The sequence below is a fragment of the Megalobrama amblycephala genome, linkage group LG12 (assembly GCF_018812025.1).
Source record: "Megalobrama amblycephala isolate DHTTF-2021 linkage group LG12, ASM1881202v1, whole genome shotgun sequence".
Taxonomy (NCBI): Eukaryota; Metazoa; Chordata; class Actinopteri; order Cypriniformes; family Xenocyprididae; genus Megalobrama; species Megalobrama amblycephala.
Genome location: NC_063055.1, coordinates 38752090 through 38824178, shown reverse-complemented (window position 1 = coordinate 38824178; position 72089 = coordinate 38752090). Strand labels below are relative to the sequence as shown.

The 72089-nt window shown below is 37.3% G+C and overlaps 3 protein-coding genes across 4 annotated transcripts; all 3 read right to left on the bottom strand.

Annotated features, from left to right (window-relative positions):
- Window positions 1-7180: 7180 nt before the first annotated feature.
- Window positions 7181-26881, bottom strand: wdr46 (WD repeat domain 46). Its single transcript, XM_048211073.1, has 14 exons — window positions 26724-26881; window positions 25693-25839; window positions 25405-25485; window positions 24712-24824; window positions 20528-20615; window positions 19967-20028; window positions 19024-19128; window positions 17972-18122; window positions 16977-17212; window positions 14548-14701; window positions 11676-11826; window positions 10088-10278; window positions 7904-8017; window positions 7181-7502 (listed from the first exon to the last, which is right to left on the bottom strand). The coding sequence occupies exons 1-14, from the start codon at window positions 26790-26792 to the stop codon at window positions 7386-7388; spliced, it is 1779 nt and encodes a 592-aa protein (XP_048067030.1). The 5' UTR covers window positions 26793-26881; the 3' UTR covers window positions 7181-7385.
- A 3510-nt stretch (window positions 26882-30391) lies between these two features.
- Window positions 30392-56338, bottom strand: nadka (NAD kinase a). Of its 2 annotated transcripts, none has more exons than XM_048211072.1 (12): window positions 56133-56338; window positions 51854-52029; window positions 48042-48125; window positions 46039-46168; window positions 45437-45542; window positions 45108-45193; window positions 42815-42914; window positions 41997-42136; window positions 39372-39471; window positions 34956-35113; window positions 34798-34880; window positions 30392-31834 (listed from the first exon to the last, which is right to left on the bottom strand). In XM_048211072.1, exons 2-12 carry the CDS (start codon window positions 52027-52029, stop codon window positions 31690-31692), a joined length of 1308 nt encoding a protein of 435 aa, XP_048067029.1. In that variant the 5' UTR covers window positions 56133-56338; the 3' UTR covers window positions 30392-31689. The 2 variants fall into 2 exon arrangements, with proteins under 2 accessions (XP_048067029.1, XP_048067028.1); XM_048211071.1 differs by having other exon boundaries at window positions 42815-42917; window positions 56133-56337.
- A 6355-nt stretch (window positions 56339-62693) lies between these two features.
- LOC125280495 (zinc finger BED domain-containing protein 4-like) lies at window positions 62694-65798 on the bottom strand. The gene is made up of 2 exons (XM_048211065.1): window positions 63956-65798; window positions 62694-63650 (listed from the first exon to the last, which is right to left on the bottom strand). Exons 1-2 carry the CDS (start codon window positions 65399-65401, stop codon window positions 63390-63392), a joined length of 1707 nt encoding a protein of 568 aa, XP_048067022.1. The 5' UTR covers window positions 65402-65798; the 3' UTR covers window positions 62694-63389.
- Window positions 65799-72089: the final 6291 nt, after the last annotated feature.

Here is a 72089-nt window from a genome sequence, read left to right as displayed (position 1 = left end):
GCCATCGATACAGCAAGAACTCTGGATGCTATGTTTGCCCTGGCCTTTTTCGGATTCCTCAGAGTTTCTGAAATTACAACCAATTCTAAATTCAACCCAGCCATCCACCCAACCTTCTCCGATCTCCAAGTTTTAGACGCAGACACCATCCGTTTCCTCCTCAAATGTAGCAAAACTGATCAATTAAAAAACGGCCATTTCATCCATATCTTCAATCTTCCGACACCCATCCAGCCATATCAGTCTCTTTCCTACTTCCTTGCACACAGGAAGGTTCAGATCTCCTTTCTGCTCGACCAGCTTTTCATTGATGAGAACAACCTTCCAGTCACTAGGCATTAGTTCCATAAAAAGCAAACACATCCTCACCCACTCTGGTATCCAAGCTCACTTGTATTCATCTCACTCCTTCCGCATTGGAGCAGCCACCACCGCAGCCCAAAAAGGTCTGCCAGATCATCAAATCAAACTACTGGGTCGGTTGTCCTCAGACGCCTTTCAGTCTTACGTTCATTCCGACCTCAGCCTCATCAAACAAGCCCATCTAACTCTCGCTTCTCTTTAAGATAGCTGTCCCACGAAACTCAATCCAACCTATGCCTGCCAAATCTTATTTGATACTGCTGCTGCAGTGCTCCGCCCAATTTGATACTGCCGCTGCAGTGCTTCATCTGATACTGCCGCTGCAGTGCTCTGCTTAAATTTTATACTGCTGCTGCAGTGCTCCGCCTAATTTGATACTGATGCTGCAGTGCATCACCTGATACTGCCGCTGCAGTGCTCTACTTAAATTTTATACTGCTGCTGCAGTGCTCTGCTTAAATTTTATACTGCTGCTGCAGTGCTCCGCCTAATTTGATACTGATGCTGCAGTGCATCACCTGATACTGCCGCTGCAGTGCTCTACTTAAATTTTATACTGCTGCTGCAGTGCTCTGCTTAAATTTTATACTGCTGCTACAGTGCTCCGCCTAATTTGATACTGGTGCTGCAGTGCATCACCTGATACTGCCGCTGCAGTGCTCTACTTAAATTTTATACTGCTGCTGCAGTGCTCTGCTTAAATTTTATACTGCTGCTACAGTGCTCCGCCTAATTTGATACTGGTGCTGCAGTGAATCACCTGATACTGCCGCTGCAGTGCTCTACTTAAATTTTATACTGCTGCTGCAGTGCTCTGCTTAAATTTTATACTGCTGCTACAGTGCTCCGCCTAATTTGATACTGGTGCTGCAGTGCATCACCTGATACTGCCGCTGCAGTGCTCTGCTTAAATTTTATACTGCTGCTACAGTGCTCTGCCTAATTTGATACTGCCGCTGCAGTGCTTCACATGATGCTGCCACTGCAGTGCTCCACTTGATCCCATGCTGCCGCCGCAGCGCCTCACCTAACTTAAAACTGCTGCAACAATGAACTGCCTACCTCAATACTACCGCTGCAGTGCCGTCTTCCATTCCTTCTTTTCTCCAATTTTGGGGGGTCTTCTGGATTATTGAAATAATTTCACATGCCGATTCCTTCAGTAATCATGATCTGTTTAAATCCTATAATTCTCGCTTGCTATCATGTTTTTAGGGGGCAATCGGAGCTCGAGTAGGATATTCTTTCCGAGCCCCTCTATAGCAGACAGCAAGCCAAATCTGTTTACCGCTTACGCTAAGGTTATATGGGCACACAAACTCATGAAGTGAGGTTAATAAACGTAATTTCGGGAGAAGTACGCCCATCTAATCTTCCAATTAATACCAAGGTATAAAACCAGCATCTTACCTCTTCCTGTTGTTAGTTCTTTTGGCATCCCTCCTCCTCCCCTTCTCCTCCTTTTGTACTAATTTTGCCTGTTATAGGGGGCAATCGGAGCTCGAGTAGGATATTCTTTCTGAGCCCCTCTATAGCAGACAGCAAGCCAAATCTGTTTACCGCTTACGCTAAGATTATATGGGCACACTAACTCATGAATTATACCTAGATGTTGCACACAATAAATAACAAATAAAAACTAACTTACTGACATTAGCTTTACAATAATAATCAGATAGTAATCCTCAATGAACATACACAAACTGTATATACAATCACTTTAAGTTGCTATTTAATTCTGTATGACTGTACGACTCTTTTCAACAGCATCGCAATAGTCACCTAACAATCACACAAACCAAACGCCTTAATAAGCACATTTTTACTCAGCTCTTTTTACAAACAACATTTAGCCCATTGTAATTACCTCTAAAGATATCACGCATTCTGTCACGTCGCAATCCCTTGCACAGCATCTGATCCGCAAGCGCGCGGCCAAGTTGGGCTCATTCCTACGGAGCCCCTAAAGAGACATGATGGTAAAAAAAAAAAAATTGGGAAGGGAGGAAATTTTATGTGCTGGTGGAAAAAAAATTGAGGATGGGAATAATTTCTTTTTTTTCAAACCTTTTGCGTTCCCTTTTGCATTCCCTCGCAAAGTTATAATCGTTCCCTTGCTGTGAGCTCGGACAAACACTTCCTCTTTAATGTCCCGCTGGCTGGCAGTAGTGTTTCAGTTAGTAACATATGTTAATAATGCACACAAATAATGCGCAGCTCTTAAGAGTTTGAACTTGTTGGACTCAAATATAAAGAAATGCAGTCAGTGCTTATGTCAAGCAGTTCAGTAAAGTTGCCAATATACACAGATTCGAGCTTTCTGTATTAATAACTCGTGAGCTAAACGTTGTTAAAACACAAATGCAACTACTTCCAATCATAGTAACCTAGACAACAAGCTACAACAACCCAATTTTCCTCAAATGTGCTATCAGAATAAGATAAGAATATCCACTAACAAGAAGCGACACTCAATAGAACATTCCATTGCAGCACCGGCGCCCAGCATGTTGTGGTGAAAGCGAGTTGCAATCCACTAGTTTCTATGGCGTTATCAGCTGCTTTGTTAAAAAAAAAAAGTACATTAAAGCTGAAATCCAACCTGAATGATGACAACACAGAATAAAATACTATCACTAGTGATCATCAAATCCTTTTAACAGTTTATTTTACACACTTTGTGTAAGTCTTAAGTCACTTGTATAAGTCTTCCACTTTTTTTCACAAAACCTTTGCTCTCTAGAAACCCAGTCAGTTTGGGTTAAAATTCTTCAAAAGACTTATAAACACTGAATTATTACCAACATATGAAATTAAATTAAGGACACGCATCAGAAAAATTGGGAATGTTGGACAATAAATATATGAATATAACAGCTTGATTTTGCAGTGTTGTCTAATGTCCGGTAAAGCAAAAGTGTCCAAAAGTGTGAATTATGGGATAACGGACACAGCAATGCATCATGTATTATAAGATCGTAATGTTTGTAGCGTGATCCATTAAAACGTACAATATAGCCTATTTCAATTCAGACCTAGATACTAGGGGTGTGACGAGATCTCGTGGCACGAGATCTCGCGAGACTAAACTGTGACGAGATTTCTCGTCGAGGCGAAAAGTAGTCTCGTGATGTTGCCATGACAGAGTGTTAGGATGATTAGGAAAGAATATGCCACCGCTACGTTTACATTATGCCTCCACTGTCGTTTTGCTTTGTATTTAAAAAAAAAAAAAAATTTAATTCAGTTGGATAACGGTCGCCGCTGCTCCATATTTACAGAGTACGCGCGACCGTTTAAAAGTGAAAGTAAACGCGCGCGCGCATTCAAACGTGATTTCAATACCCCGCATTTTGAAAGCGGCTCACTGATGAATACAGATATCTCTCAATATGAAAGCTATTTTAGGCTGGGCAGTGTAGTTGTAACCATCTCTCAGCTCTGTATCAAAGAAAAATTTGGTCTTATTTGATCTTTGAATATTGAGAGAGTGCGATTATGGTTGCACTTATTGTAAAGTGTTACCATAAAAATGAATAACAGTTTTCTCTTCTTCTTATTTACTAGTACAAACAATAAGGTTTCATTTGTTAACATTAGTTAATGCACTGTGAACTATCATGAACTAACAATGAATGACTATTTTTATCAACTAACAAAGATTAATAAATACTGTAGCAAATATATTGCTTGTTGTTAGTTGATGTTGGTTAGTACATTAATGTTAATAAATGAGACCTTATTGTAAAGTGTTACCATTTTTATTTATACTGTTTTTATTTCTGTGATCAGTTTGTGGAGAGGAGTTCAGTTAGGAGGTCAAAAGCTGTAGAAGCTCATAATTCATGTACAGTAAGATCTGAAGAGACTGAAATCATACAGGAGGGAAGTCAGTCAGTTGAGTTAGTGGCAAAACCTTTTACATTACTTGAGTATTATTGTCTTTTACTGCATATGATAATTCAGTCTCAGAAAGTAGAACTGAAATGACATTCATTACAAAATGATTAGTTAAAACATTTCAAATACACCTGCAGAATATTTTTTCTAGTCATGTATTTCGCCATCTTGTCTCGTCTCGTGAACTCAATCTCGAGTCTCGTCTCGTCTCGTGAGATACTGGTCTCGTCACACCCCTACTAGATACTATTATTACTATTACTCCACTAGGTCTGAAATATTTTGTTCGCTGCAAACATGATGATCTTAAATGTATTAATAATTATTAATTTACTATTAATAAATGTGTAACGTTGCATAAAATGGAAATACTCAATAAAGTAGGCTAACTACATTACCTCAGATGGATGAATGGTTGGATTCCACAACTGGTAAAATAAAACATATATAAGACAATACAACATTTATTGTAGGAGCCATACAATTTACTGGTGACATAATTTAAAAATCTGTTCTATTGCGCTTCTGATTTGGCAGTGAAATTCACCGATTTTGGGTGTGTAAGATGTGAAGGATTCAGTGGTCCAGTTAGTATTTTCACCCCATAATGGCGGCTGCGCTACCGGAGCGCCATCTAGTGGCTGTTACCCAAAAAATATCAGCGTGTCGCCTCTTGATTTCTAAGCTCTTTGGGTGTGGTGAACAGCTGCTCATTATCATTAAAGGGACATGCACCGAAACTGCTCGCTGTGAACTGAGCTGTTTTTGACAAGGTAAAAAGGGTGTTTTTTTTTTTACACAACCATTAAGACATTTTAATCAGAGTATGTTATTGACTTTACATGAAGACTCTAAAGAATCATACTAACTTGTGGAAAATTGGCATCAAATTTCATGAAATCCCCAGATAGGCTACACTACTGTATCCACAGTGTCCAATTCATTTGAAGAAGACTTGATGAAATATGTGTGAATACACCGTGCTGGTTCATGTTTGGTGCAGGAGAATGTGTGAAATAAAAACTTTAAACACAGATACTTTATTCTGTATGAGCTATGTGCCACGTGGCTAGTGTTAAACACAACGCGGAGCTCCGAGCTGAAACCGATCATATACGCGCTCCGCGTGTATATCATAATAACAATAGTATTTTTCATGTGTTCGTATTCAAACTCCAGTTCTGACCGCATCGCGAGCAAAATACAAACAACACTCATGTGCTGCTGTGCTGAGGGAAACATACACACGGCTCGTGTTTTTGAACGCAGCTAGAGCAGGCAGAGGTGAATGAGCCGCACTTTTGTGACATTTGAATTCTCCGCTGTAATGCGATCTCACGCAAACATATTTTCCATTTGTGCTGGTAGATTACAGCAAAACAATCCACATGCAAACATGCACACAAACCTCTGCTCTGGTCGCAGGAAAACACATTGTGTTGTAGCACTGAGGAAAGACCGAGGCGAGAAAAGTGATACTTCCTCATGCATAATACCACAATTATAATCTTATGCATACTACAGCGCAGTGATTGGATTAAATGAACTTTATGTCATGAATAAATGCAGAAACTGTTGACGTCAGCATGTTCAACCAGCCCTTACTTGGAGCCAATCAGCACTCCTGATCTTGCCGGTAGTACACGATGACGTCAGATTTTGTGACGTTGCTCCGACTCAGCTTTTCAAACCGAAAGATAGAAATCGCTCTGAAAAATGCAAAAATAACTATTTTTCACTTATGAGTACCTTTAATGTTTTCAATGATGTGCAGCCTATACATATCTGTTCACAGCTCAAAAAATGTGTTCTGGGGTTTCATGACCCTTTAACAAACTCGTTTGGCATCACCAGAATTTTCGTGGAATTTAATGTTCTCATAATTTGCATGTGCTATAGTTTATTTGTACCATTTTGCTTTATTGTTGTATTTTTATGTATCTATTTACCTTGTTTAGAATTTTTTTTTTTTTTGAGATCTCTGATTGCAAGTCCTTGAAAAAAAATCTTAAAAAAAACATGGAATTTTATTTGACATCTCTACAAACACCACTATATGGAAAAGCAGTTATCATTGAACACTTTTTTGGTTATTCCAAACTTGTATGGTTTTGTTAGATGATAGGCGAACAGGAGAAATTAAGCATAATGTTCTTTAATCACCATTCAGTTTTTTGAACTTTATTTTCTGTAAAACACCTCCCTTTGTGTTCAATAGAGGAAAAAGTCATACAGGTTTAGAGTGGAATTACATTAGGATGATTAAATGAGTTTTTTTGTGAACTACCTCTATCATATTGCTTTTTATATTTTGTGAATGCATACAATGAATGACTAAATTTGTGTGTAGTATAAATTATTAGGCCTACATATGTTAATGTAGGCTTACGAAATGGACAACTAGAGATCAGCCTACAGGTAATGTAAAAATGTGCTAGTAATAAGATGAATATTCAGATTTGCAGAAATATTAACTTGTGACATCATAACCCATGACAAATAATAAATAAATATAAAAAGGACACTTAACTTACTATGCAGTTATAATATTGTTTTATATTAAAGTCATTTTACCTTCAAAGCTAACACTGAAAAGAAAACATTTTGATGGCAGCACTGAAGTATCAGTTTGGATGTACGTTTCTAAAACTTTGCAAGGAGCCAAGATAAAAACATTATAAATGCATTTCTGTAACATTGTGAATAAGTATAATGTAAAAACCCCTGATATATTTCATATTAAATACGTCTGATAAAAATGTTATCACTATCGTCTCTCACTATCATCTCAGGGAGATTATATTACATTTTACACATGTGCAATACAAAAACCTTTGCAAAAAGCTTGTGGAAAAAGCTAGTGTGGGTGGAGCGTTGTTTTAACCAGGTCTCTAAAGATAAATACATGTGCATTTTCTTGTAGATATAATACTTATTTTATTAAACAAGCAAAAAGCTTTGTTTTGTACACAATCATGAAACACTAGAAACGACACCCAGAGGTTTTGTTATAAAAAATTCTTGTACAACAGCATCCTCAAACGCGCAACAGACGAGCCTGTGTGAATCCTGTATTCTCCTATGAGTTAGTCCTCATGTTCACAGCATCAGGGATCTGCGCTCTACTTCCTGAAACGATCAAGAGCTGTCTTCTTTTCCAACTCCTTCATCGCTTTGGCCTTCTCTTCCGACTCTTTCTGTTTTTCCATTTTCTCCTGTACAGACTCTCGAATTACATCCTGCAGAATCAAAATGGAGAGGAAGTGATGTGAACAGAGAGTAAAAGAGAAACACTATGCTGAGAGAGGATTGTGGGTAAGTTTAACAGACTTTGCTGTGCATATCCCTCAAGTCTACGATATTCTGGCCTCTAGATATGGTGCGCTGTAATTTTTTTTTTTTACCTGTTATCAAGCCAAAAATGAACCAGCTTGTTTAGAGACGTAACCTCTCCTCCTTAGCAAACATTCTCAACAAGCTACACGAGGCGTCGTCATGTCTGTGACTCAAACACACCAAAGTCTAATACTCTGGATTAGGGATTTTAACTAACCTCAAAAATATTATCAATATCAAGTGGTGTTTCTTAGGAGTTTGAGAGCTAGAAAATGCAAAAAATGCAAAAAAAAAAAGGAAATACCCTCTGATCCTCATAGGCGACCTTCTTCTTTCTTCTCTCCACAGCACCAGCCGAGCTTCTTCCTTTCTTCTTTGCTCTGGGTTTAAATGGCTCTTTTCCCAATGGATCAAAGCCCTGAAACAAAGACAAGACAAAGTCAGAACTAATGACATCAAACTGATTTTTCACTAATATTGGCACCCTTGGTATATACAGTGCTGCTTGAATGTTTGTGAACCCTATAGAATTGTCTATATTAGACTCTAGTCTATAAGTAGGAAGCCATAACTTCCTGTTTCACTGGGGTATGAATATAAGATAACACACAGGGCAAATTCCTATCACTATGGGCACTCTATGGCAAATCTTGAGTAGCCGATTGGTTGGATCGGGTCCTACAGACCTCTCGTCTATTGCATGTGAAATCAGAGACAAGTTCAGCAACTGCAGCAGCCCACATACCCATCCACAAATACCAGGAATCTCCATTCACATGTTGCAGCTTATGGCATTCAAGTTGCCCATTTGTCACTTCTTGCTATCAGCATTGGGATGTTATGTACCTAATCTACCCTATTTCTCCACAGGGAACCATAATGTTTTGTTTTTTCACAACATTCAAATGGTGTATGGAAAGTTTAAAGATTCGACTTGGGAGTTGAATAGTGCATCATTAATTTGTTGTTTGGGTCATTGACAAATAAGGTTTTTAAAAGTAAAAAAAAAACCCAAAAACAATGGACAATTTGAATTTGAAGTTTTTGAATAATTTGAATAATTTTGAAGTTTTATTAAGTGTTAACAATGAGATTATGTGGTTTTTATAATCAATTAACACTGCTTTTGTCATTTTTTTACAAGATGGACAAAATGTGTCACCAAAAAAGTCATTCGGTTTAACCAAAATTTCGGTTTTACCGACACTTTTGGTTATACCGAATGACGATATTTTCAAACAATGCTAACAGGCTGATATCTAGCAGAAGGACAATCAAAACAAGTTTTTAAAATATTACAACAGTTTCCATGTTTTATAGCGGTTGTACCGAATGACCTGATGTTTCAGGACATGCGTATGAACAAAAACATGAATTTTTCAAATAGTTAAGAAAGAGTTCTTTACTTTGCTTCACAACCATGTGGTCTTTTGCAGGTGTCTGAATGATGTCACATCCTGTCACATGATATTGACCGCATGACTTGATCCAAAATGATCCCTTTATATTGGTTACTCCAAATGACAATGAAATTCATTTTTCCAGACATTCTTTTAACACCATTTTGCTCTATGTTGATATATGATGTTATAAAATCATGCCAGAACTAAAATATATACATTTATTACATTTTAAGATATTTTAATCACTAATAAAGTGGCTGTATTGGCCTTTGGACGATTAAACCGAATGACCTTTTGACACTTTATATGTAGCAAAATATAATTAAACCCTTTTGGATTCAATAAAAGATCTAGTTGTACTACCTTACATACTTTAGATGTCATATCTTTGTTTGTTATTACTATTAAGGCCTTAAAAAAGAAAGACCCGTCATGTCATTGACCCTTTTATGTATAAACAACTGAACAGTATTACTTCAGTTTTTGACACTTTGGGGTGATAAAGAAACATGCATGAATGTACTTGAGGTTAAAAAGAGTTATAAAGCCGAGTGGAGTATTCACATAAACATAGTCGGTTATGTCTGAAGTGAACGCAAACAGGATGAAAACTAATGTTATTAATGTTAATCAAACCACAAAGAGAAAAGTCACTCACTGCTCTTGACTGAATAACTTTTGTATCTTTATAAAGAATCAATTGTGTCAAACATGTTAAATAAAACTACTGAACCTAAAAAACAAAAACAAAAAAAACTTACTTGATCTAATTTGCATCTTTGATCTATTATTTGTAATTTGCTTCTTATTTTTATGGAGCCTCAAAAGGGACATGATGGGAAAAATATGGGAGATGGGAGGAAAAAATATTTCATATATTTATTTATTTATTTTTTCCCCATTTCATATGCTTTTCCTTCACCATATATTTTTAATAACAAATAAAATAAAAAAATAGCTATATCATGATATATATCTTTATCGTGAAATAAAATGTTAATTTTGGTCATTTTGCCCCCTGCTAATTCCTGCTTACTTTGTTCTCCCCCATACGTATTTAGTGCAGTTACCAGTGCTGAACTTACCAACGACTCAACCCGTCTCTTGTGCCTCTGCTCAAAGGTGGCCTTGTCGATTTTACCCAGCTCTCCCGGGTCCAAAACTATCAGGTCAGGCTGCACCTTCTCCAGCAGAGCCTTGACCTCCCACTCCTGTCTCTGCTTAGCGCTGCGGTACGGGTTTGCATCAAGGGCGTCAAAATTCGGTTCCCCGGCACCTTGAGAGACACATTCAAGAATCTGAAGTGAAGTGACTTATTCACATGTCAGTGATCACTGATTACCTCTTCAAAGCTTTATGAATAATTTGTTTCGAATCAGTGGTTCGGAGTGTGTATTAAAGTCACGTGATTTCAGTAAACAAAGCTTTGTTACGTCAAGAGTTTTGAAGCGTTTCGAAATTTTAATGGTTCATGTGACTTTGGCAGTTTGATACACACTCTGAGCCACCGATTCGACACAAAAGATTCATAAAGCTTCATGAAGCATTTGAAATCACCCATCACTAGATATTGTTGAATAAAGTCATTATTTTGTTGTTTTTTTGGCGCACAAAAAGTATTCTCGTCGCTTCATTACATTGAGGTTGAACCACTGTAGTCACATGAACTGATTTAAATACATCTTTAGTAGCTTTCTGGGTATCTCAAAGTGTAAATTATGTTGCTGTCAATGCAGGACTCACTGAGCCATCAGATGTCATCAACAATATCTTAATTTGTGTTCAGAAGATGAATGAAGGTCTTACGGGTGTGGAACAACATGAGGGTGAGTAATTAATGACAATTATATGAAAATTTTCTATTTATATTTAAAACAATCCAGTAAAATGCTTATCAGTCATTGGAGTTTGACAAGGAAATGATGACAGTTCTTCACCTTTTAATAAATAACCACATGTGAATCTTGAAGGACCTAAATGGCACCTAGTAAAAACATCTTGATCATATGTAGATTTCAAATTACTAACAAAAACCTTCTTAAACTAGGATTTATTTAATATAACTTATTTCCGTGGCTAGACATGTGCCTATATTCGGTAATACGATATATCACAATAATGAATATGCACAATATTGTTATCATGGGCACTTCAAAATACCATAAATAATAATTTATTACCAATTATTAAAATTTTTATATTGCATTTTAAGAATACTTTCCCCATCAACCATATAAAATGCACAATGAGCTTGTGTCAAAGGGACACGCGCTCAGATGTAAAAAAGCCCAACATGCATGAGAAGCACATGGCGGAACGAGTGAAGGAGACGCGCTGAATGAAAGTGCACGTTCACTGACAGCAGAGGGCGCTGATGGAACAGCAGAAGTGCAGCGGTTACCCCGGAAACAAAGCAAACAAAGCAGCTGCAGTACTGAACATCCAAATTTGAAAATTTGATACCGTCACATGCCTATCTGTGGCAGTCATCGAATTCTATATGCCACTTGTTATTAATATAAGAGTTTATTACTAGTCTCAAATCAAAGAGTGGAATTTGACAGTCTCCTATTCTTGATATAAAATCTTAGTTAACTTCATATGTCCAGTGTAAGACTCCAGGAATGAAGGAGTGAACATGTTCTTTGTGTGAACTGATGCATTGTGCCTTACCTGGTACGATCATGCTGGTGAAGCCCTGTCCATGTCCGATTCCCAGAACATCTTCAAAGGGGCAGTACGCGACACCGCAAACTTGCCCTCGAAGGCGGTGAGCCATGTAAGGTTTGGTTAAAGGATTGCTTCCACAAACGTCCCGATAAACCTATGGATACATACACTGTCAGTTCAAATCTGATTTTGTATCCGATTGGAATCTGATCTATATTATTGACTATCCAGATCAGATTTGTGTGTCCAGTGTAGCGTTTCGTTTTCGGGAATATCTGCATTGGTTTCTATGGCAATGATGGTGTGTTGGTAGGTATACGCCAAAAAACAGCAGCATTGTGGAGGGGTTTGCAATACAGATGTTTCTTATTTACAACACGACAATATGTGGCTTTATTCTGTGCTGTCGTCTCTGCCAGTCTCAAAATGTCTCCATTATATTGACCAGCTCAACAAACAACCTTGTTTCTGCAGAGACTTTCAGCATGTTTCCTATATAACAATGTCTGACATGTTTAAATCACATAAACCACTCAAATCTGATCATAGCAGTCAGACTGAAGTGGATTTACAAAAATGCCATTTAAAGGGGACCTATTATGCAAAATGCTTTTGCATGGTGTTTGGCTATAAATGTGTGTTGGCAGTGTGTGTACACAACCACCCTATAATGATAAAAATCCACCCACTCCTTTTTTTTAAATCCCCATATATCATAAGCAGTGTCTCAGAACAAGCCGTTTCCAGATGCCTGGCAGTGTGACGTCACATTAGCCACAGGCCCCACCCACGAATGTTGACAGACACTGCCGTTTTAACACAGAATCGCCCTGAGCGAGTTCACAGTGAGTTCACAGTCCGCCATTTCTGCACTGATGAGAACGTCCCTCAAGCGTTTTAGGTGTTCTGTAGCTGGATGGATTAATACACAGAGCTCTCTCCATTTACTCCTGAAATCTGAGCCGCTGAAGACGAGATGGATTCATTTTGTTTTTGAAGAAAATGCTCCCTCAACTCTACCGAAATTTGTTTATGTCTGCGCGAATCATTTCACACCGGACTGCTTTGTGAACGAATGTCAATACAAAGGGAAAATACAAAACAGAGGTTGTGCTAAAAAGTTGTTACTCAAGGATGGATCAGTAACTGTTCGTGATCCAGCTTACAGCCTCCAGAGTGATACTGGATACGGCAGTAATGAAGGTGAGAGCACTTTATTACAGTTCATCGGAGTTGATTTACGGATATAAAGTTTACCAGTTTATTAAGCACCACCCGAACGAAAGGCATAAGGTCTTTATATATTTGTTTACTGTTAGTTGTAACGAGTGTTTCTGTGTAATTCGCTGTGTATGTTGATGATAATGCAAGGATAAGAGAGAGAGATTATGGATAATATTTTAATGCACACTTGCAGTGTTTTATTAAACTCTTAAAGTGATTTTCTAGAGTGAAAACAGACGCTTCATATTTTGTGTAAAGTACAATAAACGTTATAAAACTCATCGGTAAACTGGCTTGTACTAATGTAGTGGATACAAACAACAAGACAATATAAGTTATAACCGTAATTTAACTAAACTATACCTGTTCTATCTCCATACAGCATATACAGTATTTGCAGTTTCTGACATTATAGTGCGTCCTGACTGACTCCTGACACCAGAGAATCAGCTCTTGAAGCTCCGCCCTCTTAGGCCGAGTGCAGCAGCTCATTTGCATTTAAAGAGACACACACATAAACAGCATGTTTTTGCTCACCCCCAAAAAGTGGCAATTTTAACATGCTATAAAAAATTATCTGAGGGGTATTTTGAGCTAAAACTTCACATAAACACTCTGGGGACATCAGAGACTTATTTTACATCTTGTAAAAGGGGGCATAATAGGTCCCCTTTAAATAGGATTTCAAAATACATGTGAATGTAGCTAAAACGGAATTTCATGTGATTTTTTTTGCTGTTCACACTTCAATCTGATCAGATTCCAATCTGATATGCACAAAATATTGATTTGGACTGACAGTCTGAAAAAGGCTTAATAGCAGCTATTAGCAGTATTATAACATCAATTCAAGTTTATTTGTATAGCGCTTTTCACAAATATTGTTTCAAAGCAGCTTTATAGAAAATGCTTGTTTCAATGTTACAATTTAGATAGTATTATACAATATTAAATTGTTGTGTACTATTCCTGCACTGCACTGCAACTCGTGTATCTGCAGCGGTTTGTCTTTCGTATTATTCCCTATATATAGAATTCAATAGAATGGTGCATGATGTTTAGTCTTCACAAGTGAATTAGAAATAAAGGAATGTCTCTATCTTAAGGTTAATGTGAAGCAGTTTCAAACTGACTTTGTCTTGCTTAGATGGGGTTTAAAAGAAGCATAATATTCAGCATTATTATCGATTTGACTGATATAACCCCAGCATAACATATAGCTTAACTGATGAATCAACACTGTAGTGGCTCAAAGTAAATAATGACACTTTTGTATTCAGTAGAGCTGCTTAAGTTATAGCTGAAATTAAGTCTTCCTAAATTGATGAAATTTACAGTTATTGATCTGAACTGAATCAACTGAACTAAATTGAGCAGAATAATGACACTACTGTCTTTTTAGAGCTGCTTTACAGCAGAATTTGTCTCATATTTGATGAAGTTTGCATCACTGATTCTGTAATTTTTCCTGTTTATCACTATAAAGCTGCTTAGAAACAATCTGTATTGTATAAAGCACTATATAAATACAGGTTACTTGATTTATTTTGGTATAACTGCAATTGAACATGTGTTCTGGTCTGATTCAGGGATAGGTTATTGTTAAGGGTTGGGTTAGGACTTGTGCGTGTCATGTGTCCATGTGCACTACCTGTACGACATCTCCAGTAGCAGCACTAAGCAGTCCTCTCTGGCTCAGAGACAGGCAAGAGGCTCCAGCAGGAAGGAAACAGGAGTGAAGGTGTTTAAACGCTCTAATGTCATACACCTTTAGCTTCCTGTCCAGACCTGACGTCACCATGTACCTGAAATAAACAAATACAAATTCAATTCACATTTATTTGTATAGAGCTTTTCACGATACATATCGTTTCAAAGCAGCTTTACAGGAAATGCATGTCAACATTACAATTTAGAGTTGGGACTGTGTACAAATTATGTAATTTCAGAAATGTACATATACAAACAATGCAGTTAGCTAACAATGTATCAATTTAAACATGTTAATGTGATGTAGAAACAATGAACTCATTAAAGTAAATGAAGGGTATTGTAAGTCTAACAAATAAGTCAATAATCAATGAAAATAATAGACAAATTTGACACAGAAAACGTACAAAACGCATCTAAAAAAATAGCAAAGACACAGAACGAGATGCTGCAGGAAAAATTCATGACCCAAATTGTCCCAAACATGACAATTCTTTGTTTGAATCACAAACATATTTAAAGAACATAATTCTGCTTGACTGTCAGGTGTGCTTTTTAAATGTTTAACACAGTTAATATCTTACATGTATCTTATATTTCCATTTTGATGCATCCTGAATGCAAGCGTCTATTAAAATTGGCAGATTTTGACGAAACTTACATGGCAGAATGTAAGCACAATAATTCTGACTAAAATATACATTTTACATCTGTTGATGACATTGAATGTAGGTTCTGTGAAACCTGTAAAAACCATAGACTGTAAAAAATATGGACGTAGTGTCTGTGACGTCACCCATAGAGTTCTGAACAGCAGTTTTGACGCAAAAATGAGGCCGCGGCCATCTTAGCTGCACGTGACCGCACGTCACTCACGGATAACTGAAAATGGGCAAAGAGGCGGGACGTAGTTGGAGCCCATGCGACTTGTTGCTGAAACCACGCCCGCCTAGCTATCTATCTTAGACACTATCTAAAATATTAATAAAGATAGCAATATCATTAGAAAGTACTAAAGGATTACTGTCAATCTACAGTGATTTTTAAGATAACGTTATAGATGCTCTAACACCAGTAAGCTAATTAATTTGTGTGGGGTGTGCAAATAACACAAAAAAAATCAACTGGGACTTAATACCTTTAATGAAATAGAGATCGCGAGATGAATCCAATCCGTTGCACTTAATTGGGTAAAATGTCAATGAGTGTCATTTTAAAACAAAAAACATACTAAATCATCGAAATTTATAATGTATCCATTGTTTGCATCACTTTCTTGTGATACGTACATATATAGGTACCAGATATCTGTATATGATCGTACATTAGACTCTCAAACTAAATGAGCCCACGTGTCCAAAGTATAATTTTTCAAAATAGTGCAGCAGTTTTAGTTATATATCCAAGCAGTGCTGTCGGAGTTGTATATCCTCCTGGTATTGTCATTGTTAGTAAATCTCAGGAACAAAACCTTTAGCCAATGCCACGATGATCCAACAACGTGTTCTGTTTATCTTCCGCGTGCGAGCACATGTACACACACTGACATCTGTCTCGAGTCTCAACCATTAACGCAGCAAGCCATATTTTAGAATTGTATAAAATAATCCAGAAAAAAGGCACAAAAACAGCTGAGATGCCAAATTCAGCGGCTGGAATTAGCTGAGGTAACATGACGGCTCACAGACAGCAGCGCCAATCCACCTGTCACTCAAGTGACCACGCCCTTAATTATGCAGAACTTTAAGGCTTAATATAATTTAAATGGATGAGTTATAAAAAAATTCACCCCCCTCAGAGTTGTCATGAAGGACAAAATTAGCAGTATAGACCAAAACACAATGTGAACCAGAGTGTAAACATGTTTTTTTCTGCTGTAAACTTGGCTATTTTAACATGATGGTCAATGAGATTCTGCTCCCTTTTGAAGCCTGTCCCTAGCGGCCAGTCGATGAATCGCAGTTTAAGTTACTTCCGTATTGGCTTCACGAGAGAAAGGGGGAGGTTGCCGCTTGGTAAAAACCCTAACAATCCTTTTTTGCACATTATGTAAATAGTAGCCTTCATAGATTCACTATATTTGTTTTCATTGCCTATCATTTGCATATTGTTAGGAGGAAAAGCTTGGGCAGGATGTGGAATAACATTTAGTAAAATACAGCAAATAAAACTTGATCAAAGGACGGATTATTCAAACATCAAAATGTGTGTCATTTTCACGTTATTCATTTTTGCCTGGAGATGGCCTTTTTCTTGCCCAACAGAAAGATATCTAGCAATCACTGCGTCCAATGTCAGCGCTGCCTAACTTTTGCCTAACAATACCCACAGAAAGCACAAGAACTACACCTCTCAGCCAGTGATACTCACGTGCCGGTTTTATCCACCGCTAAGGAGCGAACAGCACCCCGATGACACAACAGCTTCACGAGTGGCTCTTTCTGGTTGGGCGACCACAGACTGACGGTGCCATTTGGGTGACCCAGGTGAATTACTGCGTTATAGGGATTCTGTGCCATCACATCCAGCCGTCCCATTTTTGTGCAGATGGCTGCGATCTCTTTCCCAACCGACACATCCAGATATTGCAGAAACCCCGTGGCACTCTGAAAGATGAAAATATTATTGACACACGGAAAAACTGTAAGGATGAAATACAAACGGGAAAGATCTCTTTTTCATACACAAACACTTGGATTGTCTGAAACTCCCTGAACTCGCCTTTATTTGAGTCTAGGGAAGACACAAGCTGGAACAATGGAGAATTTGGGGAAAATAATGTTTTTTTTTGAACATTCAGGCATAAAACTGATTCTGGTAGAGCCTCAAAACAAAATCAAGACTTTGTAAAAGGGCATAATAGGTCCTCTTTAAAGATCAGGGTGCAATATGTGACAGAAACTGTCCTCAAGACTGGATTATTGCAATGTACTTCACATCTTCAATAGACACAACATTTAGTCCAAAAATGCAGCTGCTAGAGTTCTTACCATGTCAATTTCATCACCCTAATTTTATCAACATTAGGTATCTGTTAAATTCTGTATCGATTAGAAATATTGCAGCTTGCTTAGAAGATATCAAGCTATATCAAGCTTATATCAAGCTACAATCCATCATGCTCTTTAAGGTCACAAAACTCTGGAGTTTTCATAGGACTGAGGATATCAAAGTCAACCAAAGGAGGAAGAGCTTTCTCACATCTGGCTCCTAAACTCTGGAATAGCCTGAACCGAATAAGCTGCACATGGACACTGAAGAAAGCACTTTTGAAATAACAGTGAAATATCTATTTGGAATTGGCTGCAAGGTTAACAAAGCCTTAAATAAGTTCAAAGTTTTGGCAAAAGCATTTGTTGACGCACCGCAGTGGCGAGTAGGAAGTGGTAGGGCAGAAACTGCATTTTCAAGACGTCGTTGAACTTCTTGATGCAGTGGAGCTCCACACCTTTAGAGTCATACATGTAGAGCCATCTCTTCTGTGCCACAGCAAACATGGCCTCTGTGTGAAGCCACCTGGAGGGAGAACGATGAGCAGAGTGAGCTTTAAATGAGACCTGACGGAGAGAATTACTCTTTACTAACTCACAGGGGTGTAGGACATACATGTATAGTGATAAAAACCCTACATAAACAATCTGGACTGAGTTTATTTCAAAACTGAAATTATTTCAAATGTGTCAGTCCAATGAAAAGAACTTCCTGCTTTGGCTCAAGAGATGCCCAGAAAAAAGCTTGAATGCAATCAGTGTTTTTGTTATGCAGCTTTGCTTTGGCTGAGGAAATGCATCAGATGGGGTGGCTGAAAGCAGCAAAAAAAGTATTAAAAAAAACAGTATTATGAAAATGTTGGTCGAAAACAATATATCATAATATTCACATTTTTATGCAAATGGAAAAAAAAAAACAGGAAAAAAAAACTCCACAGGAAGTGATGTCACGCAGTCTGTGAGTTGGGGGTCCTTGTGGTAATTACAGTATGTCGGGCAGGAAATCTAAATATTCGCATATCATCCATCGACCTCAAATATGTCTTTTCAATTGAAACAAGCATTTGAAGTAGCAACTTCACATGGCCGTTCACTCTGTGCGTTATTATTAGCCGCATATCCAAGTGTTTGTACGGAGTGTGGAAGCTGAAGTATAGCGTGCTTACAGCAAGACATGGAGGCGCCGGCGCGATCACTGGCATTTTTTTCCTGATAACAGCGGAAACAACTTAAGATACTCCATTTTTGGTCATACAGGTAAGAATAATGCGCATTTCAAAAGGGTCTAGTTTTATATGCATGCACTTACAATAACAAAATGCTTAGCTTAAATTCTGAAAGGGATAAAAACCAATTCATAATTGTGCATCAGAATTCAAAACGTGCGACAGAAATCAATAGATGCGTCTTAATGACTGTGCACTTACTTGACGTCATTCACCGTTTCCATGACATTCACCTCACACATTAAGTCTTTGGAATGCCAGTCGATGCAGGCCACATGACCTCTCTTTCCACCCAATAGCAGGTGCCTGTTGCAGACAAATAATTGTTATGGATCATATTTAAAAAAAGCAATAAAAAAATAAATGCAATAAAAAAGCAATTTAAATAAACCTCTTCTATAATTAACAGATTTTCAATTTCTGGATTAAAATGTCCATAGTGCATTGATGACAACACTCTCATGACTTTTTTTTATGGTTAGGATTAATTATGGTTGTTAAATGGTAAAATCCAAAGAAAACAGTGATATTCAAGAGGGAGAAATCAGGGTTGTCTGTCAATAAAAATATGATGCCAATTAATTGCAGACTTTTGTTAGTTCAAGTGTTAACATATTTATAACTGTTCCACGAAAAAACAAAAATGTAATTACTAGGTTTCAAAATGTGAGTAAGACGAGTGAAGAGAACCAACGAAACCAACTGTCAGACAATATATAAATACTGAGGTGTTCTAACCCTATAACCCATTTTTCCAATTTCATAATATTTTATATATATATATATATATATATATATATATATATATATATATATATATATATATATATGAAAAAATACAAGTACAAATTTGTTCATGGTGTGAACAGCTATATACAGCATAATGCTGTTTCTATTTAAGATCTGGTTTACTTCATGCCAAACATTTGCATGAGGGCCTTTACATATTAATGCTATGAATAATGGACCGCATACAGAGTCATTTTCCCCAACATTTATTGATAAACAAGTTAACTTGATGTGTAAAAAAAAAAAAAAAAAAAAAAAGATTTCTAAATGTTTCTGAAATGTTACTGAGCCTTTTAATATAAGTACATCTACTCATCCATCCATTCTATATACGTATAAATGCTTTAGCACATACCGTCCATTTTTGCTGTAGTCAAGCCTATACGGCCCAAACTGGGAAAGATCCAAGTTGAAGTACTGTGGGGAGAGAAAAAGAAAACACACACCAAATGAAGTGAATATCCGACTGCAGCAGGACATAAACACTGTAGTTGGCAAAGGTCTGTAAAAATCTGTTCAATACTTTAACACTACCATTTATGCTTGTTTACTTTCTAAATGTCATATTTAACAAAAAATAGATTTCTAAATGAAAAGCTATTCAAAAGCAGCTGAGTTCACTGAGTACACAGCACAGAGTAATCACATCTCCGTCAGAGCGTTTTGATTGGCCCAAAGCAGACTTCTGACGACAGCGCGCCCTCATCTCACTCATACTCACACTGGTAATCATATTCTGATTTACTGGTATTCCTGAAAAGATCCGGTTCACATACAATCTCTAAATGTTAATTTTCCAGTAAAGACTGTATGTGTGTAAGGGGCACTACATGCTTGATTAACCATGCTGATTATCAACAAGCTCTACTGTTTATTAATGGCCTCAATGCAGTTTCTAGAGCTCAAATAAATTCACCTTCGATCCAGAAGTGATGTCAACAGCATCTGCTATGTCATCCTGAGAGATTGTACACGTGTCTTCATCCTCGTCTCCCTCCAGGAAGCTGATGACAGGCAGACAGATAGATATCAGCTCTATGTGCGTGTACATTTACTAAATGTGATAAACATACACTACCAGTCAAAATTTTGGAAACATTACTATGTCTCTTATGCTCATTAAGGCTGCATTTATTTCATAATAAATACAGAAAAAACAACAATATTGTGAAATATTATTACAATTTAAAATAATGGTTTTCTATTTTAATATACTTTAAAATATAATTTATTCCTGTGATCAAAGTTGAATTTTCAGCATCATTACTCCAGTCTTCAGAGTCACATGATCCTTCAGAAATCATTCTGATATGATGATTTATTATCGATGATGGAAACAGTTGTGCTGCTTAATATTATTTTATAACCTGTGATACTTTTTCAGGATTCATTGATGAATAAAAGGTTAAAAAATATCAGCATTTATTTAAAATAGAAATCTTTTGTAAAAATATACACTACCGTTCAAAAGTTTGTGGTCAGTAATTTTTTTTCTTTCTTTTTTTTGAAAGAAATTAATACCTTTATTCAGCACGGATGTGTTAAATTGATAAAAAGTGATAGTAAAGATTTATATTGTTAGAAAATATCTCTATTTTGAATAAATGCAGTTCTTTTTAACCTTTTATTCATCAATGAATCCTGAAAAAGTATCACAGGTTATAAAATAATATTAAGCAGCACAACTGTTTCCATCATTGATAATAAATCATCATATTAGAATGATTTCTGAAGGATCATGTGACACTGAAGACTGGAGTAATGATGCTGAAAATTCAACTTTGATCAAAGGAATAAATTATATTTTAAAGTATATTAAAATATAAATCCATAATTTTAAATTGTAATAATATTTCACAATATTAGTGCTTTTTTCTGTATTTATTATGAAATAAATGCAGCCTTAATGAGCATAAGAGACTTCGTTCAAAAACATTAAAAATAGTAATGTTTCCAAACTTTTGACTGGTAGTGTATGAAGAATATTCACCAAAATATTAATCACACACAAGCAGTAGTTAAACCAAATGTCCAAGCTAATCTTTTCTATCCAGCTTGTTTTTAGAGCAGGCACTGACAAGCTTTAGATATGCATTTACTTTGTTAGTGCATATCGCCACCTACTGGGTGGTTGTGCAATCATTTTAATTTGATTTTTTTCTATAAATCTAAAATCTTTTTTTAATGTGAAAAAGATTACATACTTTGTTTGATGCTAAATATATAAATTAAAGAGTGACTGAACAAGAAACAGTCTGTTTTGTGTCCACATTTGTTGTAAACGTCACACTCACTGGATCCACATCAGTAGGGCATGAATAAATCTGAAGTAAACTACCCTAAAACATGATCCATCTTCTAGTTATTTACCTATACACCTTATTTTCTGTTTTCCATTGTCCGATATGCTGCTTGATACTGCAAACTGGTATTTTAATTATATTTTTATTATCATAAATCATAAGCACACTAGTTGTAGTGCAAATTTTTAGTTTACTGCACTTGTTATTCTTCTAGTTAATTAGTTATATCAACTAATCAGAAGTCTCGCACATTCACAGGAAACAGCTCACTTTTGCATTGGATGGACTGGTGGATAATGGATCCTTTTCACAGATGCGTTTCCACAGTTATTAACATTTATAACAGCACACTTGGTGTTTTCTTCACTTCGCATTACATTTCATTAAATTAGTTACTGCTGCTGTGTGGGGGCTGAACGACTTCAGAATTTTTAAGTCGACATTTATGTGATTTAAGTCGACGTCGACTAGTTGCTGATGACGTCATTACTGAACAAATAAGCCTGAACCTCGAGCTGAGACTTGAACACGGGTCGCCTTGTGCACAGCTATGGCATGTGACACAGGCTATTACTCCTACTTAACAGCTCATTTTTTATCAGTTCTTGTCTTTGGATCGTTATATTTCTCACAGATTTCTGCTCGCTCTAAATCAGATAGAGTAGCACAGTAAAGATTACATTTATATGAATACATTAGTGAGAGAGTGATTGTGAATTAATTCTTCCTGTGCAGCGTGAAGCTGTGGGTTCAAGTTACTAAGAAATATATGCTAAAACTTTTCAGTTTCTAAGCTATTTTATTGATAAAGAACAGTGTTGACAATACATTTCTGCTCTCCTGAATGTTTCTGTGCGTGCAATCTGCACGTGACGTACGCTCTATTGTGTGCGTTACAGTGCAGCACGCATTAGTTTAGAACGGTGATTAACTTACGTGTAGAATAAGCTGTGTAAAATGTGCATTCACCCGATCGATATTGACCATCCAGATGGTATAATCAAACATACAGTACAATCCAAAAGTTTGGAACCACTAAGATTTTTAATGATTTTAAAAGAAGTTTCGTCTGCTCACCAAGGCTACATTTATTTAATTAAAAATACAGTAAAAAACAGTAATATTGTGAAATATTATTACAATTTAAAATAACTGTTTTCTATTTGAATATATTTCACAAAGTAATTTATTCCTGTGATCAAAGCTGAATTTTCAGCATCATTACTCCAGTCTTCAGTGTCACATGATCCTTCAGAAATCATTCTAATATGCTGATTACTGTATTTTTAATTAAATAAATGTAGCCTTGGTGAGCAGACGAAACTTCTTTTAAAAACATTAAAAATCTTAGTGGTTCCAAACTTTTGGACTGTACTGTATCTTGTAAGGTGCTTTCAAAGTACGCATTTATTTGTCATTTACTGTTTTGAAATACGGCATTAAAGTGGATTTAAAAGATTTCTTATCCTTTTACACCCTCTGTAGGCCTTGAGCAGCGACTAGTTGACGTCATGGCAGAGCATTAAAGTCGACTAGTCTGTGCAACCCCCACTGGTGTGAGTGTTTCAAATACAACGGCTGACAGAGTGACAGCAAATCATTCTCTCTTCTGACCATTTTTTTCCTATTTTGGAGACATTTTTCGTTTAACTATTTTTTTTTTTTTTACCTCTTTCCCCACCAGCATTTTTTTAAGTTGCCAGCGCCAGTGTTTTTGATCATTTTCACAAATTTTCACAAGCCCAACGGAATATTTTGTTGTATAAATATCTGAAAATGCAATAAATCAAAATAAAGAACAGACCCTCTGCTTTAAAACAAACAAAAAAAAATATTTTATTCTAGCTTCATGCATTGATTTTTGTACACTTAAAGAGTTAATTTGCAAAAAATGATAAATGCCTCATTTTAAAAAAATGAACTGACTGCTGTGCGTTATTGTCCACATATAGCACGTTCTGAACCCTAAATATGTTTTCCACTGTCAAGGCATAGCAAGTTCACGTTTTACAGCATAAACCGACAAGCACCCGATAAGCCAGTTTTAGCGAATCAGCGTGTAGTATTCAGATCAGGTGACAAGGCATCTAGTCACTTCGAAAAGATGTGCTAACTGAGGGGAGTTTCATCAAAGCTGACTAAAAGTGATCAAGGATTTATAATTTGGACTCCTGCAACTCCCTGTACACTATACAAGTCTTACATGCTGAAACCTTGTTTGTCCTTTTGCGTTTGTTTGTGTGTACTTGTTTTGGCTATACTTGTGAGGACCAAATGTCCTCACTTGGGAAATACCCAACAGCAGTTTGACTGATATTACTTGGAATGCACAATAATAAAATAAAAAAACATGATTTATGAGAATTAATAAAAATGGAGTTATCTGTTTTTGCAAATGAACTCTTTCATAAAAAAGCTGAGAAAATCACGTTTTTGTCAAAGACTACATCTGGATCGGATTCAAAACAGATGGAGTACAAGATTGAGTCCATCAACACCTCAAAGCTTCACAATCCTAACCACTTCCTGTGTTCATCATGTCATTCAGTAACGTTAGGCAGATTTGATTTATATGCTGTTTAATGTTTGATGATCGCGTTATTTTACATATGCATGACTACAAATGCTATCGCTTGTTTCTGCTTCTTCACCTGTGTTTTGATCAGGAAATTCAGCTCTCTTTCAGAAGATGCATAATAGCGCCCCCTACAGTATTACAGCAGGGAAAGAGTCATATTTCTGTGTGTTTATAGTCAGTGCCATTCTTCTTTTCATCACAATGTGTGAACTACTTTACCCAGCATCCTCTGGAAGCAGGAGATCAAATCGTGCGGCCTGATCCTGAGCGAGATCAGACACCGTCTCCGAGAACTTGATGGCTGTTTTCAGCTTCCTCAGGGTTTCTGGTTTCTGGACATATCACAACAGAGAGAAACAAACGCAGTCCTTATATAAAGATTCAGATAATGTGTCAGAGTTACTCAGGTGAATCTCACAAAATCTGCCAAGAACGGGGCCGGATGTGTCAGCTAATCTAAATCAATGGTGTATGAATGTTTGGTGAATGAAACTGATCTGACACAACAATCTGAAAGATCAGAAACAGTGATATGTATGTATCAGTAAAAAGAACATTCCCAGAAGTCAATGTTTGATCTCACATTATTACATTTTATTGAAATAGTTGTTGCTTTTATATTGTTGTCAACAGTAATGTACATTAGGGTGTTTTGTGCTATATTTTCTGATGGTTATCAGTATGTTTTATTTCTGTGGTATCGAAATTGGTCTTGAGATGTATGAAACCTCACTGGGCTCTCTCACTTTGGTATCGTAAAAATATTACTTCCCATTAATTCTCATAAAGTGATATAAGTTTGCTCATATTACCCATACCTAACTGCGACTTACAGCTGTTTCTATATGCTGAATAGACAATGTTAAATACACAGGACTGCATCTGGACAATGTCAGAAATATCTGGACTCACCCATTTGTATTTCTCTCCTCTCTTAAATTTCTGGAGCCGTTCTTTTGGGACAGGAGCCTCACCAGGAAAAGGGTCCGTTTTCTAAATAAACAATATGAATTTGCACATAAGTACTAGTATTTGTGCGATGCTCCACATGTGTTGATGGATCAAATCAAACAGGTGCAACAAACTAAAATGACTCTGTGCCCCTTTAAAAGCCACAAACATTGTTAATCATTTGAAGCATTGATCTGATTTCAAGATATTCATAAACTAGAGTCACTGAATGGAAAAACAAACTCTCACCTCTTGTTCAGAACCTTCAAATTTCTTCCTTTTTAATGGCTCGTTTATCGGTCTAGCTTTATTCTGTTTCTGCGCATCTTTGCTCTGTTCTTCCTCTGGTTTCCTTTGGTCAGGGTTTTCTGTTTTCTCCCAGTAGCGTTTGGAGGGCTGAGAGAGGAAAACACATTGATCAGTGTTTTCAGAAATCAGCTCATAAATGTTTTCTTTTTTACATTTCCTATCAGGAATAAATGTCTTGCATTGGAAACAAAAACAGATGACCAAAACAACAACTGCGCCTGAATGGTATACAATATTTACAATGTTTACCTTAGTGGATAAATGATAAATAAGACTGTCCATAGTAAAGAAAAACCAGCAATATTTTGCAGTGTCCTTGTTACACATTACATTTAATATGTATAAATTATGCATAATTATATGCAATATGTAATTTAATTAATATTACTCAGTACTTAAATGTATAATTACACTCTAACAAAGACATCTTAAAATAAAGTGTAATAGAAAATCTAGTTTAAAACTAGTTCTTAGAAATAAAAACAGTAATAAGTCTCTGCAAATGATTTGGTGGCTTTTGTTTTAGTGGACAAAATATTAATAAGCAGTGAAAATGTTTTATTAAGATATTTTTTCTAATAAATAATGATGCAAGATTCATTTCTCTTTTCAAGAACTTCATTATTCAGTAAGGATTTTTTCCTTAATGAATATTAATTCATCACATGCTCATTACAGAAGATGTAAATATAATACAGTTCAGTTAATATGATATTTATTCAGTACTATGGTATATCAGAGTACCATGGTATTATATATTACTATATAATACCATCACCCATACGGTAGATTTACTCTTACATTAAAATCAAAAAGATCAAGAAGTATAATTTTATAAAGCAGTTAAATCAAGAAGGGATGATGACAACCTCTAATCTTTACAGTGAGTTTCCGACATCAACAAGGACATTTATAGCGCTGTGTGAAAAGCGACTGCAGTTGTAACCAGAGCAGTGATTGATAATGTTTACCTTTTTCTGTTTCTTATTCTTTTTCTCCACGTGTGTGCTCGGCAAACCCTCCGGCATCGGCGCTGCCATTTTTGTTTTACAGGACTGTAGGCTGATTCTTCTTCTAGTGTGTATAGGCGATTGTCAAACAGCTTAAAGGCTCATTGTCGCCTCCTGCTGGACTGGAGTGTGGAACGTTTGTCCTGTAATGATGTCTTGAATATTCCTTTATTTATTTAATTTTATTAAACTAAGGAATTAAATGAGGTTTAAAGGAGATTTGAGGGATAAATAAAACGGTTTTGGTGTCAAATTGTTTTCGTGAAGTAATCAATTTAAATTATTTGCAAATAATATTTTACTTTAAAATATGCACACATTCACTCTTATTCATATGTGTAATAATATCTCCAAAACGCAAACTTCATCACATTCAGTTATGAATTAGGCTACATGACTTATGTAAATTATTGAATATTTTCAAAACGCAATATTTGATAAAACAGTTGAGTTTTTTTGAGTTTTGATTTCACTTTTTTAACTTTAGTTAGTGTGTAATGTTGCTGTTTGATCATAAACAACATCTGCAAAGTTAGGACGCTCAAAGTTCAATGCAAAGGGAGATATTTTCTTTTACAGAAATCACTTTTTAAGGACTACAACAAACGGCTGGTAGGGACTACAACGAGCTTCTTCCTGGGTTGGTGACATCACTAACCTTAAAATTTGCATAAATCCAACATTCAACAAAGGGGGTGTGGCCATGTTGGGCTGCTTTAGAGAAGAGGAAGAGTTGTTGTAGTAGAGTGTTGTTGACCTGCCGTCATTTTACGCCGGACTGCTTCACAAACGAGGGTCAATTCAACACAAAAGATGAACATGACGGCACATGCTAGTGGATGAGTTGAATCAACTCCACAGCAACTACATAAATTTATCCACTAACCATTCAGAAACGTCCAGTTTCATTCTAAAAGTTGTAAGTTCTTCCTGAGTCTCTCCATCAGTGTCGACTCCGGTTTGAACAATGTAAGGCTGAACACCGTTACTGACAATCCTCATTTTGGCTGCGTGAGATTCTCCAGCTTTGTTGTTGTTGAGCTGTTAAAGCTCCACCCTCTTCTGGAAAGTGGGCGGGGAGCAGCAGCTCATTTGCATTTAAAGGGACACACACAAAAATGGCGTGTTTTTGCTCACACCCAAATAGGGGCAAATTTGACAAGCTATAATAAATGATCTGTGGGGGATTTTGAGCTGAAACTTCACAGACACATTCTGGAGACACCAGAGACTTATATTACATCTTGTGAAAGGGGCATTATAACACCAGTTTAAACATTTTAGGTCATTGTAAAAAAATCAAATAATAATACTTACATTTTACTACATTGAAACTAAAGCGTCACATTGGAATTCGCACTTTAATAAAAAGTCCTAAATTTATAGAGAATAATCAGAAAGGTTGTCTATTTTGACACAATTGATCTGTTTTTCTAGTGTTTAATGAAAAATGATAATAATATAATATAGCCTACTGTAATTGAATTGTGACCATAAAATGTGCTCTGCATTTTTAAAGTTTACAATTTTACAAAACTGTATTTTACAGTAATTTGACGGAATCCATCTTGAAATTTGCTTCTAGACATTTTACCTTTTTCTTTTTTTTGTATTTTCTATAGTTTCAACAAAAGTGATTTAGGATCCACATCGCAGTGCAACACTGAGAAATCAGTTGGGAGACGTCGCTTAAAGATCTGTTCTTTTTTTAATACCATGGCATTTTAGTTGATATTGAAAAATCTATTTTATTTTTGTACCTTTATATTTGAATGAAATAAGAGTTTAGTACAATAGTCGCAGATAATCACTGAAATGGATCATCATTCATGCGTTGTGTTTCTCTCAAATGTTCTCAGACTTCCTGCTGTGTCTAGACCAGAGAAAACACATTGCTTCATGTAAGAGATTAGAGGAAAAGGGAAAGTCACAGTGACACAAGGAAATTCTAGTGAAAAAACCTTACCTCATGATTACATAATAAAACACCCATTAACATAATAAAGAAGTGTAATGTTTAATCTTTGTACAGACTGACTCTTTCTTCTATGAAACAATCAACACAAAGAGTGCAGGAACAAGGAACGAGGAAGAGCTTATATGTCCCTTGTAGGCTGAGTTTAACTCCACTTTTAGACATACTATTTTACACACTATTCTTAAAAACATAGTAGGCAGTATGGGGTAGTAAGCAGTAAGTTGGTGTGCATTCTGAACACAGCCACAGTATACAGATTGCATGCTGCAATATGGTAGTATACGATTACGAACACAGCTTCCATACCGATTTCAGTAAAATATATGGTCAAATATAGGTCACCTGGGTATGCACAGTATACATAATGGATACTGCAGAAATAGTAAGAGTAGTATGATGCAATTTCGAGCACAGCCATACACTCGTGAACTTCCCTAATTCTGCCATGTAAATAGCAACGTTACTCCCAAAACACACCCATGACGCATTAAGAGACTAGGTTAAGAGACAACCCTTTTGGACCATTTTTTCCATTGTTAAACTATAGCAAAATTGCATTCGGACACGCCCTAAGTGCACCTGCGCCATGCGCTTAAGACTATGCGCTTAGATTGTTAAAATAGGGCCTTCTTTGAATATATCTTTATATCTTTGAATAATGCACCCTAAAGGAAGCATATATACTGAAAATAAAATTGGTCCCAAGACTGACCCCTGTGGCACACCATACTTCAGAGTGGAATAAGAAGACGTGCAATTATTCAAGGACACGCATAACCTCCTATCCAACAAATAAGATAAAAAACAGTCTAAATCAGTGGCGTATATCCCCACCCAGTGCCTCAATCTCTCTAAGAGGATGCTATGGTCAACCGTATCAAAAGCAGCACTGAGATCCAAGAGTACGAGCACATGCCGCTGTCAGCAACCATCAGAAGGTATATAGTATGAGTGTGTGCAGTATTAATGTAATCCAGACGTACTACATTTGCCATGTTGTCGTTATCATGTGACCTACCAGCACTGCCATTCATAAATGGACCCCAGTATTTTTTTTCCTATACTATGGAAGTCAATGCGGTCCATCAACTGTTTGGTTATCCATATTCTTCAAAATATCTTCTTTTGTGTTCAGCAGAAGAAACAAATTCATATAGGCTTGGAACAACTTGAGGGTGAGTAAATGATGATTCATTTTTGGGTGAACTATCGCTTTAAGTCCACAAGACTGTAAGTGCATATGAAGTGTGCCATTTGGGACAAGGCCATAGGCAAACAATGCCAAAGAAAGATAATGCATGATACGATTTTCTTTAATTGACCACGAAGTGAAAGCCATCGATAAAGTGGAATTTCATTGTCTTATCTATGAGTGTAGTTATGTGAATTATGAAAAATAATGATTCATAAAGTAAATTAAAAAGGAGAAATGCTGTCAAAGAAACTAAAGAAATTTGTCTATCAACTACAATGCATTATCTGAATTTGTAAGAGACAAATTATTAAATATGAATGGATAGAGATGTAGTTATGTCTCAAGTTCATTAAAAACATATTATTGTCAGTTACAAAATGTTATGGCAAATGTACACATTTTGCAGCAATAACACCAATTTTAAGAACAGAAAGAGACGAGAAGGATCAACAAAGATTTTTTTTTTGCTATGAAAATGTTCTTTTTAATAATAAAAAGTTCTGACAGTAAATAAATCCTGGCTTCTGACATCATGTCGTAAAACACAGAAGCAGAGATCAGATATGATGTAAACGGAGTAAAAGGTCAATGATAAATTGTGAAGCTGTTACAAAATGTTTTATCTCATATTCTGATATAAAAATCTTACATTTTAATTCAATAGACTATTGCAAAAACAAACAAAAACATCAACCTGAATGATTTTCAGGAGCCTTGATAAGTACTATTGTTATTGATTTGCTTCAGGCCATCTTTAAATACTTTCAGAGCAGAACTGAAAAAAAAAAAAGAACCTGATTTATATGTTTGTCTTTATGATTGAAAATATTACACATTTTTGTACATTGATCATGGACACAATGAATTTTTTTGTAGTGTGCACTTTTCCTGTGGTCGTTTTTGTGAAACTCATTGAATTCATTGTTAATTAGGCGGCTTGGCCTGTAAGACAATAATGGAACAATAATAAAGAAAAAAAAAAAAAGAAAAAAAGAAAAGAGTGAATATTCAAGCTCAGATATGTACTATATCGATAACCAAGATGTATGATACATTTTAAATAAATAAATTTCCCCCAAATGACTGACTTTGATGCAATGCTCTATAAGGCACAATATAATCGATTGAAATTCAGTTATTGCTTTAAATGACCTTGTCAGCCCAAAACTGACAATACATGTTACTTCACTTAAAGTTGTAATGGAATGCACGGATGTCAATTAAAAAGTAATTTTCATAAAACGTGCCAAGAATATGTGGCCACGCATAATGGGGTCATATTTCATCCAAAATTTCAAGGAGGAAAAAAAACAAAGCCTTCAGAATTTTTCACACTTTTCCCCAAAATTCTCATTACTGTAATGCAAAAAAAATGCTTACCTGTAATGAAAATTTACCAATAAAAAAAGGGTAACCTCTTAAGTATTTATACATCATGGCTGTAGTCATTGTACTGTTTTTCATTTATGCATATTTAAATAAAACAATCATTGTTTAGCAGTAGTTTTCTACTGTCATACAATAATAAAGACTGTTACAGTACTGAGAATAATCAGAATTACACACACTCAAAAAGTTCTGGGGAAAAATATCATAAAGTCTTAATGGTCCTCAAAATAGTTTTTTTTTTTAAGCAAAATATAATATTGTAATCGGATGAAATGAGACCGGTTTGTGTTTTATGAGATTCACTGTTAAAAGTCTGTTAAAAGGACATGTGTTCAGTAATAGTGTTGGGAAAGCTGGGAATGTGTTCAGAACTCTTCCTCAGAACTCAGATGGCTCTGTCTCTTGCGAACGTTCCAGTGTAAACATTGGGCCAGACTCTCGAACCAGTCGTTCACCGGATCACGGAAACAGATGGAAGGAACAGGGAAGCAAGACGACGTGATGGTGATACTAGGAAGTAGAGAGGAAAATCATTTGTCATACATCAAGTTTACAAGAATGCATGCCAGTCTGCTTTACTGTGTTGACATGCAAGCTTACACACAAAAATATTTTGCATGCTAATCAACATTGCTGGATAAATTCCATTCGGTTAATGATTCCAAATTACATGACAAAAATTGGAGTTAGTAACATAATCCATTACATTACACATTTAAAAGATTAGTTGACTTCAGAATTAAAATGTCCTGATAATTTACTCACCCCCATGTCATCCAAGATGTTCATGTCTTTCTTTCTTCAGTCGAAAAGAAATGAAGGTTTTTGAGGAAAACATTCCAGGATTTTTCTCCATATAGTGGACTTCACTGGGGTTCAACGGGTTGAAGGTCCAAATGTCAGTTTCAGTGCAGCTTCAAAGAGCTCTACATGATCCCAGACGAGGAATAAGAGTCTTATCTAGAGAAACCATCACTCATTTTCTACAAAAAATAAAAATTTATATACTTTTTAACCACAAATACTCATATCTTGCACTGCTCTGTGATGCTCCACGCATTACGTAATCTTGGAAAGGTCACGCGTAATGTAGGCTTAAGTACTAATCCAGTGTTTACAAAGTGAACGTGCGAAGACTCAGTCAAACAAGTCAAACGCCTACGTCATGCATGACCTTTCCAACATGATTACGTCATGCGTGGAGCATCACAGAGCAGTGCAAGATATGAGTATTTGTGGTTAAAAAGTATATACATTTTTATTTTTTTTAGAAAATGAGCGATGGTTTCTCTAGATAAGACTCTTATTCCTCGTCTGGGATCATGTAGAGCTCTTTGAAGCTGCACTGAAACTGTCATTTTGACCTTCAACCCGTTGGACCCCAGTGAAGTCCACTATATGGAGAAAAATCCTGGAATGTTTTCCTCAAAAACCTTAATTTCTTTTCGTCTGAAGAAAGAAAGACATGAACATCTTGGATGACATGGGGGTGAGTAAATTATCAGGAAATTTGAATTCTGAAGTCAACTAATCCTTTAAGGTAATATAATCTGAATACTTTTAGATTACTATTGACCTAACTCATTTATCAAATTGCTCTGAGTATGATATTCTTGTATCATATTGATATAAAATGTAACGCCTGGATGGATCCGTTCAGAGTCAATAAACTTTGGAGTTTTCAGAACGCTTTTAACCTGGTGAACTTTGTTTATAAATCACTAAATCGGCGCCGGACGGCTGTGACTTTCGGCAGGTTTGTGGGCCTGCGATGGTAAACAGAAAAGTCCAACTTCCTCACTTTGGTGACTTCAAAAGGAGCACCCCCCCCAGAGACTGACCAGATCCACATTCCAACACCCCACACACACAGGGACACACAAAAACACACACACAGACACATACAGAAACTCACAAACATACATTTTTGACTGTATATGTAAAATACAAATTATGCCAACATATACCCATCCTGTATTTTGAAGCGTATGCATGTTTCCTAGTGTTTAAAGGAGTGTATTTGTGCTAGTGTGCATGGTAATAGTGGAATTCTGTCTGTAAACCATAACTTCTTCCCTATGCCTTTCCGACCTATCGAGATTGATCTCGTTTTAAAGCTCCGGACTTGAGCTATTCATTGAGACATGTCACAAAACAGACAAATGCATTTTTCTATGTGTTTAATGATCCTGTGAAGAACGTACTCCATCTCGAAATCCGATCTGATGGGCATTAAGTATGCAAACTCAGCTAGGATTCCAAACAAAGGAACTTTGCCCGCCAAATAGTGCTGCGCATCTATTGGTCGCTACAATTCAGGAGGTGTGTTAGCTTGGGTTCCATAAAACAACGACACACACCTTCACCTCGTCTCTTCGCGCTCTCTTCTTCTTCTCCTTTGTCTCCCGACTGACTCACGAGCACCTCGTGCACGGACGCCTCAGGTGACCGCGCTTCCCAACCAAGCGCGCAGCTCGGGAGGACCACTTCTTTAGACTCTCTCTCTCTTCGGCTAAGTTACTTAAGCTTAAACCTCTTTTGAAAACCCCGCCGGAGAAACCCTCTCTGAAAGGACCAACCCAGCCAGGCGCATTAAAACTGCTACACACGGACTTGACACTTGACAATTAAAACACTTTAATTCATGCTCGATTGTTCTGTTCGTTCTTTCAACTGAAGACCAAGTCACTTTAACGTTTTTCGATCGCTTTACGCTTTAGTTATTTTCATGGCCAGAGAATAACTCTGTTTATAATATTCTGTGAGGGACTTAGTTTGCTGGACAAACGAACAGTTTCTCTAAATAATTATTAAACCAGAACTAATCATATATGTAATTGATTATAATTCGTTGTAATTGATTCACAATATATGTTTAATTCCCCGTTGGGTCGATATATGAATCATAATTTATTCATAACCTTATAATTATTATATTCATATTTCATCCATAAATTTAGTAATAACCGCTACATTCGTTACAAAAAATACAAAGAGAAAGAAAATATATTCCATTTTTTGTTAATAACAACATGAATTGCATTAAATATTACATTATGTCAGGGTTTTTCGTGAGTTTAATGAAAAGCTATTAAGTAATTAAATAAATAATAATTAAAAAAAACAATTAAAAAACCTTTGTATTACACTTTGTATTGATGAACGTGGAAGCTCAGAGGAGTTGAGTTCATTGCCCAGCCCTATTTGTTTGAACCGCAAGAGTCATCCAAGCTTACGATACTAATCTTGCGTCATACATCGGGTCAGAGGTCACTCTTCCACCAGAACTCGACTTGTGTAAGGCCGAAGCCATTGATTATAATTTATAAAGTTTTAAATATGGATATTTTCTTACAAAAACTGAAAAGAAGAAAGTCATATACACCTAGGATGGCTTGAGGGTGAGTAAATCATGGGATAATTTTCACTTTTGGGTGAACTATCCCTTTAATGTTGATGCTGAAGTCACATACCTGTCCCCATATGCAATCTCCTGCCGTTTCCTGCCATCGAGAGACACCCAGGCCGTGTTTCTGGCATCACGGGTCAGCATAATCTAAAATCATATCAGGGTTCAGTGAATGTCCTCATGCAGTCAAAGCCCAGGAGCAGTGGCTGTGCAGTGTATCACCTTGAGCTCAACGCCAGCAGGCACGACGATGGGTCTGAAGGACAGGGAGTGAGGGCAGATGGGCGTGATCATGATGGCTGGAACGTTCGGATGGATCATCGAGGCACCTGCTGCTACTGCGTATGCGGTGCTTCCTGTGGGAGTGGACACTATCACACCTGACACAGGGCAAAGAGAGCAAGAAGAAATGTTTAGAAAGGCAAATCTTTGAACGTTGGACAAAATGCTTTCCTTGAATTTCTTTTTCAGTAAAAATATCTAAACAGATGATGATGGTTTGGTAGCCGACAATGCATGAGGTCATTTAAAAACATTAATCCGTTTTCCTTTATCAGATTCGAGTCATAAACGACTTAAGCATAAACCGATCGATACAGCTAGATTTCTGCCCCATACCTCGATTTCGCCTGGCATGTAAACACATTAAACTGCGTTCTTTAGGCTTATTGAAGTGTGCATATGTGATATGTGACAGGAAAGAGTTCTTATTGTGGATTTAAATACATCCAAACAGGGCGAGCATTTCACTGGTAGGGGGGAAGGAAATATATAGCAAACTCCAACTATGGAAAGGTAATTGTGACTTTTTATCTCGCAATTCTGACTTTTTATCTCGCAATTCTGACTTTATATCAGGCAATTCTGACTTTATATCTCACAATTCTGACTTTATATCAGGCAATTCTGACTTAATATATCTCGCAATTCTGACTTTTTATCTCGCAATTCTGACTTTATATCAGGCAATTCTGACTTTATATCTCGCAATTCTGACTTTTTATCTCGCAATTCTGACTTTATATCTCGCAATTCTGACTTTATATCAGGCAATTCTGACTTTATATCTCACAATTCTGACTTTATATCAGGCAATTCTGACTTTATATCTCGCAATTCTGACTTTTTATCTCGCAATTCTGACTTTATATCAGGCAATTCTGACTTTATATCTCACAATTCTGACTTTATATCAGGCAATTCTGACTTAATATATCTCGCAATTCTGACTTTTTATCTCGCAATTCTGACTTTTTATCTCGTAATTCTGACTTTATATCAGGCAATTCTGACTTTATATCTCACAATTCTGACTTTATATCTCGCAATTCTGACTTTTTATCTCGCAATTCTGACTTTATATCAGGCAATTCTGACTTTATATCTCACAATTCTGACTTTATATCAGGCAATTCTGACTTTATATCAGGCAATTCTGACTTAATATATCTCGCAATTCTGACTTTTTATCTCGCAATTCTGACTTTATATCAGGCAATTCTGACTTAATATATCTCGCAATTCTGACTTTATATCAGGCAATTCTGACTTTATATCTCACAATTCTGACTTTATATCAGGCAATTCTGACTTTATATCAGGCAATTCTGACTTTATATCTCACAATTCTGACTTTATATCAGGCAATTCTGACTTTATATCAGGCAATTCTGACTTAATATATCTCGCAATTCTGACTTTATTTCGGGCAATTCTGACTTAATATATCTCACAATTCTGACTTTATATCAGGCAATTCTGACTTAATATATCTCGCAATTCTGACTTTTTATCTCGCAATTCTGACTTTATATCAGGCAATTCTGACTTTTTATCTCGCAATTCTGACTTTATATCAGGCAATTCTGACTTAATATATCTCGCAATTCTGACTTTATATCAGGCAATTCTGACTTAATATAGCTCACAATTCTGACTTTATTTCGGGCAATTCTGACTTAATATATCTCGCAATTCTGACTTTTTATCTCGCAATTCTGACTTTTTATCTCGCAATTCTGACTTTATATCAGGCAATTCTGACTTTATATCTCACAATTCTGACTTTATATCTCGCAATTCTGACTTTTTATCTCGCAATTCTGACTTTATATCAGGCAATTCTGACTTTATATCTCACAATTCTGACTTTATATCAGGCAATTCTGACTTTATATCTCGCAATTCTGACTTTTTATCTCGCAATTCTGACTTTATATCAGGCAATTCTGACTTTATATCTCACAATTCTGACTTTATATCAGGCAATTCTGACTTAATATATCTCGCAATTCTGACTTTTTATCTCGCAATTCTGACTTTTTATCTCACAATTCTGACTTTATATCTCACAATTCTGACTTTTTATCTCGCAATTCTGACTTTATATCAGGCAATTCTGACTTTATATCTCACAATTCTGACTTTATATCAGGCAATTCTGACTTAATATATCTCGCAATTCTGACTTTTTATCTCGCAATTCTGACTTTATATCAGGCAATTCTGACTTAATATCTCTCGCAATTCTGACTTTATATCAGGCAATTCTGACTTTATACCTCGCAATTCTGACTTTATTTCGGGCAATTCTGACTTAATATATCTCACAATTCTGACTTTATATCAGGCAATTCTGACTTAATATATCTCGCAATTCTGACTTTATTTCGGGCAATTCTGACTTTATTTCGGGCAATTCTGACTTTATATCTCACAATTCTGACTTTATATCAGGCAATTCTGACTTAATATATCTCGCAATTCTGACTTTATTTCGGGCAATTCTGACTTTATATCTCACAATTCTGACTTTATATCAGACAATTCTGACTTTTTATCTCGCAATTCTGACTATATCAGGCAATTCTGACTTTATATCTCACAATTCTGACTTTATTTCGGGCAATTCTGACTTTTTATTGGGCAATTCTGACTTTATATCTCGCAATTCTGACTTTATATCAGGCAATTCTGACTTTATATCTCACAATTCTGACTTTATATCTCACAATTCTGACTTTATATCTCACAATTCTGACTTTATATCAGGCAATTCTGACTTAATATATCTCGCAATTCTGACTTTATATCAGGCAATTCTGACTTAATATATCTCGCAATTCTGACTTTATTTCGGGCAATTCTGACTTTTTATTGGGCAATTCTGACTTTATATCTCACAATTCTGACTTTATATCGGGCAATTCTGACTTTATATCTCGCAATTCTGACTTTATTTCGGGCAATTCTGAGAAAAAAGTCAGAATTGTGAGATAAAGTCGTAATTATCTTTTTTTATTTTTTATTTGGTGGAAACAAGCTTCCATAATTTCTTAATCCAAAAAATTATAAAAATGTATTCTCATCTTGTGCAGAAGTGGTACAGTCAAAATGCTGCATCTGTAAGTTTCCTGAGCCTTTAACTTTGTTACAATAATATATGAGTCCCGCAGACATGATGGAACATGTGTTTTTAATGCTTTATTTAATAGTCACAACAGACAACTGGATTATTCAGAGTCAGATACACAAATAATTATGTTGTGACGTCAAACTGGGAAATAACCTGATTTATTAATAAAGTCTCGTAAACACAGTCTACTTGCCTTGTCAGGTTATTGTTTGCATGTAAACCGGGACAACAGGTTATTTCAATATGCTGATTTTTGTGAGTTATCAGTGTATTGGTGTGCATGTTAAATGTGCTCGTTTGTCCGGTATGTTTTTGGTACAGAAGGGGTGAAAAACAACAAATATAAATTTACTTTATACACCACCTTTCTGCAAACTCAAGGTCACTTTAAAATGCAATAAATAACATGACAGGAAGTACAGAGAACACGTACAGATAAAGATAACCATACATAAATGAAACAGATGAAAGGGTAAGAGTCGGAAAAACATGGCGAAAAGATTTAAGTGGTGGGATTTGAAATGATGTATAGATCGTGAAGTGTATGGCTCTGTCTTTAACTTAAAAATTCTATCAATATTGCTGTAACCGGCTGCGACACACTGCAGTTTATGGTGCAAAATGGAGGAAGAGGTTTGAAGTACTTCCACTTTTGGATAAAAAAAAAAAAAAACTTATCAAAATATATTCTAGTCAGAATTATTGTGCTCCCATTCTATTGTGCTCCGTCCGTTTGATGCACATGAATTGAATCTGTAAAGTTTTAACAATGACTCGCTTGCTGTCAGGAAGAATTCAAATTCAGATATGCTAATGGCTGCTTGGTTTCTGATACGTGCTGTAAGCAGTCGACCAACCACAACAGACTGGGTCATCTGACCAATCAGAACAGAGCAGGCTCTCAGAAAGCAGGGGTTTAGAGAGACTGAATCCTTTATCGAAGCATTTCAGACACTGAGAGAAAAGAGCTGATGCTGCAGTGGATATTATGAGAAAATTAAAGTGTTTTTGACCTTGGATGCATGTAAACCTACTGTAGGAGACTCCAGAAGAACATTAGGAACCTTTAAAATAGCATGATGGGGGCACTAAAGGGCATGAATCCATTAAGAATGTAGGTATTTTTTACAGGAAACAAACAGAAAAGACAAAAATCTTTTTTGCAGTATAGTAGTTAGACTGTCACAACATGAATAATTCACTGGATTATGTTTCACACTAACCATCTCCCTGAACAGTGGTGATCAGGTGACCATCCAGAAACAAGTCCAAATTAGAGAGGTAGGATGACGGACCTCTGTCTACAACAACTTCATTCAGCACCTGACAGAGGAAGACAGATATATTATTTATTTACAGAAAATAAGACAACAGCTTTATAATGAAAGCAACACATAAAACCCAATTTAATAATTGCCAAAAAACATGCTGAAGTGAAGAATATCAGTGTTCAAGTTGGTTTTATTAACATGATATCAGATTAAGGATATAATTTTAAAGGGACTCTATAATGCAAAATTCACTTTTACATGGTGTTTGAACATAAATGTGTTGGCAGTGTGTACACAACCACTCTATGATTGTAAAAATCCACCCACTCCTTTTTTAATATTCCCCATGAATCATAAACTGTGTCACAAAATGAATCATTCTTGTTTTCTATTCATTATTGTGTCACATTGTAACAGGCCCTGCGCCCATGATCCTGTATCAATGTACACACAACGTGTTTTTCCACCCCACTGCGCTACTTGTCCATTGCTTTTCTATGTAAATGTGCTAGACGGACATGTTTGACCAATGCATTCACGTCTCGCGCAGGAAACGGCGTTCTAAAAACACAGCGCTCAAGTTAAAAGTTTTAACTTTTAAAAACACGTCTCGACACCTTGCATTTTCCACTGCCTGCGTCTCACGACGTGTGTGAATGTTGTTTGCCGGAGTATCCGAGGCATGAGCAGTAAAGGCTCCGCCCTCTTCTGGAAAGCAGCTCATTTGCATTTAAAGATACACACACACAAAAACAGCACGTTTTGGCTTTCACCCAAAAAGGGGCATTTTGGGCAAGCTATAATAAATGATCTGTGGGGGTATTTTGAGCTGAAACTTCACAGAGACTTATATTACATCTTATTAAAAGGGGCATAATAGGTCCCCTTCAAAATCAATTAAGTCAGTTGATTGCCTGAAAGAAAGTATATGTTGAGAATGCCTTTTATGATTTTGGGGTCATATTTATCAGGGATTTCTTAGTGACCTCAATAATAGTGGCATATACTGTAGTTGTTAAACTTAGTCCTTTTGACTGATGTTCAACAAGTAAATATGCTAAATAACCTTTCATTGCATGACACTATCAGTCCACACATCATTTCTACATAGGAAAAGGAGAACTGCACAGAGCAAACCATTGCACTGAATTGGTTACAGAAGTACTGCTTTTATTCTAAGAAATGGTTTGACAGCATGCAGTGCTTTGTTGTGCAATCTGAGTGTAGCAACATTTCCTGGTTGCAGTGCAGACAGAGTCGCTGATTGTTAAAGTATTCAGCGCATTTCAAATGCTCTGCAAAATCTACAGTAAGAGAGTGGTATAGGTCCTGCCCACTGGCTGACATTTGCCTTCACTGGATTGTGTTGCCAATTTAGTGATTTTGTCGCTAGATTTAGTGACTTTCCCACCCCTTTTGAGACTTTTTTCAAAAGCCCAGAGACAAATCTAGCAACTTCTTAGACAAAACTTATCTAGATTCCATGACTCGCCCACTGATCTATATTTATATTAATATAGTTCAGTGGACTCGCCAGTATGAGGTCATCTAGCAACATTTAGCGACCAGTTTTAGCTTCTTTCAGCTGAGAGCAATTGGCAACACTGTCACTAGATGGGAGCGTTGCATCAAAAGCAAATATAACCAATTATAATAACTGACGCAGTCTACGCAGATTCAGTATACAGATGTGCATTCAGTTTCTGAAGTCATTATAATCACTGACGCTGTCTACACGTCTGTTCTGACATACTCCACATGCTTGAGTCTGTGGACAACAGGACAAATAGAAGAGTGAAAAAAACGTTCGCTTTGACACTGCAGTTTAAACAGCTGGTTTTAGTCTCTGTACAGAATTCAGAAGGATCCCAGCATCGGAAACAAGTGGATGATTTATTTTAATGGCATCCCAGATCACATTGGAAGATTACATGTTTGTTCGGAGCATATTATTTTGTCAGCGAGGGACAGTGTAATGAGAGTTCGCAAGGAAACTTTTGTTGAAAGATGAAGTGGTGACTCTACTGGATCTAACAGCAGCTGTATGACAAACCGTGAGTAAATGATTTCAAAACGCTTTGTCTTTAAATGAAGTTTTTTTTATTGGATAATGTTTTCAAAACTCTTGCAATAGCGAGTGGGTGTTGATACCGTTTCCTATGCACTGATGTTAGCCAATCATAACGGTGGCCGTTTAAAGGAGCTGTGCCTTAAAAACAGATCACTTCAGACAGAGGGTCAGAATGAGGGTTGAAATTAATCGGTTTTCCTCATATATATATTTGTCTTTTTGTGTGAAAAAAAACTTTATTAACATAAAGTGAACCTCAAGAAACATTGAAATCTCTATTAAAATAAAAAAAAATCCATGTCATGACCCCTTTAAATGGTTTGCTAAATGGCACATGCCAACATATTGAAAGGACAATTACTTTAATTTGGACGGGATTTTTAAAATTAAACATACTTTATTGAAATCCAACATCTAATGCAAGTAGCTACTGAACAGTTAGTGTAATGAGATTCCTGGAAAAGAAGTGTAATTCCTTATATCATTACAGGAAATGTGGCACTCACTTGATACTGCATAGTTTTGTGTTTGGGTTCAGAGTCTCCGTTAGTGATGATTAAACTCGTTTCTTCCACAGGTTCCTTCTCTCTGCATTCTTTCACTACCTTCACTTCCAGACGACTGCGTAAAATGATTGCAGCATTTCCTGCAAAAAGAACAAGAAAATACTACATAAATCCTCTACATGTATAATAATTACAAACCTTTTTGTAAATAAATGCCCTGCATGAAAACTAAAACATCAAGGCAAGCAAACAGGTAGCTGTCTAGGTAGGCATCTAACTAAATTTTGAAACACAGCTATGGGTTTCATGGAAAGAGGGACTGCATGAACCCAAACAAGACATAATAAAGAGTTTGATCAGTTACACTTTATTTCAATGGACATTCTACTAACTATAAGTAACTTTAACCACATGTCAACTAACTCTCATTAGAGCATTAGTAGACTATTAGGGTTTGGGTTAGTAGAATAAGTTGACATAAGCTGACTTATAGTCAGTAGAATATCTAAAGTGGACAACTGAAATAAAGCGTAACCGTCTGATCTTTGATGTTGAACTTCAGTAAAACACTTTCAGCCCCCTCTAAAATGTACTAGATTGATCTGATGTCTATTTTTTGGTCCTAGGTAATGCAGTTCTCATAAAGCAATGCATCAGATTTTTCAGACATTTCTGTCCTTTACAATACAGCTGCAGAAGAGCAAAGATTTATGCAAGAAACCAGATGGGAAAGTCCAACATTTCAGACTTTGTTTGACAAACTGGAACCTGAGAAAAGTGTCACAAATATAAAATCTTCTCATTGTGTAATGACTTACCTTCTATAACCTGGTTGACCTGAGATTGGTATGTGTCGAAGTTAAATGGTGTAAGAAAGCCCAGAGAACCCAAATGGAAGGCCATGACTGGAGGCACACTCTGCTACACACACAAACACACACACACACACACACACACACACACACACACACACACACACACACACACACACACACACACACACACACACACACATTTAAAGCAGGCGTCTGTGTAGGTTGTAAGTTTATAATAAGCAGGTTCTGTGAATGAAAAGCAACCTGTTAATTTACAGACAAAATGTTTGTGTGGAAATGAATGCCAAAATCTATTGACATTACACTAGTTTACGGGTGGTTAGTGAAGTGACTAAGACCCAGTTAGTTCAGTTGGTGTTTGAGATTCAGTGTTCATGTGCATTTCACCTTTTTTAAAAAGTAGGCTATGTGTTTTTTTAAAAAGTAGGTTATGCATATTTACTTTTTCTTAATTATTATCAAGATAATGAATTAATTTCTGGTAGGTCTTTATGGTACAGTAGGATGGCGCAGTGATAATAATAGGTTTGGGTCATTTTGGACTTTGGTTGTAGCATGTTACAGAAACTTGATTAAATTATGGTTCAAAGGTAGCAATTCAATTACAAAGTGTCATGATTCATCTTGTCCTTCATTTATACACACTAAGAGTTTGAGTAGCTGGTATAAATACCAGTGAAATACAACAGTTCTTCACTTCAATTTTTATACCAAAAATGAAAAATACTAATAAATTAAAACAACTGTAAGTCAAGTAATTCACAAGCAATAAAAAAAGAATGCTATTAATATCAGTTTTCTAAAAAAGAGAAGTGAGTGATTTTTCACTTTTTCTTAACATTAATGCTGTTTGATTATTATTAAAGGTGCCCTAGAACCAGTTTTTACAAGATGTAATATAAGTCTAAGATGTCCCCTGAATGTGTCTGAAGTTTCAGCTCAAAATACCCCATAGATTTTTTTAATTAATTTTTTTAACAGCCTATTTTGGGGCATCATTAACTATGCACTGATTCAGCGTGTGCGGCCCCTTTAAATCTCTCGCTCCCTGCCCCTCGAGCTCTCGACTATTATATAGTGCATTTACAAAGTTCACACAGCTAATATAACCCTCAAATGGATCTTTACAAGATGTTCATCATTCATGCTGCATGCGTCGGATCGTGTGAGTATAGTATTTATTTGGATGTTTACATTTGATTCTGAATGAGTTTGATAGTGCTCCGTGGCTAAAGCTAACATTACACACTGTTGGAGAGATTTATAAAGAATGAAGTTGTGTTTATGAATTATACAGACTGCAAGTGTTTAAAAAATGAAAATAGCGACGGCTCTTGTCTCCACGAATACAGTAAGAAACGATGGTAACTTTAACCACATTTAACAGTACATTAGCAACATGCTAACGAAACATTTAGAAAGACAATTTACAAATATCACTAAAAATATCATGTTATCATGGATCATGTCAGTTATTATTGCTCCATCTGCCATTTTTTGCTATTGTCCTTGCTTGCTTACCTAGTCTGATGATTCAGCTGTGCACAGATCCAGACGTTAATACTGGCTGCCCTTGTGTAATGGCTTGAACATGGGATGGCATATGCAAATATTGGGGGCGTACATATTAATGATCCTGATTGTTACGTAACAGTCAGTGTTATGTTGAGATTCGCCTGTTCTTCAGAGGTCTTTTAAACAAATGGGATTTACATAAGAAGGAGGAAACAATGGTGTTTGAGACTCACTGTATGTCATTTCCATGTACTGAACTCTTGTTATTTAGCTATGCCAAGATAAATTCAATATTTGATTCTAGGGCACCTTTAATAACATCATAAACAGTGGCAGACTTAATAGGTTGCACTCACACTAATACACAGATTACTTTGACATATCAGATGTTTTAACAACTCAAGAACTCTTCAGTTCACACACACACACACAAACACACACACACACACACCTAAAAGCAGCTGTCTGTCAGTCAGTGATACTTGTGTATCAGAAATACTGCATTCCAAATGGCATAAATTATGCTTTCATAAGGCATTTGGGAGGGAAAATACTAAAATATCACAGATACCACAGATAGAAAGTTTTGCACCTTCAAGCAAAAGCCAGGGTTCACTTCACCTTGACCTTTACCAACATTATGGAAGTTTGTATAATTTTTGGGAGGATCTTTTTTTGTGTGAAATTTGCATGGGTGTCTAACAATATGTCAGTGCATTATTCTGTCAATATTATATCGGTTTACAAAAGATTGTCAAACCTGGAAGAGAGAGGAAGCATACAGCAAAGTCCCATCTCCTCCCAAGCAAATGATGAAGTCGACACAATTGGAAATATCATCATAATCTATGAAACACATGTCAACAGGTCACATCAATTTCACATTTTACAATGAACTGTTTAAAATAACTAACAGTTACAAAGTAGCACATTATGTAGTTGTGTAAAAGTCATGGAAAATATTGAACTGTCCGTATTCACACTACAGTACACAATTAAATAATATTCTATTATGTATTCAACAGTACATCTCCATGCACACTGAAGCACACACAAACAACAACTGGATACTTTTGGATAATATCTCACCTTCTCTAAAAGTGCAAAAGTTCTTCTTGCCAGAGACAAAGCCCTCATTAGCAATGGCTGGATCTTCAATGACTTTTCTCTCCACATAAACAATCATATTTTTTTGCTAGAAGCCAGTGACACAGAAAACACACACAACGTGAAAAACGAGCAAATATAAACAGATCCCAGCAAATATTATGCATTGATAATTGAACTAAAGAACACTTTACAAAAGCATTTTAAAAAAGGAAGCATGTTAATGCAATCAAAGATACTCTTTACTCTCACAAACAGATGGCCTTTAAGAATGTGCATACTTCACAGTAGTGCTGGTTGGTATACCGGTTCATCTGGTATACTGGTCTCAATTTCGTGTACAGTATGTATTTTTAAAGTACCTGAATATACTTGAATATAGTTTGCTCATGTTTAATTTGCTCGACCGTTTGTTGCAATACAGTTCTGAGAGAGATTTACAGATTCACTGGCCAAGCAGATCATCAGCACTGCTTTCCTTTGTCAGAAAATGCCATCAAACGATCCTTTTCACTTTGATGCACAGTCTCAATGGCCTCATCTGCATTTCTTCTTTTTTATTCTGTAATGTTTTATGTTCTCACCTGTGTCAGGAAAACACAGAGTTCTTTGAAAGGCTGTAGCAGACTGGCGTCTCTGATTTTCTTTATAATAAGGACACTTTTGGGTGGCTTGTTCCATGTCAACCTCTGACTGGCTGGATCCTGAATATGCCTGAATGCACAGATATGAACACTTTTGTCAATATAGCATTGTTACATTTAACATTTGAGTTAAGTAACATGTTAAGGATTAAAGAGGTCAACTGAGAAATCTAATTTCCTTGATCTTTTGACATGCAAGTGGCCACTGTGCTGTAAAACACACAAAATATTCTATAAAAACTGACTTCCTTATAAGTCCAAGAACAGCTTTTAAACCAAGCTGCCAAATCAGCTCGTTTTCTACTTCCTTTTCTTTTTATAATGTAATAGAGATGAACATCAGTCTGCCTGTGAGTAACAACACCTACATCATCACATTGTAAGTGTGGTAATAAGGACAGACAAGAGAATTACTAAATCTAAATCACTGGAATTAAAATGACATTAACTTCCTAAGCATCATAAGGAATTAGAAAGGTGGCTGTTTATTAATAACTATGTTTCAGTTGAGAATTATTTGTTCTGTTCATTTCACTGTGGATAACAGATGTTCTTTGTCACAAAATCATTTAAAGGGGTCATGAAAAAAAAAAATTGTGACGCTAACACTGGATCGAGCAACTACACGATAAACTTGCCTTTGAAGAGTGCAAAATGTTCTGCAGCGGCAGATTGTGGAAAAACACAGTAGCTGCAGTGGAATTGAACGGTAAACTTAACATTGTTTCTTTTAGTAGGATGAAAATAACCTGTTATTTAAACTGTGATTAAATTATATATAGAAAGCCATCAAAGAACGCTCCCTTTACAATTGCTAGAGCTGTCAATCAAACCACACATGCTAGAGCTGTCAATCAAACAGTGCAAGTTTATCAGTTCTGAACTCTCGCCAAAACTCCAGTTATAATCAACAACTCTCTTATTTACAGTGTGTTTGCACGGTTATGATGAAAGCATTCGTTAGTGTGCAGAAATCAAGCAATGACGAGATCACTGCTTTCATGTACTCAACAACATGTCTGTGATCAGCTACATGATCATCACTGCAACCTGTCATGCCACGATCGAAATATAATACTATAATCAACACTTTTCACGATTAGTAAACCTTGAGAACTGAAATAGTAAAAACATGCTAGAAGTTTTTGATAAAATTCCACATGTAATACTTAGCTATATTTAATATGCAAAGCCAATCACAGCAAGTCTCACAGAAGACACACCCCTTAAAACAGAGCATTCAAATAAGAGGGCTAAAATCAGGGTATTTCTAAATTATGCCAATTTTTGATGTAAAAATCAAACTAACATTATAAGTGCACCCCAAGAAACATTATACAACAATAAAATAATGCAGTTCATGACCCCTTTAATACCGTCTAAGCATCACTATGACCTGAGAAAAAGCTCAAAGACAAGGCTTACAGTAAGCCAGGATTAGGCCTTAGTTAAATTAAGACATTTAAGTAGCTTTTATACATGTGCCTTAAAAAAAACATTACTGGTGTGCATCTTAAGACAAAACAATGGCACCGACATATTTTAAGATATCTCAGGGCAAGTTGCTTTCAGTTAAAACAGCTCAAACATGCATTTTAGTCTGGGACTAGCTTAAGCCTTGCCTGTGAAACCAGGCATAAATCAAACCAGTGACTAAACCCTCAAATTGTTCCTCTTAGTAGAAATGAAAATCATCAGTTATGAAAAGCACTTCAGTTCAGTGCGGGCTCTCGCCAGAACACCCATTTTAATCAATGATGCGGCTTCACAATGAATCTCTTATTTACATTGTTTTGGTTATGTACCACTGCATTCCTGCCCATAACAGACATGACTGTGCTGGGCTACAGTGCTGCAACCTTTCATGCATATTATAGTCATCTTTCACAATTATTTATTCTTAGCATCATTTGTAAAATGCAACTGTTGTAAAAATGACTCACATGACAGCTTTAGGATTTTTCAGCATGCAGGCTTTGGGCCCAAATGTGGTGACAGGGCTTGGTCCATGAAGTGACTGTGTCCTCCTTTAAAAGAACACAGAGAGATGAGAGACATGTCTACAGCATTAACCTGTAATTTTAAGTATATAATATAGCTGCAAGCAGCGATGACAGGCCCAAGAACTACGGCACCATCGCAAATTGGTGGCTCTAGACAAACAATGCACAGTGAGCCCATGCATTTAAATGGATAAAAGTATAAGAGGACAATATCAATATCTGTTGTTCAGTAAAATGAAATAAAATTATTATCATTATATTTTATTTTATTTTACAGAACAACACTAAAATTACAATACTAACAATTATGGTTGTCTTAATTTCTTTGCTTTCAAATGTTAAACCATTGAGCCAAAACAGCAGGGAGACCTTAACGCTGCTCTTTTTAAACAACAGATTTATAAACGACTCTCACTACGAATTTGGGAAGATGGTTGATGCATTTTGTGTTCCCAAATGCAAATTATAAGCGACTCAAACACACAGCACTTGCAGAGAAGCATTTACTGTGAATTTAAACTGAAAATGAACACAGTGCTGTGCTTTACTATGAAACATGCAGCGCGTCAGACTATATATTTATATAATTACATCACAACCGATGCAATTTGATGATCGCACAAATCCATGTCACATTCTCACAACGATGCATTGTCAAAATTCATAAAAAAGTTAAAGCAACTGGTGAGTAACACAGTTTCAATTATGAATTTTACTCGCATTTGGCACTTTAATCCCTGGCTAAAATGTACAGCGCTGTCAGAAGCGATCCGTGCATGAAATAAAGGTATTAGAAAACATAACATTTTGCAGTTTATTTAGTACCAGTTATTGTTTTAAGGCCATTTCATGGTTTTATTTTTTTTTCCCTCAGATTTACACATTCACATTTTTAGGTTGGATAATACATAAATCTGTAAATCTGGAAAAATCACATCCCTGTTTAATCCCTTGCCATGGAAACACCGTTTGGGGTATCAAAAATCTGCATGCAATTTAGCATTTTCAACATCTTGGCATAATGTTGACCCAGTTTGGTGAGATTCACATTAATCACATTGGAGGAGTATTTAAAAATGTAAAGCCGGACATTTTCACAAAATGTCAGACTTACTATCGGAGCTAATGACTGTAATTTTGAAAGTTGTCCGGTTTGATGAAAACAATATAAAACTAACCCCATCACCAGGGCCAGAGCTACTTATAGGCAGAGTAGGCCATTACCTAGGGCCTCAGGCTTTGAGGCGGGGCCTCCATAACCGTAACATCCACTTATACTCCAGTCCACCAATCAAGACGAGCAGCAAAAGTCTTGGACATATTTGTTTCAAGTGCTTTTTTATTGGGAGGGGTGTGGTGCGGGGGGCCTCCAACATAAATATGGGGGAGAACTTTGGGTTTGGGCAAAATTCCAAGCTCGGAGCCCTCGATCCCCTTGGACAGCAGACTAAATACGCTTATTATATATTTTATTACACTATACAATCATGTGTAAGTGTGAACTCATGAAAACCACTTCCACAGGTAATCGGACAATATTTATTTATTTGTTAAAGATTTATTTTTGGCGTCTCATCGTGAATTCAAATCTATAAATCAAAATGTATTGCGTTTATGAAGAAAAGGTTCAGCACCCAAGGCTCTATCGCTATTGTTTCAGTGGTGTTCAGTGTCTTTGGGTGTTTTAGGACTGTTTGTGATTTGATCTTAGTGACATAGGAGTCCTCTTGACTACTCCTAACGTTTCACAGACTTAGGAGCTTGTTTTAGTGCTAAAATGTTTTGTGAAATACTCTTAGAGCAAAAATTTAGGACTCCTAAAATAAGGACTGACACGCCCATTATTTTTAAGAGTTTCTTCTAAATTGGCGATTTAGGAGCTACTTTTAGCCTTAAGATGTTTTGTGAATACGGCCCCAGATATAGGTATAACAAGTCCGTTCTTTGCTGATAGCAGGTCAATGACCAAATAACAAACAACAAACAAAAACAAACAAACCACAAACTCAACAAAGACAATGAATAGAGGATACAGCCATTTCAATGACAAAAGAAAGTAGGTTTATCATAGTAGGGGCAATAATATGTTGATGCCATATAATAAAACACAATTACACAATGACAATGCACTGGCAAGTATTTCACCATTTTCAGCTGGTCATATAAAAGTGTGGCTTTCCAGAAAAAAATACTATCATTTTACCTCACATATCAGAATCAGTCACTAAAAAAACAAGAAGTGATCATAGATTTATTAATTCTTTAATTTATTTTTTACTGTTTGGATTTAAATAGGCAAATGCTTAAGAGTCTCTGATTGGATCATTATTGCAGTGATTATTATGTTTCTAGCATGTTATATGTTTGGCAACAGCCTAACAGATATGGAGTGTGTAGCTTTTCATTTCTTAAATGACCATGTTGGATGACACATCATGGCCATATTCCAGGATGACAATGTCAAGATTCATCAAGCTCAAATTGTGAAAGAGTGTTTGGGAGGGAGCATGAACTCTTGACTCTAGAATTGTCAATACAAGATCTTGAACAGAAATTGATGCACCTCATGATGGAACGAACATCACAATGATTCTTCATGCTCCCTCCCAACCAAACTTTCACAATTTGAGCTTGATGAATCTTGACACTGTCATCCTGGAATATGGCCATTATGTGTCTTCCTACATGGTTGCTTAAGAAATGAAAAGCTCCACAGTCCATCTGTTAGAAGGACTGCTGCCAAACATATATATTTTTTGGCCGACAGTGTATATTTGAGGTAAAAGCACATAATCCACTGGCAAGGCAATGTTATTAACTGGCCAAGTGATACAGATAATTGTTTGGTGTCTAAATATTGGCCAATACATACAAGTTATGAACTTTTGAAATGGTGCATTAAACTGCAGTGGTATATATGGTAGAGTATGGGAAAGTAAAAAAAGCCATCTTCCCCTTTACCGACATGACATTCAATATCACAGTAGTGCAGAACTAGTACATTTTATAAAGCAGAAGTGTTGCAATTGTGGAAAGACTGTGATGCAGTTGTGTGGTAAGATAATGCAATCATGTGTTTCATGTGTAGATTAAACTATATATATATATACACACAATTGGTGAAATCAGGCAATAAATACATCACTTTCTTACAGGAAACTACTACTGAGAGACACTGAGTGACAATGTAATACACCGGAATACACCATCTAAACATGCGTTTCACTCTCATAGCTATTAGTATTGTGTAATTTTGACAAGATCAAGACTGGAACCATCCATACAGTTCCACCATATCCATGGCTTTTATATAATTTTGACCAAAGTAACTTGCAGCTGAATCAGTACAGGACTGGGTTTCTTTTCCAATAAAACAGGACTAACACTTTCTCAACTGAAATGCATACTAACAGACAAGAGTAAAGGCACTTTAAGTCTAAAAGCCCCGATATACTTCAATCGAAATCGAGAAATGAACTGGTGTAACGTCAATTCACACAAATTCAGGCCAAAACCAAGTTCTGTTTCTGGAGTTCAAAACAGCTTGCCAAATCGAACCTTCCAGAAAAGGTTTCCTCTGGCTGATAAACATCTTTAAACTACCACTGGTAATGATGTAATAAGTGGGTGTGGCTTTGAGACCACACCTTCTTTGACATGGAAATCATCGAATGAAAAAGAACTTTGCTGTGAGTATATTGGGGCCTGAAGTCTAACTTTCGTCTTTACCCTGACAGACAGTCTTGTTTTACCTGAACTTAGCAGAGCAAGGTGCTGATGGCGTAGACATACTCCTGGCTTTAGTTCTGTTCCGGAAGACTTTTCCACGGAAAGGCTCCTCACTGCTATCACAGGCTGAGCAACAGTAGGGAAAAGGCTCTGAGCTCGCATCTGACTTTGTCCATTTAGACTCTCCAGAATTCTCCATCTGGATGCCAAAGGTGGAACAAAAAAGCAAAATATGAGCGTCAGTTCACAAATAACTCCTGTTACCACAACTTTAATATATGCATAAAAATTCTAATTTATTGTTTTAATTAAAGCTTTTAAGTTGCAAACATTATTTTGTAGAGTTCTGTTGACACAATAATGTTGATCATTACATCAACTTAATCTAGTCTGTAATTTAAACTCAAATTTCTGTTGATTGGCTTTTTAAAAATTAAGATCTAGTAAGGTAATGAAATTGTGTTGATAACTTCAGAAATCAGGCACTGGATTTCTAGTTTCCAGCATGCTTTGTATAGGACTGGATAAGAAGAATAAATGTTGAAATTAAGTGTTAATTTATTTGTTTTTAGTGAAGGGAAAGACCTGTTAGTGTTTAATGCCGTTATGTCTGAGAGTTTCTGTAATGTTGAAGTTTTTGTGGTTTTCAATGTGCTGAAGAGTACAAACATGAAGGTAAACACTAATGACTGCGCTAATGCCAGTGACGATAATATCTTACTTGATCATTAAATATACATGTTAAATAAGTTATGTTAACATGTCATATGATAGATGTCGATTTAATTTTTAATTCTTAATTTTTTTTGAGTAAATCAACTTAAAAATGTGTGTTTATGCTACAAATTAAGTTCCTCTAACTCAACGTATATATTCACTCAAAATTGTCATAACTAAAAAAAATTAATGCAAACTGTTTTTTTTTTTTGTACAGCCAACACATTACATTTACATTTAATCATTTAGCAGATGCTTTTATCCAAAGCAACTTACAAATAAGGAGAGCAACAGAAGCAATCAAACTAACAATAGGGCGACAACGTGAAAGTGCTGTGACCAGTCCCCAGTTAGTCCAGCGCAGTACACATAGCAAGTTATTTTTTACAGTGCCGAAAGACACAGTCTGGCAAGTTTCTCCCAGACCTACACACAATAACACGCAATATGCCGCATTCAGGAAAAAAAAAAAACCCACTTATCAGAGATCAACAATGTTCCACTTCTTGAAACTATGTTCTGCATTCCTGCAATCATGATGAAACGGTCTATACGCAAACTCTTAAGGTATTAGACCAAAAGTCAAATAATTGGTATCATTGGGGTATTTTAATTAAGATTTTTTTTTGAGCTGGGAATACTTGATGAAACTTGCTGATTTAGGGTGCAACTGTTCCCGGCAGCCCCTCGCAGCGCTGGTCTGGTTTCAAACTCAACCTGATTATATCGAACCCAGTGCTTTTGCGGGGTTAATTACATCTTACATCTTCACAAACGTGCACGCCGCATGATAGAAAACAGGACACAGGTCAATATATTGTGTTTTATATTAATTTGGTGCTAGGGCTGTTCAACGATAATCGTGATTATCGTGTCCAAAATAAGAGTGTGTTTATGTAATATGCGTGTTTGTTCTGTGTATAATTATTTTATATATATATAAACATATATACATATATACATACATGTATATATATTTAAGAAATATATATATATATATATATATATATATATATATATATTATATATATATATATAAAAATTATACACCGAACAAACACATATTACATAAACACACTCTTATTTTGGACACGATAATCACGATTTATCATTGAACAGCCCTATTTGGAGCTACAGCAGAGTGAACGACACTCTGTGCGTCGCATGAAGACGGTTTTCTGCTGCTTACAAATGGACTCTTTTGAGACAGTGAAGTGTGAGCCATTCATTAGTCGCTCTGATTGCACTCACTATATGTGATTAAGCCCAAAGTATACTTCACTTTTTACACGAGGATCAGTGTTCTGATGCGAATTTCGTCATCAGAAGAGTATGCGCACCGCCAGATTTGTGTAACAGCACATACTTTTTTTGCAGCAATTAGTTTATCCACAAGGTGGAAACCGTGCCACCTCGGTTCACAAGGTAGTTGAAGAAAAATTGAAAATCTTGTTCAGCTTCTCGAACAAGAACAAATGTAGGGCGGAGCCTGATTTTCTCCATGGAGAATGGACTATATGCACGGAGCGTTCTTTAGAACTTCCACATTAATATAAGCCAGCTGGAAAACTTCCGGTGAGAGTCATGTGCTGGTGTGTTGAGCATCAAAAGTGTAATACTTAGTTTATAATCAGAATATAGTCACTTAAATAGTCAGGCATAGCATTAATTTAGTTATTCAAATTTAAGACAGCATAAAAAATAAATAAATAAAGACGTATCTCAGTGTTCCTCCTCGGCTAAATTTAATTCGACCATCAGTTTTCACACTTTTATGTGAAAAAAAGCTTCAAAAATTAAATATTTATGGTGCACTTTATTTAGATTAATTGAATAAAATTTGAGTTTTTACAAGTGTGGAGAAATCATTGATCTTGCGCTGCACTGACTGACAGCTGCTGTGATTATAAAGAAAGAGCGGCGCTCGCTTTCTGTGTCATTCAATCACAAGAAAAGTTATTGTTTTTCATGAGATTTTGTGAGTATTTCATACTTCACATTGACAAAATATATTTTTAAACCTAGTTATTTTATAAAGTTTAATATTAAGTCAAAAATGAAGTGAAAAACGATTAGAGGAAATGGCTGATATATGCACAAATAAATGCTACTTTGCCGCCACCTGCTGGTTAAAGTGGTAATTATTGTCTTTTTTATTTTTAAATAAGCGTTTTCTATCAAATGTTGAATTTCCTACATTTTTAAATGTTCGGTTTTACAATGGGGACGATCTCAGAAGGATGAACAAAAAAAACAAAAACATTTGAAGTGCTGGAGAAATAATGCGTGTATGTGTCTAATTACAGACACGGCGTTTTTAAACAGTCCCAATAGCTTCGTCTTTATTGCAATCAATAAAACTGGTTTATTGGCAAATTAGGTAAATGTGATAACTGCATTAAAATATGAATACAACATTAAAAAGTCAACCATTGATGGTTTTGTGTCGATGTAAACAAAAAAACAAAAACAAAACAAGAACTGTCAATTTGTTTTTCACGGTGACTTTAACGGTTTTGATCCACCCATCTGAAAATCATACAGTCACTGCTGGAAAGGGTTAAAATATGCAAAAAATGCTTAAAAACTGAAGAATCTGCAGGACCTGGATGATTTTTCTGAAGATCAGAGCTCAGTTTAACTGCATCATCAGGTAACCACACACAGTATTGAGAATCAATGGTTCACATACTTTTGAACGGGGCCATTTGAATAAATTCAGCTTTTTGTTGTCTTGTGTATTATATGTAAACATCTTTTATGTAAAATATCTTACTCAGGACAGTACTAAACAAAAAATAACATACATTTTGTATGATCTCTCTTATTTTGTTACAATTTTTCACATTTTCACAGATTCTGCAAGTTTTTCCACATACTTTTTCTTACAACTGTATAAGGAGTACATAGAAGTACTGATAGTTTTCTTAAGTTTTCAGGAGGAACTCATGACTGGAATAAACCCCAGACAGAACTAAAAGATCTAATATGTCATTGTGGTCTCTCCAGAAATTAAAAAGAAAAAAAGTTTTTATTGTAACAACGCTGAATTTATGTATTATTTATTTTATTTTTATTATTTATTTTTTTTGCATTAATCTGCCCAAGGAATACTGATGAAATTGCCAAATCTGGCAGATTTTACATTGACTCTTTTTATTATTAATGTGCATTGTCCCTGCTTAAATAAATCAAGAATGGCATGAATGAGAAAAATTTGAAGTTCATAATGTATCACTCAAACACTTTTCAAAACAAAGTGACGCCCTTGTACCATATCAATGAACAAAACGGAGGTCTGTAGAGTTTGCAGTCAATACACAAAGCCTGAAGCTTCACACACTGATTGTTCTTGAGTGGAAAATCTTGTTTCTAATCTTGTTTCTAAGCTGTCTAGGCAGCATTTTTGTCGAGATCCCACTCAAAAACAACACACACATCTGCGACGACCACAATCATGCACGAGCCACAGTACGCTATCGTTATAAGCGGCTCGGTCTGACAGAAGGAGTGTGAAATTAAAGCATTTCAGCGCCGGTTTAACGAGTTAGCCGCTAATGTGCTGGATGATTAACAGTACTGTACCTCACAGGCTCGATCCCGATCCTTTCAAAACACAAACAAACAAGCGGATATTTAGCCCACTATAAGGCTAACAACACAGCAGGCGTTATCCTCTTTGACTCTGAATGAAGAGTATTAATGCTTCCATCGCTGAATGTGTCGGGACGGTGAAGGTAACCGGGTTCAACAGCCTCTCTTCAGCTGTCAGATATACACGAGCGGAGCGCGAGCACTTCCTTGAGATGACATCAGACCTCTGCGCCCATTGGACCATTCTGAAAGGAGGGCTTTGGCTTGGCTAATGAATATTAATTACTTAAAGACACATGTCTAATAAATATTTTTAAAACAATGTTATTCCCCTACATTAATGAGAGATAGAAATACAGAACATGTCTCTATAAACTTAATGCAATTCCAACAAATAATCCAGAAGCAAAAACATGACTACTTATATTAATTAAATAAATAAATAATTTAAAAATAATAATAATAACTGACCAAAATCACAATTCAAAGAGACAAAAAGCTGATTTTTATAGTTTTATTGTTCTAGTAAACAATCCAAAAATGAGGAGCATGTTATATTGGGAAGAAGATACTTGCTAAGGTATTAAAATGACAATTAGGCAAGAAAGGCAAACTCCAGCATATAATTAAAGGGTTAGTTCACCCAAAAATGAAAATAATGTCATTTATTACTCACCCTCATGTTGTTCCACACCCGTAAGACCTTTGTTAATCTTCAGAACACAAATTAAGATATTTTTGATGAAATCCGATGGCTCAGCAATAGCCAGCAATGACATTTCCTCTCTCAAGATCCATTAATGTACTAAAAACATATTTAAATCAGTTCATGTGAGTACAGTGGTTCAATATTAATATTATAAAGTGACAAGAATATTTTTGGTGCGCCAAAAAAACAAAATAACGACTTATATAGCGATGGCCGATTTCAAAACACTGCTTCAGGAAGCTTCGGTGCATTATGAATCAGCGTATCGAATCAGTGGTTCGGAGCGCCAAAGTCACGTGATTTCAGCAGTTTGGCGGTTTGACACGCGATCCGAATCATGATTCGACACAAAAGATTCATTTATGCTCCGAAGCTGAAGCAGTGTTTTGAAATCGGCCATCACTATATAAGTCTTTTTTTTTTTTTTTTTGGCGCTCCAAAAATATTCTCGTGGCTTTATAATATTAATATTGAACCACTGCACTCACATGAACTGATTTAAATATGTTTTTAGTACATTAATGGATCTTGAGAGAGGAAATGTCATTGCTGGCTATGCAGGCCTCACTGAGCCATCGGATTTCATCAAAAAATATCTTAATTTGTGTTCTGAAGATGAAGGAAGGTCTTACGGGTGTGGAATGACATGAGGGTGAGTAATAAATGACATTATTTTCATTTTTGGGTGAACTAACTCTTTAAATATAGGTTTTATTGTATTAGGCAAAAAAGGCATTAAAAAAACCTGAAAAGCTCACAGGAAATAAAGCATGCACTAATTATGTAATAAGCTATTATTTTACTAGTGATTATTAACTATTTTGTTGGTTCTCCCTTGTTTTTGATCACAGCAGCCATTCTCCTGGGAATCGACTCACTTTGTGCAGTTTAGGTAGATTCCAGATTTCTTTAATGGAATCTACCTGAATAAACCATGCAAAATCTCCTAAATGATTTAGTCTATGACACCATGGATTTAATATTTCTAGTGAAATGATGTATGTATGAAACAGCAGCCTGAGTAAAAACTGCTTTCAGAAGTTTTTATTTTTATATCTATTTTTAAGCTGTAGCCAGAACTTGTAATTGAAAAGTGAAGATTTCTTTCCCTCCAAATCTTATCTTCCCAGCAGCCACAGCACATTTTCAATTTTGTGCCCTCGGAGTCAAGAGATGAAGCTGGCTTCAGACATGAAGGTGGTGGAGTTGTGCGCTTTATTTTGTGTGGTGAACAAAAAAAAAATCATTCTGCTTTGGCTTATGCTCAGCTGATCATATGATCACAAATACATCTACTAACATCATATTTTAGTGTTGTGTAACTAACAGTCTTCAAACTGAATATTTTCATCCATCTGCTTGACTGTAATAGTTGAGGTATTCATCACAGTACAACTTCAACACGTTCATCGATCCACTCGCATTGCACTGAGCAGAGGGTTTCAGAGGTATGGTTTTCAAACCAAACTGTGCCTTCATGTCTCATCTGTAAATATTGTAAATGTATATCGATGTATTCAGGTTTTGTGTGTCTACAGATAAATTAAGAGTCTACACACCCATGTTACCACAGCTGTTTTTTGTGATGTAAAAAATTAAACAATGATAAAGCAAGTGACACTAAAAAAAAAAGATATGAATAAAAACGTAAAATATCTCAAATGCATAAGTCTGCACACCCTTTAAACTGCATTTGTGCATTGGGGTCAATATGAACCCGATCAACTTTTACTTTACTTTTAAGAAAAGAAAAAATGTTTCCTTCATTTCAGTAAGATTTTATGATCTTTATGATCACACACACACACACACACACACACACACACACACACACACACACACACACACACACACACACACACACACACACACATTTTATTTATAATTCACTGCAATTTATGTTACCATGTTTACATTACAGTATAAAATTATTCCCTTTGAATGGATGATAATAAAATTGAAAGACTAACGCTTGTGAAGGTGTTCAGTTTCATCTAATTGCTTTGATGGTGTCTGATGTTTTAGATTCAGAATATATTTCTGAATCTAAAAACAATATTACAATATTACTGTAGAAATGCAGCATATTTCTGTCTTATTCAGTTTTGTATTATGCTATTGTTCTGAAGTTTTGAAAACTGTATATAAGCATGTGCAATTGGCCTGTTAATACACTGAGTTTTGGTGTTTGTTGTGTTGAAGTGAGTAAAGAATTAATGTAATTTGAAAGATTTAGTCACTGAATGCCTTTTGTGCCAAAGCAATGATAAATGATCCACAGTTTATCCCACAGAGATTTCTGTTGTGCTCACTGTGTGAAGAGTTTAGAAAAAAGTTCACAAAATGTTTCACAAAAGTTATGATGAGCCACATCCAGTAAAATGAATGGCTCTCTATGGCCCCCTGCTGGTCAAAACAATTTCTTTCTTAATTCTTTTAGGTTAATCTCTAACCAGCAGATGGCAGAATTCTACACCTAACACCAGATCAATATCCAGAAACAGCTTATATTGTATATTTAATTTAGATAATCATTTAAGTGATTTTTTCATAAAAATGTAATATTTCACATGCAAGCTAATGGTGTAGTTGAGGAATTTTGTGGTAAATAGGTACAAAAGTACTTCATATCTCCCAAAACACAACATTAATGTATAGATGAGAAGTAAACAAAAATAATTTATGTATTATTTGTATTATTAAAAATGTGTGTGTGTGTATATATATATATATATATATATATATATATATATATATATAAATACACACAGGGTTAATAACTGAGTAGGTCTCTGTGTTCAGAATAAAACATCAGACTCTCGTCTCTCAAGAACTAATCATCAAGCTCATGTGAAATAATGCACATCTTTTTCACCTGAAGTGATTAACTCCAATTAAATCTCAGCTGCTCTTGTAAGATATTTCTGACACCATCTTGGTTTCTGCTTCTACAAGAGCCACAAAGAGCTTATGAAGCATCGACAAGATCTCAGATCAAGTATTGCTCAGATCAATGTGACTAAAGATTGGACAAAAGTATGTTAGCAACTGATAAAAACTGTAAGATTAACATGAGATTTTTTACAGTCTATGTGTAGAGCTCAGTCAGACCGATCAAACAATTCAAACTCTAAAGTTCCTGTTTTAATCATTGATTGATTGATTCTGACATAGAGAATAAATTAATTTAGTCAAAAGCACTTTATAAAATACAGTAGAAAGCTATTAAAGGTCACATTGGGATAATAGAGATCACAATAATAAAATCTATAAATATATAATTGATGGATCAGCACACAGCTAGAGATGAGTGACACCTCATTTTATAAATGTGCAAAATTAATCAGTCGGCAGTGTAATTATACAGTTACCATGGGAACCGCTGATCTCTATCTTTAAAATGAATGTGATGCTCTGAAGAAACACTTCATTAAACTCTTGAGTCATTTAAAAACATTCAAAATTACGGATCTGGAAAAAAAACCCTGTAATACTAAGCCTTTGAAACAGAATCATTCTGTGAAAATGTAAAATAACTCTTAATAATGAGTTTTATCTGCTCGTGTCTGTTCTGTTTGTGTGTTTATTAAAAATGAGTGAAGTAGTGTCACTTCCCTCTCTATACTCTCTCTCTCTCTCTCTTTCTATCAGAGGAAGTGGGCAGTTTATTTTAAAGGTGCTTCCAGGAAACATTCAAACTCATCTGAACACTTCAGAAGAGCTTCAGAAGAACTGAATCTACTGAGAAGATCATTTAATAAGAGAGAAGGATGAGGATCATCTTGACTTTCGCTCTGCTGATGATTCCTGGTAAGAATCAAGTTCTGATCCAACAATCATATCAGAAGAACTAGAACAGAGATTAAAGAGTGACCAAAAGTCTTTAGGTGCGTCTCAGTTTGGGTACTTATGCACTATACGCCATTTTGTAGAATAAGTAGTTATGAAATAAAATAATGACAAATGTTTTTTTGAAACAAAAAAGCTTGTTGAATTGTACTAAGGCTTGTATTTTTGTGTTCTGAAATTCAACATGGTCGTATATTTAAACAATGAATATTTCACTTTAAAATATTTCACACATATTTTCATTATTAAAAATACATGCAACATCGGTGTTCACGTTTCTAACTTAAACAGCATTTTAAGAGAATGACTTACAGTCACAAAACCAACTGTAAAGTTCATGTATGTCAAGTATCATTCATACCTTTTAGATGTTTGATATTTAATAAATAAACTGTCAAATCTTGTGTAACTTTAATAAGGGTTAACCTTTATTTAATTTGTACAGTGAAGATTATATGCAGTGTTATTTTACATTTGATTACTTTAATCAGTTTCTGTACCTGAAAAACACTGATTATTTCATTTGTGTCTTTTTTCTATTGTATTTATTTGTGCTATTGCTTATAGTTTAAAGTCCCCCTGTGGTCAAATATTTTATCCCTTAAAACTCATCTTTGATCACCAAAATTACATATAAAAAAAAAAAAAAAAAAAAAAAAATCAAGTGAAAAAAAATTTCTTCATGCCTTGAAATAGCTTGTAAACCCTTGTCTCATGTAATATGAACGGATCTATGAATATGCAAATTAGCTCCGACTCCACTCGCTCAGCCGTTTTCCTCCGTGAACATGCTAATGGATGTTTGACAGTTTCGTTGCTTTTAGTTTTCAGATTTAAAAAAACATTCAGGTGAAATCCTGTAGGCGCCCTTGTCTTTCTGTACATGAAACAAATGCACATCCTTGAATGAGCGTGGATTTCCAGCGTATTTACTTGATCTTATCAGGTATAATTTATAATGGACTGAATAAAGCTTTCTCAGAACTTGACGTGCGATAACACACTTGCTGAATATGCACATGAATCACAGTCACACGCTCAGAGCGATATTGTTTTAGCTATGTTTTACAGTATTAAAGTATTTCGAAGGACAAAAACATGAACTTTATTGGCTTTACTTCAAGTCAGCTGTCACTTTGTCGCGAGCCACTATGCGCTCACACACTTGGCACAGCCCTTGCGACGTTTCTGTCATTAATTCATATGAATTAATATGATTAGCCTTTTGCTTGACTACGTTATCAAACAGCTAATAATGTGTTGCTAATGTTACACACAGTTCCTGTTCTTCATCTCTGACAGAGTCAGACAGCTGCCTTCTAACAATCAGTATCCTTATACAAACGCTTTGAACGACTCAGGACATAGTGGAGTTCATCATAACATCGTAATAGAATCGCTATATTGATAAATCTACACAATTTTTCATATCGACAGAAAATATATCAGGATAACCTGGCTTCTGTCGAGACTTTCCTGCTTCAGAGCACTCATAGTTGGGTCATTCTACAGAAACGTCCACTTTTCTGTCCCAAGACTTTACAGAAATATTACACTTGAAAAACACTTAAGGATTACAATTTTTTATATACTTTAATATGAAACAATATGTTATTTGAACAATTAAACCTTCTTGAGCATCAATGTGGCAATATTTGTTTTTTAATTAATTATAAAAATTCCAAGCGCCACAGAAGTGCTCGTCCCCACAGTCATGTACTGTCACAGACACGTCAGGTTCCAACATCACCCAATCACAAAGCACGCTGTCTCCAGAGTACTGATCACCGCCACCTGCACCTCATCACTCCACTCATCAACAGCACTATAAAGCACACACTCACACAGCACTCTATGTCCGGTCTCGTTCGCATATACTTCCTGTTATGCTTACCTCAAGGACTCCTCTTCGTATACTCACCTGTCTCCAGCGTGTCTCCTTCCCTCTGTGTGCCTCCTTCCCTCTGTGTGCCTCGTCTGTTGTGTGGGTGTGTTTCCGTCAGCTCCAAAGTTCTCCAACGATCTCCAATAGGGATGCACGATATTGGATTTTGGCCGATATTCGATATGCCGATATTTTCAAAATAATTTTGGCCGATGCCGATACCGATATATATACAAATTTTTCGCCTGATATATTTAAACTTTAATTTTACTGAAGAGAAATCCATGTATCTCTTCTGTACTGATTCTACCATAAATGTATTATTTTACAAATGTAGACAGACATTCACACCTGAAAAACAGGTCAATTATTTCACTTGGAGAATAAATGATATGCCAGTGCAACATTTTATTTTTAAGTTTAGACTTTGAAACTTCAGCCCTTAAAAGTAAAATAAATACAAATAAATTTTCAAATATTTTTTTACATCTTTTCCTACTGGAACAGGTCTACCAAATGCTCCCCCAACATAGTGGTTAACATGACATTGTACTGAAACTTACAGAAAACACTTCAAGTGCACAAAACAAGCAGCTGTAGTCCAGACCTCCACTTCAGTCCTGAGGACCCACTTTAAAGTATAATCAAACTTAAAACCAAGCTCCACATATTATCTTGTGAGCCACAAAAAATAAAATAAAAATACAAGGACATCTTATCCTTTACTTGAACTTGAGTGGTGCAAACCTTTTCAGTCCAACTAACTAGGGTGACAACTTCGGCTGACCGGTAGGCTTCTGTTCAGCTATTTTTTTAATACCAGAGGTAGGTTTTTCTTAAGAAAAATGAGCATCTCTGCCTTTTCACCGTCCATTCGATTTCTCTTTTCATCCATCACATCAGAGGCAACGCTAAAAAGCCGTTCACTGTCAACGCTTGTGCAAGGCGCACACAGGTACTTGCGTGCAGCAAGAGCGAGGGCAGGGAAACGGGCCTGGTTGCACTTCCAGTACTCCAATGGACTGTGGTTCCTGGGAATTGTGGGTTCGGCCAGGTATGAGATGACCTATGAAGTAACAGAATACCAAAATATTACTTACGGATATATATATTTTTTTTACTTTATGCTTTAGGCATTAACAGAGCTCTAACGTTTTTTTCCAGAAATCAAATGATTTATTAGTTGCACGTTTATTATTACTACCGTACACATAGCGAATTATGATAATAAATAGGCGATTATCTATGTTATGACATTGCAGAATAATAATAGTGAAAGTCGCATCATTAATTAGGATGCTTTCGGTCCAAAAGTGAAATATATATATTTTTTTAAATAATAACCTACATTTGTGCATGTTTTATGCTTACCTGTGACGCTGACGCGGTCTTGTCTTGCTCCTCAAACATGACATTCTCCTCCAGAATTTCGTCATACATATCCAGCAGTGATCCTGTTCGGGTCCTCTTCTCTGGGGGATCCTCTGTGCTGGCATCTGCACTGCCGCTCATGTCATCCAAAACTTTGAGCAACAGGTCGCGAGCACTCCTCTTTTTTTCCTCGTCAAAGTACCGGTCTTTGTAGCGGGCATCAAGCATGGTTGCAACAGAATAAAGTGCCTCACAATGCACACCGTTGAAGCGATGATTGACGGCTTCCAGCAGGGTAGTTTTGGTAGTCTGCACTCCTCTGTCCGTGTCACTCGGCCGGCCAAGCAGTCGTGTCAGTGCCACAACCGCGGGGATCACATCAGCAGCAGAAGCCTCTGCAGAACTTATATCTCTGGTCAGCTGCTCAAAGGGGGCGAGAAGTGTGATCATATTTTCTATAATTCCCCACTGATTTGCCGTCAAAGTTGCAGGAAGCTCGAAATCAGCGGCATAAGCACCTAGTGCCCTTTTCTGCTCGACCAAGCTTCGCATCATATAAAATGTCGAATTCCATCTGGTAGCGATATCTTGTTGAAGTCGTTTTACCGACATTCCGAGCTCTTTCTGTACATCCGCCAGTCGACTGTATGCCAGCTGGGAGTGTTTGAAATGTCCAATTATTCTCCTTCCCACGGCCACAACATCCGCCACGCTGCGCTGAGACAGGACACCGTCATTCACCGCCAGTTGCAGTGAGTGTGCCATGCACGGTAGACTTGTCACACCAAACTCCATCATAGCTTTAGCCATGTTACGGGCATTGTCACGTAGCACGACATGCACTCGTTCTCTTTCTATTTTCCATTTCCCAAACATACTTTCAAATGCGGACGCAATTGCAGCTGCTGTGTGAGAACCGGAGCATTCCTGTGAGTGTAGGACAGCTTTTTTAAGGGTGAAATCTTCATCTATCCACTGGGCAGTGAGGCTCAACATGCTTACAGGACTCACGCTTGATGTCCAAATGTCCGTGGTGAAGCTAATGTGACACGCGCCGGCAAGGAGCTTTTCAATTTGACTGGCGACAACACTCTGGAGTTCAGGTAAGGCCACGTCAGAAAAATAGCGCCGGCTAGGCATAGCATACCGCGGCTCTAGGTGCATCATTAGCCTCCTGAAGCCAACATCTTCCACCACGCTAAACGGCTGGTTATCAAGAGCAATAAATTCAATTATTTTGTCGTTAAGATCTTTTACCTTTGGGTGGTCGCTGTTGTATTTTCTAGCTTTGTCAAAGGACTGAAGTAGAGGCTGCTGATGGGTTTTTGCCGGCATTTTTTCCTTCTTACTTTTTAAAAAGTCTTGGTGCTGCTCAGGATGACGGCTCTTAAGATGTGTAATCATATTTGTAGTGTTGAAAGACTGTTGTTTTACGCCTCCTCGCATCACTTATGCTTTACAAATATTGCAAATAGCAACTTTGTTATCTGTTTGACAGATCTCGAAATGCCTCCACACAGCTGACATGTTGTAAGTTTAAGTTTTTGGCGCTCAGGCTACGTTCATGGTCGTCGCGCGCGCACATGAAACACGCCCCCCTATCGGTTTGGCTCATCGGCAGAAATATTCATATCGGCCGATGCCGATGATGGTCATTTTAAGCTTTTATCGGCCGATACCGATGTTGTGCCGATATTATCGTGCATCCCTAATCTCCAAGCTCCAATGTGTCTCTACCTGCAACAAGAAAGGACAGTAACTATTCCTCATATTACCCGTTCAACAGTATCTTCAACCAGTTCACTCACCTGTGTGTTATCCTCTGCTCTACTGTGGTCAATAAACCAACCATTACCTGTTACATCTGTGTCTGTCTCCTGTGTACCGTAACAGAAGACCGGACCAACACCGCAGACCCAGTATGAGCCAGCCTGACCCATTTCAGGAACTGGTGGATGCGCTTCGACGCACTTTTCCCATCAATCCACCACCGCCATCTCCAGTCACTGTCCCTTCACCTGCACCAGCGAACACCACCGCCAATGACAACAGTTCTCCTTCATTACCGCCGTACGCCAGTCCCATGGCCAAACCGGCGCCCTTCTCAGGATCGGCGGAGGATTGCAGCGGATTCCTGCTGCAATGCACACTGGTCCTGGAGATGCAGCCGCACTTGTACCCGAGTGACACATCCAAGATTGTATTCATCATTTCTCAGCTCAGCGGCAAAGCATTGAAATGGGCCGATTCCATCTGGTCCCAGCGGGGCGCTGTAACCCAATCCTACTCGTTGTTTATTTCCCACTTCCGGGAAGTGTTCGGGAAACCGATCACGGATTTTTCAGCTGGTGAGAAACTCTATAATTTAAAACAAGGATCAATGTCTATTTACGATTATGCTTTGCAATTCAGAACGCTTGCAGCAATCAGCAGATGGAATGAACAAGCCCTGATAACAACTTATCGTCAAGGATTAGAACCTCGGGTGCGGCTGCATCTCGCTGCATGCGAGGACTCCATCGGCCTCGAGAAATTCATCCAGCTCTCCATTCGCTGCGCCACTCGCATGCAAGCGTGCATCCAAGAGCACCAGGACCAGTCCCTCTCCAACGTGCTCCTCTGCCGATCCAAACCCGTCAGCACTCCAGAACCAGCCCAAGAACCCATGGAAGTGGAAAACTCACGTCTATCTTCTGAAGATGGTCTCCGACCATCTACAAGATCAACTCAATAACCGGCAAACCCCTGAGTCGTAAGCGCGTCCGCACCGTGGCTGGACCAGTAACACTTCAAGTTGGTTTACTACACCAAGAAGAGATACATCTGCTGGTTCTGGAGGATTCCACCGCTGACGTGGTTCTAGGGCGCCCCTGGTTGGAGCAGCATAACCCCACCATCTCCTGGAAAACGGGAGAAATCCTGAAGCGGGGCGACACATGCTTCTCTCGCTGTCTGGCTGATCTTCCTGTTCCACCATCTCCTTCGCCTGACCTCTCTCTCTGCGCCACGTCCATAGAAAGTCCAGTCGAACAACGCTCCGTCGACATCCCCAAGTGTTACGCCCCCTTCAGCGACGTTTTCTGCCTGCAACGGGCTTCCAAGCTGCCTCCACACCGGCCATGGGACTGTGCCATCGACCTGCTTCCGGGTGAACCAGTGCCAAAGGGTAAGATATACCCACTTTCCATCCCGGAGGAGAAGGCCATGGAGGATTACATCAAGGAAGCCCTCGCCCAAGGTTACATCAGGCCGTCTACTTCCCCTGCTGCTTCCAGTTTCTTCTTCGTGGCTAAAAAGGACGGAGGCTTGCGGCCATGCATCGATTATCGCTCACTCAACAAGATTACAGTCAAGTTCCGGTATCCCCTTCCTCTCGTCCCAGCGGCCCTGGAACATCTCCGTGGTGCCACTGTGTTTACGAAGCTGGACCTCCGCAGCACGTACAACCTCATCCGGATACGTGAGGGGGATGAGTGGAAGACCGCCTTCATCACCCCTACTGGCCACTACGAATATCTAGTAATGCCGTATGGACTGGTCAACGCCCCCTCCGTATTCCAGGACTTCATACATGAGGTGCTCCGGGAGTTTCTCCATCGCTTCGTACTAGTCTACATCGACGACATGCTCATATACTCCCGGAGCCAGGCCGAACATCGCCAACACGTTGCGGAGGTCCTCACCCGTTTTCGTCAACACAACCTGTTCCTCAAGGCAGAGAAGTGCTCCTTTCACCAACCTTCCGTCTCTTTCCTGGGTTACAACATAGACCACAGTGTCATCCGGATGGACGAGAGGAAGGTGGAGTCCATCACCAACTGGCCAGAACCCACCACCATAAAAGAGCTCCAGCGCTTTCTCGGATTCTCCAACTTCTACAGACGGTTCATCAAAGGTTACAGTTCCATCACCCATCCACTTACCAGCCTGCTCCGTAATAAGCCCAAGTCTCTGTCCTGGACCCCGGCAGCCACCAACGCCTTTAACCACCTAAAGGAAGCCTTCACCACCGCTCCCTTACTCGTCCATCCAGACCCAGAAAGACAGTTCATCGTCGAAGTGGACGCCTCGACAACTGGAGTGGGAGCGGCGTTGTCGCAGCAGCAGGGGACGCCAAGTAGACTCCATCCATGCGCCTTCTTCTCCCGCAAGCTCAGCCCGGCGGAAGTCAACTACTCCATCGGTGACAGGGAACTTCTTGCTGTTAAGCTTGCCTTGGAAGAGTGGAGGCATTGGCTGGAGGGATCCAAACATGCGTTCCTGGTGCTGACAGACCATAAGAACCTTGAATATCTTCGGTCAGCAAAGAGACTGAACCCTAGACAAGCTCGCTGGGCCATGTTCTTTTCCCGTTTCAATTACACCATCTCCTACCGCCCAGGTACCAAAAACGTTAAAGCAGACGCTCTCTCCTGTCTCCATGCTCCTGAGGAAAAGACCGAAGAACCTGAACCCATCATCCCGAGCTCTCTCATCGTGAGTCCTATTACCTGGTCTGAGGAGACCATCCTCTCCTCCAATGCCTCCACGAACCCTCCGCCGGGCTGTCCACCCGGCTTGCTGTATATCCCACCATTCACTCGGCTCACACGTCACTTGGCACTGGTCACCCGGGGGGTCAATGAAACCCTCTCGTTGCTAAAAGAACGATTCTGGTGGCCAGGGATGGCTTCAGATGTCAGAAGGTACGTGCAGGGCTGTCGGGAGTGTGCCATCTCCAAATCTCCTCGTCATCTGCCAGCTGGGAAACTCCTTCCGCTGCCCGTTCCAGATCGCCCATGGTCACACCTAGGAGTGGATTTCATCACTGATCTCCCTGTCTCAGAAGGAAATACCACCATCCTAGTCATTGTGGACCGCTTCTCAAAATCCTGCCGTCTGATTCCACTCCCAGGATTACCCACTGCTATGGAGATCGCCGAAATACTCTTCAACCAAGTCTTCAGATACTTCGGAATACCAGAAGATATAGTCTCCGACCGAGGACCCCAGTTCATATCCAGAGTATGGAAATCCTTCTACTCCCTCCTAGGTGTGGCCGTCAGCCTGACTTCCGGATACCACCCGCAGTCGAACGGGCAGACGGAAAGGAAGGTGCAGGAGATTGGCCGCTTCCTCCGTACCTTCTGTCATGACCACCAGGACTCTTGGAACCAGTTCCTGGGTTGGGCCGAGTACGCCCAAAACTCTCTCCGGCAGTCGACAACAGGACTCACACCGTTCCAGTGCGTACCCGGTTACCAACCCCCACTGTTCCCCTGGTCCGGGGAACCCTCCAACGTTCCGGCAGTGGATTACTGGTTCAGAGAGAGCGAGAGGGTCTGGGACTCAGCACACCATCAACTGCAACGAGCCCTGCGCAGACACAGGATGGTAGCCGACCTCCGAAGCTCCAACACTCCTGTCTTCCAGCCTGGTCAGATGGTTTGGCTATCCACCCGGGATATCAGACTGCGTCTGCCCTGCAGAAAGCTGAGTCCCAGGTTCATTGGCCCATTCCCCATCGTCAAGCAGGTCAACCCAGTCACCTATCAACTCCGACTTCCACAAGGGTATCGTATACACCCCACTTTCCACGTGTCACTGCTGAAAGCTCACCACCCTTCTGTTCTTCCCACAGGACCTGACGTGGCTCCCGCCGAACCCCCCCTTCCACTCATCCTGGAGGACGGAGCTGCGTATGAGGTTCATGAGATCTTGGACTCCCGGCGTCGTGGTGGTCAGCTGGAATATTTAGTGGACTGGGAAGGATACGGCTCCGAGGAACGTTCCTGGGTCCCAAGAAACGACATCCTGGACCCCAGCTTACTCCAGACATTCCACGACAGTCACCCTGAGAAACCGGCACTGCGGGGAAGAGGACGACCACCACGGCGTCGGGGTCCTCGGCCCTCTGGAGCGGGCCGTGGAGGGGGGGGTACTGTCACAGACACGTCAGGTTCCAACATCACCCAATCACAACGCACGCTGTCTCCAGAGTACTGATCACCGCCACCTGCACCTCATCACTCCACTCATCAGCAGCACTATAAAGCACACACTCACACAGCACTCTATGTCCGGTCTCATTCGCATATACTCATTGTTATGCTTACCTCAAGGACTCCTCTTCGTATACTCACCTGTCTCCAGCGTGTCTCCTTCCCTCTGTGTGCCTCGTCTGCTGTGTGGGTGTGTTTCCGTCAGCTCCAAAGTTCTCCAGCGATCTCCAAGCTCCAATGTGTCTCTACCTGCAACAAGAAAGGACAGTAACTATTCCTCATATTACCCGTTCAACAGTATCTTCAACCAGTTCACTCACCTGTGTGTTAGCCTCTGCTCTACTGTGGTCAATAAACCAACCATTACCTGTTACATCTGTGTCTGCACTGAAGAAACACTTCATTAAACTCTTGAGTCAATTAAAACATTAAAAATTACGGATCTGGAAAAAAAAACCCTGTAAAACTAAACCTTTAAAAACAGAATCATTCTGTGAAAATGTAAAATAACACTTAATAATGAGTTTTATCTGCTTGTGTCTGTTCTGTTTGTGTTTGTGTGTTTATTAAAAATGAGTGAAGTAGTTTCACTTCCCTCTCTATACTCTCTCTCTCTCTCTCTTTCTATCAGAGGAAGTGGGCAGTTTATTTTAAAGGTGCTTCCAGGAAACATTCAAATTCATCCAAACACTTCAGAAGAGCTTCAGAAGAACTGAATCTACAGAGAAGATCCTTTAATAAGAGAGAAGGATGAGGATCATCTTGACTTTCGCTCTGCTGATGATTTCTGGTAAGAATCAAGTTCTGATCCAACAATCATATCAGAAGAACTAGAACAGAGATTAAAGAGTGACCAAAAGTCTTTAGCTGCATCTCAGTTTGGGTACTTATGCACTATATGTCATTTTGTAGTATAAGTAGATATGGAATAATGACAAATGTTTTTGAAACAAAAAAGCTTGTTGAATTGTACTAAGGCTTGTATTTTTGTGGGCTGAAATTCAACATGGTCGTATATTTAAACAATGAATATTTAACTTTAAAACATTTCACACACATTTTCATTATTAAAAATACATGCAACATCGTTATACAGTTTCTAACTTAAACAGCATTTTAAGAGAATGACTTACAGTCACAAAACCAACTGTAAAGTTCATGTAATGTCAAGTATCATTCATACCTTTTAGATGTTTGATATTTAATAAATAAACTGTCAAATCTTGTGTAACTTTAATAAGGATTAACCTTTATTTAATTTGTACAGTGAAGATTATATGCAGTGTTATTTTACATTTGATTACTTTATTCAGTTTCTGTACCTGAAAAACACTGATTATTTCATTTGTGTCTTTTTTCTATTGTATTTACTTGTGCTATTGCTTATAGTTTAAAGTCCCCCTGTGGTCAAATATTTTATCCCTTAAAACTCATCTTTGATCACCAAAATGACATATTAAAAAAAAAAAAAAAATCAAGTGAAAAAAAATTTCTTCATGCCTTGAAATAGCTTGTAAACCCTTGTCTCATGTAATATGAACGGATCTATGAATATGCAAATTAGCTCCGACTCCACTCGCTCAGCCGTTTTCCTCCGTGAACACGCTAATGGATGTTTGACAGTTTCGTTGCTTTTAGTTTTCAGATTTAAAAAAACATTCAGGTGAAATCCTGTAGGCGCCCTTGTCTTTCTGTACATGAAACAAATGCACATCCTTGAATGAGCGTGGATTTCCAGCGTATTTACTTGATCTTATCAGGTATAATTTATAATGGACTGAATAAAGCTTTCTCAGAACTTGACGTGCGATAACACACTTGCTGAATATGCACATGAATCACAGTCACACGCTCAGAGCGATATTGTTTTAGCTATGTTTTACAGTATTAAAGTATTTCGAAGGACAAAAACATGAACTTTATTGGCTTTACTTCAAGTCAGCTGTCACTTTGTCGTGAGCCACTATGCGCTCACACACTTGGCACAGCCCTTGCGACGTTTCTGTCATTAATTCATATGAATTAATATGATTAGCCTTTTGCTTGACTATGTTATCAAACAGCTAATAATGTGTTGCTAATGTTACACACACCGTTCCTGTTCTTCATCTCTGACAGAGTCAGACAGCTGCCTTCTAACAATCAGTATCCTT

Excerpts from the sequence above, each read along its gene's own strand:
- wdr46 (XM_048211073.1), bottom strand. The coding sequence starts at position 26,792 with ATGGCAGCGCCGATGCCGGAGGGTTTGCCGAGCACACACGTGGAGAAA. Across the intron at positions 10,279-11,675 it reads CACCAGCATGATCGTACCAG|GTGCCGGGGAACCGAATTTT; the intron begins GTAAGGCACAAT and ends GTGTCTCTCAAG. Across the intron at positions 8,018-10,087 it reads AGAGACGGGTTGAGTCGTTG|GGCTTTGATCCATTGGGAAA; the intron begins GTAAGTTCAGCA and ends TCTTTGTTTCAG.
- nadka (XM_048211071.1), bottom strand. The coding sequence starts at position 52,029 with ATGGAGAATTCTGGAGAGTCTAAATGGACAAAGTCAGATGCGAGCTCA. Across the intron at positions 46,169-48,041 it reads AAAAATCCTAAAGCTGTCAT|GCATATTCAGGATCCAGCCA; the intron begins GTGAGTCATTTT and ends CTGTGCATTCAG. Across the intron at positions 34,881-34,955 it reads CTGCTGGCGTTGAGCTCAAG|ATTATGCTGACCCGTGATGC; the intron begins GTGATACACTGC and ends ATATGATTTTAG.
- LOC125280495 (XM_048211065.1), bottom strand. The coding sequence starts at position 65,401 with ATGCGAGGAGGCGTAAAACAACAGTCTTTCAACACTACAAATATGATT. Across the intron at positions 63,651-63,955 it reads AGACCGCGTCAGCGTCACAG|GTCATCTCATACCTGGCCGA; the intron begins GTAAGCATAAAA and ends GTTACTTCATAG.